Source organism: Diabrotica virgifera, chromosome 7, assembly GCF_917563875.1.
Source record: "Diabrotica virgifera virgifera chromosome 7, PGI_DIABVI_V3a".
Lineage (NCBI taxonomy): Eukaryota > Metazoa > Arthropoda > Insecta > Coleoptera > Chrysomelidae > Diabrotica > Diabrotica virgifera.
Genome location: NC_065449.1, coordinates 92340483 through 92412571, shown reverse-complemented (window position 1 = coordinate 92412571; position 72089 = coordinate 92340483). Strand labels below are relative to the sequence as shown.

Below are 72089 nucleotides of genomic sequence, written 5' to 3'. Positions count from 1 at the left end.
TTCATTTTTGATTTACATTTACTCTGTGTGGAGTATGAAGGGAACCAGTCTCGTTGGAACTTTACCGCGCTGAGCAGATGTGACGTGAATTGTAAATTGTAGAATTCCCTCATCTTCCTTAGTCTCAGCATCCGTATGGCTTGCAAATTGTAGAAGCCTCGGAGGTGTAACCAGAGAAGGTGCCCATTGTTTTCATTCTGGTGGGATATGTTATATGCCACTAGAGTGAAAACTTAGTCTTTTGCTAGCAGTTGCCGCTAGGGCATCTATGCCATTTCTTTCGTTGCAATTCGGGACTGCACGCTGGGGTTTGTTTTGGTTGGATCAGGGAGAGCAGCATATGTGCCTCCTGATGAGAGACTAATAAGTTTCGAAACCGGTAGAGGTGCTTGCAGCACTCTCTGATTGGACTGGAATATGGTTCGGCTGTATTTTCGTTTTGCAACGAAATTGAAAATGGTTATTCATTTTTGATTTACATTTACTCTGTGTGGAGTATGAAGGGAACCAGTCTCGTTGGAACTTTACCGCGCTGAGCAGATGTGACGTGAATTGTAAATTGTAGAATTCCCTCATCTTCCTTAGTCTCAGCATCCGTATGGCTTGCAAATTGTAGAAGCCTCGGAGGTGTAACCAGAGAAGGTGCCCATTGTTTTCATTCTGGTGGGATATGTTATATGCCACTAGAGTGAAAACTTAGTCTTTTGCTAGCAGTGGCCGCTAGGGCATCTATGCCATTTCTTTCGTTGCAATTCGGGACAGCACGCTGGGGTTTGTTTTGGTTGGATCAGGGAGAGCAGCATATGTGCCTCCTGATGAGAGACTAATAAGTTTCGAAACCGGTAGAGGTGCTTGCAGCACTCTCTGATTGGACTGGAATATGGTTCGGCTGTATTTTCGTTTTGCAACGAAATTGAAAATGGTTATTCATTTTTGATTTACATTTACTCTGTGTGGAGTATGAAGGGAACCAGTCTCGTTGGAACTTTACCGCGCTGAGCAGATGTGACGTGAATTGTAAATTGTAGAATTCCCTCATCTTCCTTAGTCTCAGCATCCGTATGGCTTGCAAATTGTAGAAGCCTCGGAGGTGTAACCAGAGAAGGTGCCCATTGTTTTCATTCTGGTGGGATATGTTATATGCCACTAGAGTGAAAACTTAGTCTTTTGCTAGCAGTTGCCGCTAGGGCATCTATGCCATTTCTTTCGTTGCAATTCGGGACTGCACGCTGGGGTTTGTTTTGGTTGGATCAGGGAGAGCAGCATATGTGCCTGCTGATGAGAGACTAATAAGTTTCGAAACCGGTAGAGGTGCTTGCAGCACTCTCTGATTGGACTGGAATATGGTTCGGCTGTATTTTCGTTTTGCAACGAAATTGAAAATGGTTATTCATTTTTGATTTACATTTACTCTGTGTGGAGTATGAAGGGAACCAGTCTCGTTGGAACTTTACCGCGCTGAGCAGATGTGACGTGAATTGTAAATTGTAGAATTCCCTCATCTTCCTTAGTCTCAGCATCCGTATGGCTTGCAAATTGTAGAAGCCTCGGAGGTGTAACCAGAGAAGGTGCCCATTGTTTTCATTCTGGTGGGATATGTTATATGCCACTAGAGTGAAAACTTAGTCTTTTGCTAGCAGTTGCCGCTAGGGCATCTATGCCATTTCTTTCGTTGCAATTCGGGACTGCACGCTGGGGTTTGTTTTGGTTGGATCAGGGAGAGCAGCATATGTGCCTCCTGATGAGAGACTAATAAGTTTCGAAACCGGTAGAGGTGCTTGCAGCACTCTCTGATTGGACTGGAATATGGTTCGGCTGTATTTTCGTTTTGCAACGAAATTGAAAATGGTTATTCATTTTTGATTTACATTTACTCTGTGTGGAGTATGAAGGGAACCAGTCTCGTTGGAACTTTACCGCGCTGAGCAGATGTGACGTGAATTGTAAATTGTAGAATTCCCTCATCTTCCTTAGTCTCAGCATCCGTATGGCTTGCAAATTGTAGAAGCCTCGGAGGTGTAACCAGAGAAGGTGCCCATTGTTTTCATTCTGGTGGGATATGTTATATGCCACTAGAGTGAAAACTTAGTCTTTTGCTAGCAGTTGCCGCTAGGGCATCTATGCCATTTCTTTCGTTGCAATTCGGGACTGCACGCTGGGGTTTGTTTTGGTTGGATCAGGGAGAGCAGCATATGTGCCTCCTGATGAGAGACTAATAAGTTTCGAAACCGGTAGAGGTGCTTGCAGCACTCTCTGATTGGACTGGAATATGGTTCGGCTGTATTTTCGTTTTGCAACGAAATTGAAAATGGTTATTCATTTTTCATTACTATTTAATTTTTTGAATTTATTTTTATTTGAAAAAAAGTATTATCATCATAGTGACCTGCTTTTGGCCGCCCCTATAATCTGCCGCCCGTGTGCGATGCACACTTTGCACACATGGTAGCGGCGGCCCTGTTCGTAATAGTCCGGTTGTAGTCTTGTTGGACGTTAACTATTCCTTTAGAAAAGTGAATTTAGTATGCAACCCTTCCTTACTCTCAAATAACTAATGCCTGGTTGCACCAACAGATCTTAAGCTCCAGCTTAACTTAGCTCTACTTATAGATAGGGCCACCTTGAGTATCACTTACGTTGCACCATAATTTTATATTCTTACCTTATTATCAATTATATCTATTATTATATTATGGCATTCTTATTGTAATATATTATAATTATATTATATTAATTCTTATGATATTCTCGACTTAAGCTTCAGATCTGTTGGTGCAACCGGGCATTAGAGTCAGCTACAGAATACAGAATCATTTTATTTGTATATTGTTTTAGACATAAAATTTTATCTTCTCAAATGTGGGGCGATTGCTACTCTATACAGGATGCAGTATCCTTAACTATTGAACCTGTGAAACCAAAATTTTGGATCTTGGACAAGGGAAATGAATTATGTAGCCCAAAAATTTTATCATATAATCTCGTTTTTAATCACGTGTCAGATAGAACTGAGCTCGTTACAATCGAAGGCAGTAATTTGAATGTAATGGTTCTAGATTATTCAACAGAAGAAGATGGCGGGATTAGGGCATATATTGGACATGCAGGTAATATAGTTATTGTTACCGTAAACTGTTAATGTTAATGTTAATGTTAATGTAAATTTTATACAAATATTTTTTTATTAAATTTCATACATAGACAAATATTACTTGCATGGGTTGCCTATCAAAATCTCGGCATAGCAATCTTTAAGGAGGGGGCGTAGGTTTGAAATCAATATTTCAAGCACATTTTTGTGATTTTTTTAATACTAATTTACTACAATTCATAGAACATTAAAAAAAATCAACGAAAAATATTGAAAAATAACCTAACGGTGGCAAATTTTTAAAGACATCTCAAAAAACATTGGATTTTGCGGTGGACATCAGAACTCATCATTGGACCATGTTAAACAAAACATTCAAAAATATTTCATTAGCTTATGATTTTCTCGTAACGCTGTCAAGTTTTTTTAGTTTTATCAAGTTTTGAATTTTTGGTATCACTCAGAAGTCAAAACAAAGAAATTTTTTTGCAAAAAAGAGTGAAAATCAACATATTTATTGTTGTTAAAAAAAGCATAAAACAAAAATATCCCGCCAGCGTTACCTCCAGAAATATCTAAGGAAAATATATACAAAATTCCAGGTGGATCCGTCAAGTAGTTTTTGAGTTAAATGTCTACCGCCTTTGTAAAACGCACTTTTGAGAAAAACGCGTTTAAAGTTTTGTCAATTTTTATTTTCAATTTTTTTTGTTTGTCAAATCGTAAAGTGACGTACACCGGAATATGTTTTTGAATCGCGGAGTAATTTACAAAAAAGAATGGGAACAGCTGTTGACCGTTGTTCACTACGTTCAAGCACGCTGACTCGAACCTGCTGCAAAGCGAGTCGAAGGCAGGCATATTCAACACTATCTCCCTACATCCCTACCTCCGACTCGCTTTGCAGCAGGTACACGCCAGCGTGCTTAACGCTTAAATCGCGTAAAGTAGTCAAAAACGTCCAACAGCTGTTCCCATTCCTTTTTGTAAATTACTCCGCGATTCAAAAAAATATTCCGGTCTGCATCACTTTACGAATTGACAGGTAAAAAATAAATTAAAAGTTGACAAAACTTTAAACGCGTTTTTCTCAAAACTGCTTTTTTCAAAGGCGGTAGACATTGTAACTTCAAAACTACTTGACTGATCCACCTGAAATTTTGTATATATTTTCTGTATTTGTGTAGACATTTCGTGAGGTACGCTATCGAGATATTTTTTGCTTTATGCTTATTTTTTATTAACAATAATAAATATGTTGGTTTTCACTATTGTTTTTGCAAAAAAAATCGTTGTTTCGACTTCTGAGTAGTACCAAAAAGTCAAAAATCGTTAAAACTAAAAAATCTAGACCATTAGCTCGAGAAACTCATAAGCTAATAAAATCTTTTTGAATTTTTTGTTTCAGAAGACCCAATGGAGTTCTGATAAGTCCACCGCAAAATTCATTGTTTTTTGAGGTGTCTTTAAAAATATGCCACCGTTGGCTTATTTTTCAATATTTTTGCTTGAATTTTTTGTTTGGTAACTCTATGAATTTTATTGAATATGCTTATTTAATTTAAAAATTAAATAATTCTACCAAAGTTTTAGATCAAAATGTTTTATAGAAAGAAAAATGGTGCATTTTTAAGGCCATCGGTACATAATTCGCAAATATTTTACGGGCATTCCTACTTTTTCTGTCTTTACACGGCAAATTACGTGTAGTAAAATTCACACTGGTATGGATATGTAAACATTACTAGAATGTCATTCTACTTGAAAATGTCATGATTAACTTTAAAGAGATGGCTTTTAATAACTGATGTTCTTGGATAACTGTTGTGATTGTAATAATTTATATGAACAACAAAAACTAATACTCAATCAAGAAAATAAACCGGGAGATATTAACAGAAGTTCAACCACGATTTTCTAAGTCCTGCCCTTTGCAATACTGGAAGGTTAGAGAAGGTACTTACAATTTGTGGAAAAATCCACGGGTTTCCTGTGACATTTTCCCGTGAAAATTAGATTTTCCATGCAAAAAAAAAATTGGGAGTTGCGATGAATTTTTAAGTCCTGCCATATCCATAGAATAACAGGATACTATCTATTTTATGAAGAAAATTTTTTGGGCAGGACGGTTGCAAAAGGACTAAGGGAGTATACAGATATACAAACATGTAATGAAAATAATTAAATTTTCATAATTTTCTAAGTCCTGCCAACTTAATAAATTAATCATATTTATTTCAAAATGACCAAAAAAAAATGTTGGCATGACGTCACCTAATGTTTAACTGCACTTGTTTCTTGGAAAATTCTGTATAAAATTTTCACTCTGGTTCCGTGATTTTCTAAGTCATAAAATAAATTTTGTTATAAAATAAATAATTTCAGTAGACATTTTTCAAAATGGCAGGATGTTTAGTTACACCTTTTTTACTATATATAGTTAAAAAATTTGTAAGAAAATTCGTGGAAAATTACACGATTTTCTGTCATGCCATTTCGCACATATCTCAAGAAGGTTAATATAAATCTATTTTCAAAGAGGCAGGATGGTTGTATAGTTATTTCGTATAAAAAAATTAAATTGTGTGTCTGAAAAATTATTTCAGGGTGTTATACAAACATATTCATATCACCACAATTTTCTGAGTTATACCATGTCGATTATGCTTAAAAAACACTAATCTAAAACCGTTTACAACTTGGCAGGATAATCGCAAAGATGAATAATACAAAAAATTAATTTGTATATCATTAAAACAATCGTATCCTATTAAATATTATTTTCCTGAATAATGTCTCGGAATTTTTACACACTTTTCAAATCTAATAGCAAACTGTAACATCTTTATTTTAAGTGATTAGATCATATTTTTATCTAAGTAAACGCAATAAAAGTAAATAAACAATTTTTACAATTTATTGGTTATAGTAGGGAATTTACCTACCCATTATATTATACAGGGTGTCCAGAAGCTCTCATAACAAACGAAAACCGGAGATCCCTCAGATAATTTTAAGAAAATTCACTCAGTTCGAAACTCAATTCACCTAGTTCAAAAATGTTTCCGTGGAAAGCTTAAAGCTTCCGATGCTTTAAAGATGGCGTCTTGTAATTCATCATCGTCATAATTCAACCCGGATCTATCCACTGCTGGATATAGGTCTCCCTCAGTCTTCTCCATGCATTTCTGTCCTGTGCTGTCTGCATCAAGTTTCTGTCGATCCGTTTGATGTCATCAGACCATCTGGTTGGCGGACTACCTCTACTTCGATATTCTTCGTCTAGAAGAAGCATATCGAAGTCTTGTAATTAGTTTCTTTAAAATAGCTGCAGAACGCTTTTATTTGGAAAAACGAAAACTGGTACACTTATTTATCTTCCAGATGTCAATTGTCAAATGTCAATTATCAATTGTCAATTTTTAGTACCGGTCATAGGGGTCCGTTTTGGGTACGGAAACGGATATTTTATCGAATAACTTTTCTGTCTAACTTTTAAGCATTTCTGACACTGGATTATAGTGATGTAACGAATATTCGTATTCGCATTCGCATTCGAGAATATTCGCATGTTTTTGCATATTCGCATTCGCATCTATTCACTTCTCATCTTTCTTTATTAAGAAAAGGTAACTTAACGTCTAGACATGCAGCTACTCTCAAATGGAAATATGCAGGACACAACAGCAGACAAAGAGATGGAAGATGGAATGAAGCGATAACTCACTGGAGACCTTGGGACTACAAAAGAGGAAGGGGCAGACCACAGACGAGATGGTCGAATGACCTAAAAAGATACGCAGGGACCAGATCGACAGCATTAGCACTGAACCGAGAAGAGTGGAAAAATAGGGGGGAGGCCTACGTTCAACTTTGGACAAATGAAGGGCAATAGATAGATAGAACTTAACCTTGTATAATCACATTATCAGCCTTCACTTTTTTTATTATTTGGTATTATGTAATAAAGCTGAAGATTCAGATTGATTTACACTAAATATCAATTAACTTTTCATTATAAATTTCGGAAACATTACAAAAATAGAAACAAATTAAAAAAAACTGAATATTCGCATTCGCGAATGTCGGTAGCAGATATTCACATTCGCATTCGTATTCGCGAATGTTCAAAAAATGACATTCGTTACATCACTACTGGATTATTAAATTCTGGGATAGTTTTGTACTAAAAGGTACTTTTGCTTTAACTCAGAAGAATACGCAGTGTTCTAGAAAAATCGCTTTGAAAAATTTTTCGTTTTTTGGTTTTTTGAGTTTAAAAGAATTTAGAAAATTTCTATTTAGGAAAACGAAAACTGCTACGTTTATTTCTCTTCCAGAGATGAATCGATTTTATCAATTGTAAATTTCTAGTACTGGTCATAGGCATCCGTCTTGGGTAGATCAACGGATATTTTATCTCATAACTTATTGGTCTTTAAATTTTTAGACATTTTTGAGAGTAGAGTATTAAATTATGAGGTATTCTAGTACTAAAAGTTACTCTTGCTTTAAGTCGGCAAATACACCGTTTTTTTAAAAAAATTTTAAAATTTTTTTAAAATTTTTTTCAAATTCAACAAACGAAAAATTTTAAAATGGATTTTTCCAGAAAACCGTGCTTCCTAGTGACTTAAAGCAGGAGTACCTTTTAGTACTAGAATCCCTCACAATTTAATAATCTAGTGTCAAAAATACCTAAAAGGGAAAGACAAAAAAGATTCCTATGACTGGTACTAGAGATCCGCAATTGATGGAATCGATTTATCTCTGGAAGAAAAAAAGGCGGACCAGTTTTTGTCTTTCGAATTGGAAGCGTTCTGAAGATATAAAAAACTAATTACAACGCACCATCTGTAAAGAGCTTTAGCTCCCTTGCACCCTTAGGCAGGCCGCACATCAAAGAAACATGAAACGTAAATCACGTTTCATGGAAATAAAACACTGCTAAACAACTAGACGTCGGGCCATTTATGCGACTCTCCGAAAATAAAATTGTTTTATGAGCATGAATCACACTCGTTTCATTGGTAGGCGGACTTTAAAATTTGTTTAGCCGTGTTTTATTTTCATGAAACGTGTTTTACGTTTCATGGTTAATGTTTTACGTTTTATGTTTCTGATGGCGTATTCATGTTCAGCAACCACAAAACTCCTCGAGTAATCTACTTGCATCACTTTAGTGTCTGAAAGGCTCGAAATTTAAGAATATGGCGTGTATATTAGTCACGCCGAGCACTGGGTAAAGATCTGTTCTAATGTGACATTCTTGTTCAGAAACCCCAAAAACCACCTGAGTAATCTGTCTGTATCAATTTACTGCCGAAATTAATATATAAATATGGTATAGAAAATGCTTAACAAATAAAAATGTACCATAAAATATCATTTTATTATAATACTTAAAATACAGGGTGTCCCATTTAAGAAAACTCAGAAAATACTCATTCCGAGTTTCAACCAACCCCGTATACTAAAATTAAACATTTTGGTATACTATTAATAACTGACAATAGTAGACTATATTAAAAATCGTTTAAACATAAATTAATAGAAGTTTGGATATCAAATCACTAACAATATTTATAGGGTGTGAATGTTCCTACAAAATTAACAAATAACGTAATTATATTTTAAACTACCTCGTATAATATTTCAAAACACTATATTTTATTAAAGAGAGCATCGAGCAGAATCCAAAAATGTAAAAATATACAGGGTATTCCGTTTAAAAAAAAACATAAATTTGTGTCACCCTGTGAAAAGGGGTAGCCGTGTATATTAGAAAATACTGTTAAATCATAGTCCTATCTGTGGCCCATGTTTAGGGTTACTATACGTCCGGATTTCGTCCGGACAGTCCTGATTTGAAAGACATGTCCGGACTGGCGTCCGGATATGAGAAGTGTCCGGATTTTTTTCTTTATTAAAATAAAATGGCAAACACTTGGCCCAACGGTGGGAAATTTCATTCTGCGCTAAATCAAATGGTTAAGGCTACAAGGTGATCATACCTAGAAAGAGATGGAAGAGAGCGCTTTAACTATAGTCAGCGTTGTACCGAATTCTGTCGATGTGGATGAATTATTTGATGAGCGCTCGCCACTTCTATAAAGTTCTAAGAAAGCTGAAACCTAAATGGACTTTACTACCTAAAGAAGAAGCCCCAAACACTCATAACAAATGGCAAGAAATATTTGAAGCATTTTCTAAAAGCAACGTTTCTTTTACGAATATTTTTAAAATAGGAGAATTCATCTTTTGTCTGCCTGGTACTTCGGCTCATACTGAACGTATCTTTCGATGATGAATTGTATGATGGATCGTTGAAAGAGGGAGATTATATCTGCCTCTTGTACAGGAGCTTCTCAATATTAAAGCAAATTCTGTAATGTCATGTTCCGAATTCCACGACAAAATAAAAAATGACAAGCCACTTTTGAGAAAAATTATATCTTCTGAAAAATACGAAAGAAGAACAGATAAAGAACATCCTATCCTTGGGCCAGGTACAAACTAAGCATTTCGCATATATTTCGCCGTGAGCCGATGAGTAGAGGGGAGTTGACAGTTTTCGCCAGCGCTGTTAGCGGCAGTTTTGTGTATTGAATTTGAACAATTTTATCAGAAAAGTACGAGTTTCAAACTGCCAGAGAGCGCTACCGACGTAACTCACAGCCAATAAAAAGAGAGGTAACCTCTAAATTTCACATAAACTTCTTCTTTTTTTCAATGGCCTCTTGCGTAAGCAGTCATCCAGTCGCACGACTTTATATATTAAATATTAAAATTATAATGAATAAAATAAAAAAAAAACAATTACCTTTACTATTAATTTTGTGTATTCGTTCAGTAGTCAGGTTACAATAATATTTCAGTTCATAATTTGTGTTTTTCTAGATAAATATCTATTTTTCTCGTTTTGTATATTTCACATACAAGAATTTTATCAGAAAATTATAAGTTTCAAACCGGGAGAGAGCGCTACCGTCAAAACTCACCGCCAATACGCTCTGAGTTTCGCTGGTGGCGTTCCTAGCGGATTACTGGAATTATCTTTCACCGGTAATTTTTACATTTATTATTTAATTGTTATCGCTTAACATTTACTACGCAAAAAATTAATCAAATTGTAATCGATTTTTTTAAGATTTTGCTAATCATTTTGACGTTCTATTGATAAAATATGAATTTCTTACTTCGGATACTTTCACAATTATCGTGTAGATGGCGCTAAGATTTTTAGATTAAATTATAATTACATATTACGGAACATTAAAAAACTTAAATTCAGTATTTAAAAGGTAAGTATATTTAAGGTAAAAATATATACCACAGCTTTGACCAACTAATATTTTTTATAATTAATGTTTTTAATTTTAATTTTACATTAATCACTTTGACATTTATGTCAAATTTCCGGTAAACGTTTACAGACTTGCCACTACTGGCGCTCGAGAATTTGTAAATATCCCCTCTACGTACGAGCTCACAGCGGATAGGTACAATGTAGAGGTAGCTAGACAGTAAAATTTACATTTTACATTTTCTACAACCCCTGTCCCGATTTGGCCTTAATAAATTATGGTAACCCTACCCATGTTCTACCTAAATAACTTTTTTCGTATATCTTACGACAAACGAGTAATTGGACTTTGTCACACTAATGCCCCACCCTGTATACAAAATAACCATAAAACCATCCTGCCTCTTTGCAAATAGACTTATATTAAGATTCTTGAAACATGTGCAAAATGGCATGACTCAGAAAATCGTTGACTTTTTCACGAATTTTCTTACAAATCTAGGACTCCTGCCGTCTTACAAGAACCGTTTAACCTTCCTGCCGAGTACCGAAAAGGTATTGATTGTATTTGAGTATTGTAACTTTTTAAAGGCAGGACTAAGAAAATCACGGAATCAGGGTGAAAATTTTCCGCAGAATTTTCCAAGGGACAAGTATACTTAAACATTAGGAGACGTCATGCCAATATTTTTTTTGATCACTTTGAAATAAATATGCTTAGTTTATTTAGTTGGCAGGACCTAGAAAATCATGAAAATTTCATTATTTTCCTTACATGTTTGTATACATATATACTCCGTTACCCCGTTTGCAACCCTCCTGCCCAAAAAATTTTCTTCATAAAATCGATAGTATCCTGTCTATCTACGGATATGGCAGGACTTGGAAATTCATCGCAAAACCCTATTTTTATTTTTTGGGAAAATCTAATTTTTACATGAAAATGTCACAGGAAATTTGTGGATGTTTCCACAGATTGTAAGTACATCGTCTACCCTTCCAGTATTGCAAAAGGCAGGAATTAGAAAATCGTGGCTGAACTTCTGTATAATATATCCCGGTCTAAAAGAGGAAAAGTGTTTAAGTGATTTTTTAATAATATATTGTTACTATGGAACGCTTACAATTATTTTGAACATCTTTAACAACAAAATACTTAGATCACAGAATATATTATCCTGATGTATCCTCTGCTTGGATCTTCCATAAATAATACACAATAAATAACTTTTTATTAAGTTCTTAAATCAATTATTTATTAAATACACTATATATCAATATTAGTTAATCAACAACTCAAAATATTCCCGATGCCATGTTAAATATTTAAAATTGTCACTGATTGTCACTGTCTGACTGACAGTATGCTGACAATATTCTATTCGACTGAGTGCGTTGTATAACAAAGATAGATTTGGAAATATTACCACGGAAATTGTGTTAATTTTTTTGGACTCCTGAAAAAACCAATAAATATTTTTGAAAAATTTAAACGCAGAATGAAAGACTATATTATTACCGAGGGCGGAAAGTCTCTTAGAATAAAAAAAAAATTTATTTTGAATTAGATGTTGTAAATTAAATATCACACTAAATTTTCTCTTAGTTTTTCACCCCTGTAACTTATTAAAATAAACATTATAGAAGTTCTCAGGGACTTTCGGCCCTCGCCAATAACGTAATCTGTTCCAAATATACAGGGTGTCCCGAAAAGATTGGTCATAAATTATACCACACATTCTGGGGTCAAAAATAGTTCGATTGAACCTAACTTACCTTAGTACAAATGTGCTCACAAAAAAAGTTACAGCCCTTTGAAGTTACAAAATGAAAATCGATTTTTTTCAATATATCGAAAACTATTAGAGATATTTTATTGAAAATGGACAGGTACCCTTTTTATGGCAGTAACATCTTAAAACAAAATTATAGTGAAATTTTTCCACCCCATAAAAATTTTATGGGGGTTTTGTTCCCTTAAACCCCCCCAAACTTTTGTGTACGTTCCAATTAATACATTTTTGTGGTACCATGTACCATTAGTTAAACACAACGTTTTTAAAAATTTTTTGCCTCTTAGTATTTTTTCGATAAGCCAGTTTTTATCGAGATGCACCTTCTTTTTTAATATGTTTACATAAAAATTTTATAGGGGTTTTGCTCCTTTAAACCCCCCAAATGTTTGTGTTCGTTCCAATTAAACTATTATTGCGGTACCATTAGTTAAACACAGTGTTTTTAAAACTTTTTTGTCCCTTAGTCTTTTTTTGAAAAGTCACCTTTTATCGAGATGTGGCTTCTTTTATCGTACTTAACCATATACAAATATGTGGTGGATTCTACAAATATTCAAAATATCTCGATAAACACTGGGTTACCGAAAAAGTACTAAGAGGCAAAAAAGTTTTAAAAACAGTGTGTTTAACTAATGGTGCCACAATAATAATTTAATTGGAACGTACACAAAAGTTTGGGGGGGTTTAAGGGAACCAAACCCCCATAAAATTTTTATGGGGTGCACAAATTTCACTTTAATTTTTTTTAAGATGTTGCCGCCCTAAGAATACCACTTGTCCATTTTCAATAAAAAATTTCTAAGAGTTTTCGATATATGAAAATAAAACGATTTTCATTTTGTAACTTCAAAGGGCTGTAACTTTTTTATGTGCACATTTGTACCAAGGTAAGTTAGGTTTAATCAACCGATTTTTGACCCTAGAATCTGTGGTATAATTTATGACCAATCTTTTCGGGACACCCTGTATATTGGTTTAAAAATTATGTAGTACCTCGAAGATATATAACAACATTAATTAGAATGAAGTTTGGACATGCATGTTTCCCTCTACATCTAGCAAGAATTAATAATCAGGATTAATAAGTTTAGAGGTTAATTTTAGTTTCACAGATAAATTTCATTAAACAATCATATATATTCTTGCTTTTCAGAGACAATAGATAGGATATATTGAAAGGTGGAAAAATATTACATTTTATTAAATCTTGGATTAAATTATATGTGCATGGAATGTATTTTGCGCACTCAAAGAAAGTGTGATTCAAGTCACCAACCTTCTGACATTCTGTGCCAAAAAGATAGGAATCACCTTTTTTCCTCTGTTCACTTTTAATATATTTTTTTCTAAATTATTTATAGCATATATTTTTCACCTTTCTGAAGACTATGAGATCCATTGCAAGCCTTCAGTCTAATTCTAATAAAAGTAATGAGTTTTTTTAAGTAAAAGGTGCAGATTTGTGAATTTTTAGGGCAAAATTGCCGTTTTCACAATGTTTCAGACTTAATATTCAAAATAAACTTTATTTTCGTTTTCAGCGCTATCAAGAACATAAAGTAAGACTAAAATTCACCATTCACCACCCGTGGTCATTATCTCGAGAAATAAGCCTTATTGTGGGGGTGTATAAGGTCGATATTAAAAGTTACACCATTTTCTTTATAAAACATTTTGATCTAAAACTTTCCAGAAAACTGTTTTGTACTCTATATTTTAACATAAACGTGATTAAAAAGTCAATTTTTAAATTTCGTCACTCCACTCTTGTTATTAAACTTTGCAATTCATGAATGTGCACCTTTTACTTTCTCTTCTTCTTTCTCGTAATCCTTAGTGCCATTCAGGACGTCGGATGTTGGGTTCCGCCTCTTATCCATTTCTTCCATGCGCTTCTATTGGTGGCCAGGTTCTTCATATCTCTCATACTCATGTGTCGCCTTTCCCCTATATCCTGGATCTGGTACATCCATCTCTTCCTCGGTCTTCCCTTTTTCCTTTTGTTTCCCATTTTGGCTTTATGTACCTTCTTTGTTAGTTTATTTTGCTCCATTCGTTGGATGTGGCCAAACCAGCTCAATTGTTTGTTTTCGATCTTCCTCATTATCGGTTCTTGTTCCAGCTCTCTCCTTATATCTTCATTTCTAAATCTGTCAAACTTCGTAACTCCAGCTATTCTTCTCGTGTATTTCATCTCGGTCGTGTTTATCATTGATTTATGCTTCTTTTGCACAATCCATGTTTCCTCCCCATATGTCATTATCGGATTTACTATGCTGTTGTATACTCTTAGTTTAGTTTTGTTATCTATTTCTGACTTTACAAAAATTCTATTATTTAGAGAGTAGTACACGTTAGTAGCCTTCTTCAGTTTATTACTTATTGCCATGTCCGTTTTCTCATCATCTGTTATTATATTTTCCAAATATTCAAAAGTAGATACGTTTTCTATTACTTGTTCCCTTACTATTATATTTTACCTCTTACTTTAAATATTTATAACTTTTAATGTAAGAATGGAGGCTTGCATCAGACACCATAGTCTTCAGAATAAAATATTAAAACCGAACAGAGCTGTAGAGAGTTAAAACTCAAAAAAACGTGATTTTACTTTTTTTAACTTCTAGGGTAAAATTTCGATTTTGACAATGTCCCCCTAATTAAAATTCAAACTAAACTTCAGTTTCGTTTTCAGGACCATCAAAAACATAAAGTAAAACCAAAATTAGCCATTCACTACCAATGATCAGTATCTCGAAAAATAAGCGTTATTTTGGGCATTTATAACGTCGATAACAAAAGTTACACCATTTTTTCTTCTATAAAACATTTTGATCTAAAACTTTCGAGAAAACTTCTTTGTACTCTACAGGGTGTTTCATTAATAATTGTCCATATAGTAACTGGAGAAACCTTAGCACAAAATACAAAGATTTAACCTAAAACACGTTTTATCTAAAAATTTAAAATCTATTTTTGCTCAGCATTTTAAAACTGTTCGACGTATCCTTTTCATACTTGGCAGAAAGAGCGACTACTATACACCCTACTAAATTATGATAAACACACGTTTCTAGCTACTACCAGTGGCGTACGACATGGGATGGTGAATGGTTTACCCTTCTCAAATTCTACGGCACTGGAGGAATTACTATTTTAGTGCCATTTTTAGATTCTCCTATACTTTCTACGTAAATAATATACTCTTCATTGGTAACGATAAAGTCATTAGTTTTCGAGATATTTGAAGTTAAATATGAAACGGCACAGTTATTTTGATTAATTTATAACATGATTCATATGATTAAAATTTAAAAATTATTTGTACCCAGTACTTTAAAACCATTTGGCGTATCCTTATCATACTTGGCAGAAAGTGTAGGTACTGTACACCCTACTAAATTAAGATAAATAAACGTTTCTAGCTACTACCAGAGGCGTACGACAGGGGATAGTGGCAGCTTGACCCTTCCCAAATTCTACGACATTGGCGAAATTGCTATTTTAGTGTAATTTTTTGATTTTCAATACTTTTGATGTAAATAATATACTCTTCATTCGTAACGATTAAATTATTAGTTTTCGAGATATTTGAAATTAAAAATGAAGCGACACAATACATTAATCAAAATGACGGTGTCGTTTCATTTTTAACTTCAAAGATCTCGAAAACTAATGACTTTATCGTTACGAATGAAGAGTATATTATTTTAATAGAAAATATTGGAGAATCCAAAAATTGAACTAAAATAGCAATTCCGCCAGTGGCGTAGAATTTGGAAAGGGTCAACCATTCACTTTCCCCCGTCGTACGCCTCTGGTAATAGCCAGAAACGTTTGTTTAACATAATTTAGTAGTTTCTACAGTACCTATACTTCCTGCCAAGTATGAAAAGGATACACCGAATAGTTTTAAAATGCTGAGCAAAAATAGTTTTTAAATTTTTAGATAAAACACCCTGTAACTCAGTAAGGGACCACATTTTATTTAAGTGTTTTAGGTTAAATCTTCGTATTTTGTGCTAAGGTTTCTCCAGTTAATATATGGACAATTATTAATGAAACACTCTGTATATTTCGACGTAAATAAACGCGATTAAAAAAATTCAAATTTTGTCACTCAACTTTTGCGATTTAACTTTGCAATTCACAAATCTGTACCTTTTATTTTTATTTTATTTTAAATATCTGTATCTTTTATTTAAAAAAACTCATTATTTTTATTAGAATAAGACTGAAGGCTTGCAATGGATCCCATAGGCTTCAGCAAGATGAAAAATATGCGCTATAATAATTTCAGAGAAAAAAAATTAAAACCGAACAGAGTTGTAGCGAGTTAAAAGTAGAAAAAGTGATTCCTATCTTTTTTATTTTTAGGATAAAATTGCGTTTTTGACAATGTTCCCTACGAATAATTTAAAATAAACCTCATTTTCGTTTTCAGCACCATCAAAAACATAAAGTATGACCAGAATTAGCCATTCACCACAGCGTGGTCAGTACCTGGTCATTTGGTGCGTGCCGCTCGCCTAAGTAATATTTGTCTACGCATGAAATTAAAAAAAAATGTTCATCCCGAAAGCAGATGGGTGAAGATCGACCTAATTGGAATCCAGTACTATTATACAGGGTGTAACAAAAATGCAGGTCATAAATTAAATCGCATATTCTGGGACCAAAAATAGATCGATTGAACCTAACTTACCTTAGTACAAATGTGCACATAAAAAAAGTTACAGCCTTTTGAAGTTACAAAATGAAAATCGATTTTTTTCCATATATCGAAAACATATATCGATTTTTGATTGAAAATAACCATGTGGCATTTTTATGGCAGGATCATCTTAAAAAAAAAATAACAGTGAAACTTATACACCCCATAAAAATTTTATGGTGTTTTATTCCCTTAAACCCCCTCCCCCAAAATTTTGTGTACGTTCCAATTGACTTATTATTGTGGTATCATTGGTTAAACACAATATTTATAAAACATTTTTGCCTCTTAGTATTTTTTCGATAATCAAGTTTTATCGAGATGCGGCTTCTTTTTTAATATGTTTACATAAAAATTGTATGGGGGTTTTGTTTCGTTAAACCCCTCAAATATTTGTATACGTTCCAATTAAACTATTATTGTGGTACCATTAGTCAAACACAGTATTTTTAAAATTTTTTTGCCTGTTAGTATTTTTTCGATAGGTAAGGCTTCTTTTATCGAGATATGGCTTCTTTTTTAATTTGGTTCAAAATATACCTAAAAATGTAAATTTTCCTGATATTATCAGAAGGCCATGGGTACATATTTCGCAAATATTTTACGGCTATCCCTACCTTTTTTGTCTTTATATGGCAAATTACGTGTTGTAAAATTCACACTGGTATGGATATGTAAATATTACTAGAATGTCATTCTACTTGACAATGTCATAATTAGCTTAAAGAAAAGGCTTTTGAATGTTCTTGGATAACTGTTATTTGTATAATTGCAAATTATTAATTCAGTAAATAAATGTGATAATTTTTTCACTAACTATGTATTCAGTGATTGTCATAATTTATATGTACAACCAAAACTAATACTCAATCGAGAAAAGAGGAAAAGTGTTAATTAATAATATATTGTTACTATGGAACGCTTATAATTTTGAACATCTTTAACAACAAAATACTTGGATCACAGAATATATCTTGATGTATTCTCTGCTTGGATCTTCCATAAATAATACACAATAAATAACTTTTTATAAAGTTCACGTCTTAAATCAATTATTTATCAAATACACTATAATATATCAATATTATTTAATCAACAACTCAAAATATTCCCGATTCATGTCAAATATTTAAAATTGTCACTGCTTGTCACTGTCTGACTGACAATATGCTGACAGTATTCTATTCGACTGAGTGCGTTGTATGACAAAGATAGATTTGGCAAATATTACCACGGATATTGTGTTCATTTTTTTCGAATCCTGAAAAACCAATAAATATTTTTGAAAAATTTAAACGCAGAATGAAAGGCTAAACTATTACCGAGGGCCGAAAGTCCCTTAAAATAAACAAAAAGTTTATTTTGAATGAGATATTTGAAATTAAAAATTACACTAAATTCTCTTAGAGTTTCATCCCTGTACTTTATTAAGATAAACATTATAGAAGTTCTCAGGAACTTTCGGCCCTCGCTAATAACGTAATCTTTCATTCTGCGTTTAAATTTTTCAAAAATACTTATTAGGTTTCTCAGGATTCGAAAAAAATGAATCTCCATTTTAATAGCATTGCAGCCGAAAATACGTACCCATCCCCTTACCATATATACAAAAATGTGGTGGATTTGACAAATATTCAAAATATCTCGATAAAAACTGGCTTTACGAAATAGTAGTAGGAGCCATAAAAGCTTTAAAAATACTGTCTTTTACTAATGGTACCACAATCATAATTTAATTGGAACGTACGCAAACGTTTGGGGGGGTTTAAGGGAACAAAACCTCAATAAAATTTTTTTGGGGTGCAAAAATTTCACTATAATTTTTTTTAAGTGTTAATAAGGTGATAATTATTTTGTAACTTCAAAGGGCTATAACTTTTTTTATTTGCACATTTGTACTAAGGTAAGTTAGGTTCAATCGAACTATTTTTGGTCCCAGAATTTGTGATATAATTTATGACCTGTATTTTTGTTATACCCTGTATATTGCATTTTTACATGTTTAATTAATATTGAGTTTTACTACATTTCTTGTTTATCCAAGGATAATAAAGTCAATAAATAACTAACTTAATTACAACACTACAGGGTGTAACAAAAATACAGGTCATAAATTAAATCACATATTCTGGGAACAAAAATAGTTCGAATGAACCTAACTTACCTTGGTACTAATATGCACATAAAAAAGTTACAGCCCTTTGAAGTTACAAAATGAAAATCGATTTTTTCAAATATGTCGAAAACTATTAGAGATTTTTAAACGAAAATGGCAATCTTATGGCAGGACATCTTAAAGAAAAATTATAGTGAAATTTGTGCATCCCATAAAAAATTAATGGGGGTTTTGTTCCCTTAAACCCCCCCCCCCAAACGTTTGTGTATGTTCCAATTAAATTATTATTGTGGTACCATTAGTTAAATTCAATATTTTTAAAACTTTTTTGGCTCTTAATATTTTTTCGATCAGGCAGTTTTTATCGAGTTGCGGCTTCTTTTTTAATATGTTTACATAAAAATTTTATGGGGATTTCGTTCCTTTAAACCCTCCAAATGTTTGTGTACGTTCCAATTAAACTATTACTGCGATACCATTAGTTAAACACAGTGTTTTTAAAACTTTTTTGCCTCTTTGTATTTTTACGATAAGGCACCTTTTATCGAGATGTGGCTTCTTTTTTAATATGGTTCAAAATATACCTAAAGATGTAAATCATAAATAAATTTGTTTCATATTATTACTGTCTCCATAATCGTACTTAACCATATACAAATATGTGGTGGATTTGAAAAATAATCAAAATATCTCGATAAAAACTCGACTTTTCAAAAAAGTACTAGGAGACAAAAAAGTTTTTAAAACATTGTGTTTAACTAATGGTACTACAATAATAATTAAATTGGAACGTACACAAAAGTTTGGGGGGGTTTAAAGGAACAAAACCCCCATAAAACTTTTATGGGGTGTCTAAAATTCACTATATTTTTTTCTTAAGATACTACTGCCATAAGATGCCACATGTCCATTTTCAATAAAATATCTCAAATAGTTTTCGATTGATTGGAAAAAATCGATTTTTATTTTGTAACTTCAAAGGGCTGCAACTTTTTTTATGTGCACATTTGTACTAAGGTAAGTTAGGTTCAATCGAACTATTTTTGGTCCCAGAATATGTGATTAAATTTATGACCTGTATTTTTGTTACACCCTGTATAGTAAGTTTTAAAGTCATATTGATACTGTTTTAATTTAATTTATGATAGCCTTTTTAAAACTAAATTTAAGCTAGAAAAGTTTTTTTTTATATAAATATGAAGAATTATACTTTTTCTTCTTCTTAGCCTTCTATCTTCCATGTTTGGACATAAGCCCATCTCCCAACTTCTACCGTCAGTAGGTATCTATCCTGAGCAATATTTTCCAATTTGTTCCGTCTATTTTTTTAATGGATATCATCAACCCATTTCATCTGTGGTCTTTCTGTTGGTCGTTTACTTTCGTACGGACTACAATGTTGTATTGTTGCGTTCCAACGTTGGTCTTTTTGTCTAGCAGTTTGGTACCAGTCACATTCGTATACCTAACATTGCTCTTTCTGTTGTGGCTAGTTTATTCATATTTGCCTTGGTTAGGGTCCAGGTTTGACATCCATATTTCATGATAGGAAGGATGCACTGGTTGAACACTTTGCTTCCCAAGTATTGGGGTATTTAGCGGTTCTTAAGTATCCAATTAAGTTTTCCAAATCCTGCTCATGCTAGTCTTGCTACTATAGTAATTTTCGCACTTTGGTTCTCTTGGTCAAGTTTCAGGATTTGGCCTAGGTAGATATATTCCTAGACTTACAGTGTTGAAAATAAAATTATAGAACAATGTTAGTTAGAAACTTGATTATCAAATATAGGATCATCGCTAATCTGCCGTATTTAAATATATTAAGTATATTCGTTTCATTTTAATCATTCAATTATTTTTTAAATTATAATTTTTTGTTAAAACGTAATTTTAATTAAAAAAATAAATAATGCCTTATCTGTATAACACTTTTTAAAAAATTTTAGAAGACAACGTGATACTTGTATTTTCTCTGAGAAACTTGGTTTGGTGGAAAATTCATATGGTTGGAAGTAGCTCATCGGCTCTTCCAATCAGAGCAGATTATTTAGCGATTTCTAAAGTAACCCCAGAGTTATTTGTAACAGCTAAGGATTCACTAAACCTATTCAGTATTAACTTAATACAATTAAGAAGCCTGGAAGAACCCCATATAATTGATTCTCAGGTGAGTGACATACATATTTCGATTGAAGTTTTGACTAAATATAGGCATATTGATGGCTTAGTATGAAAACCTCGTAGGTATCTCAATTTACAGACAATTTTACAGGAGAGACTTTAAACTGAATTTCTGCATAATCTAACCCAAAATATACGTGAAAAATTTTTTTCATCAACATCATCATCATTCCTCAACCTCTTGCATCTACTGTTGGATATAGGTCTCCTTCATATTCTTTCATTGTTCTCTATATTTTTCCTTCTGTATCTAATTCCCCACTGTTCTTCTCAAGTCATCCATCCATCTTGTTGGTGGTCTACCTCGGTGTATTTTATCTTCTCTAGGTCTCCATTCTATGAGTCTTTTGGTCCACCCATTATCATTTAAATCTGCTATATGTCCAGCCCCATCTCCATTTGGCTTGTGCAATTTTTCTATGATATCTGTCACTTTGGTCCTCTCTCTTACTATCCTATTTGGTACCATATCTCTTCTTTATTTGCAGAATGTTTAGTCAAAGTTATGGTCACTGAACCATATGTTATTACCGTAAGTATGCATTGGTTGTAAAGTTTTTTGTTCAATCAAATCGGTAGCGTTCCTTTTTAGCGGAGTCACTGAAGGTGGATATGAGCTATTACCTCCGATTTCGTTCAAACTCCATCGATTTGCATGGAAATTGGTGAGCGGTTAGAGGATATCTCAAGAAACAAAGGTGACATGGTGCCAACTTGCGCTTTTACCCTGGGGGTGGATGCCACCCCTTCTCGGTGTGAAAATTATTTTATTAAAAATAACCCCATAATTAGATAGGGGGACAAATTCTAAGCAAAATTTGTTATATAAAGTTATTAAAATAAATCAAAACTTTTTGAGTTATTAAAGATGAAAAATTTTAATTTGCCGTAAGAAAAATGCACGTTTTTAACCGATTTTTCATAGATAACTCAAAAACTATAAGTTTTAACAAAAAAGTTATTATTACCAAAATTGAAGCTAATAAAAAATTAAATAAACTTCTTACTAAAAAAACCTTTTAATATTGACTAAAAGTGAGTTATAGGTAATTGAATCCATATTTTTCTCGGCGAGTACCCAAATCTAAGTATTGAAGCTTAAATTACGGGAAAATTATGCATTTTATAACATAAACTTATTAAACATTTGTGAAAGTACTTAGAAATATCTATCTAATGAGATACCAAGCAAGTTAATAGCATTAAAATTTATGCTCAAAAAATTTTTCAAACTTTATCTTTTAAAATTTTTTCCAAAAAATGTTATCGTTTTTTTTTAATAACTCCGTTAATTTTTAAGATATCAGGTTCACCTAAAAACGGTTTGAAAGGTAATTCCAAAGAATATTAAAGCGCGGTGAATTTAATCTTTTAAGCCCCTTACTTTTTTAAAAATCAAAGATTAAATAGCCACGGTTACATGGCTCTCGCAGCAAAATTTAAGCTTTAAACGTTTCTATCTCGATTATTTTTCACCCTACAGAAATGGTAAAAAAAGTATAATATTTGGTATCGAAAAAACTAATATTTGGTTATGTACCATTTTTTGGTAAGAAAGAAAATGATAATGACGATAATTTTAAAAATTCTGATTTTTTTAAATCATATCTTTTTTTCAGAAATACGCATTCTAAACCGGTGAAAATTGTCAAAATCATTACTTATGCTAATTCAAAGAAATTTTTGTAAGGATTACTATAAATTTTAATTTTTGTTAAAATGGCATATGTTTTATTTTTCACTTTTTCCTAAAAAATTTGAAAGGGTTCTCTTAGTTTCATCATAATTTGCTTAATTTTGATGCTATTAACTTCTTCTGGAGCTCATTTGTTAGGTATTCTAAAGTACTTTGATAAGTGTTTAGCAGGTATATTTTATAAAATGTATCGTTTTCCCGTTATTTATTAAGCTCGAATACTTAGATTTGAGTACTCATCGAAAAAATATACATTCAATTACCCCTAACTCACTTTGAATTAACATTAGTTTAGTACTTTGAGTGAATAGTGTATTCAATTTTTTATTGTCTTTAATTTTGGTAAGAATAACTTTTTTGTAAAAGCTAATAGTTTTTGAGTTATACGTGAAAAACAGCTTTAAAACATGCATTTTTTTTATGAAAAAATAAAATCTTTGATCTTTAATAACTCAAAAAGTATTGATTTATGTTAATAACTTAATATAACAAATTTTGCTTAGAATTTGTCCCTCTATCGATTTATGGTATTATTTTTAATAAAATAATTTTCACCCAAGAAAAGGGATGGCATCCACCCCCAGGGTAAAAGCGCAAGTTGGCATCATGTCACCTTTGTTCCTTGAGGTATCCTCTAACTACTCACCAATTTTCATGAAAATCGATGGAAGTTCAACGAAATCGGAGGTGAAAACCTTCAGTGACTGCACTATTTAGAATATGTCGCATCTTGACAAATGCTGCCCATCCCAAACCTGTACGACGCTGGATCTCACAACTTTGATTGTCTTTTCCTATTCTATTTGCATGCCCTAAATAGATATAAATAGAAAAAGACAGTATGACTTGTACACAATTACATACCTATAAGACGAAGCTCTGATGATGGGGTTTTTGATATGCTGAAAGTACTTAGCTGATTTTTAATAAATGTTTTACACAATCAGTTTTTTGAAAACATACACCTGTTGCCGTTTTAACTAAATAGATATAGCTAAAAACCTGATGTACTTCTTGCCCACCTACTCTCATAACATCACTTGGAACTAATTGGTCATGTATTTTGTTTTTTGAAAGTTTATGTTCAGGTCTGTGATGTATGTAAATAGGTAGTATTCGAAACGCACTCAAGTTGGTAATATTGTAAGAGTGACGTGACAGTGACAAGTACAGTGAAGCGGAAATAAAACCATTCTGAATCTAGACACGATAGATACAAGTTGTTTCATTATAACCTCTCCTCCAAAGTTAACCTAGGAACCCTACCACGTGTTACATTATAACATTACATGGTGCCGAACTAAATCGAATACGTTAAAAAAAAAGAAGATATAAGTGCAATGGAATTCAAGGCAGCTATAAACTCGATGCAAATGTCAGGTAACGTGTATGAAAATTGGAAATTCTTCATACAAAGATTCAAAAACTACTTACAAGCTACAGAATTAACAAAGAAACCTGAAATAACCCAGTGTGCACAGCTATTACAGTTAATAGGGGACGAAGGGTTCAAAATATATAACACGTTTAAGTTCTCAACAGAAGAAAAAGACAAGTTAGAACTGTTAATAAAAAAATTTGAAGCACATTTCAAGCCAAAAAGCAACGTGTCAAATGCAAGGTATTGCCTGTTCACCAGAAAACAAGAAGAAGGTGAGTCAGTAGACAAATTTATAACAGATATTATAAACAAGGCAAAAAATTGTGAGCTAGAGAATTTGGAGGACAGTCTGATTAAGATTTGCATAACTTGTGGGGTAGCAGATGAAACGATGAGACAGAGACTATTAGAAGAAGATGAGATGAGCTTGGAAAAAGCAATTAATCTGTGTAAAAGTATAGAAAGTTCGAAAATCCAGTCTGAAAAAATGAAGTCAGAGGAGGTGCACTACATAAAGAAAAGAAACTTCAATAAGAAATATGAAAATAGAGAACAGTGGGAAGACAGAAGAGTGAATCCAACTCATTCGAAGTCCCAAGACGGCCAGTTCAATGGTAAATCTGGAAGCAGTTCAGGGTGCAGTAGGTGCGGAATGGAGCACAGAGGCCAACCATGCAAAGCATATAAAGCTAAGTGTAATTTATGTAATAAAATAGGGCATTATGCAAAAAAATGTTTTCAAAAACAAATTAAGTATGTAGATGTAGATGATTCAGAATCAGATGATTTGTTTATAGGCTTGGTAAATACTAAAAATAGCAGTTTTGATGATGATTTCATGATAAATTTTGAAGTTAACAAGCGTAAATTAAGCTGTAGATTAGATACAGGGGCAATGGCAAACGTAATATCAATAAATAAGTTAAATTCTCTAGAAGTTAATGTTGAACTACAGAAAACAAACTGCAGGTTAACGACATTTTCGGATGAAACACTTAGGGTCATTGGAAAATGTAGTTTAGAATGCAAGTATAAAGATAACATGTACAACATAATGTTTTATGTGGTAGAAATTAATTCACCAACGGTATTAGGTCTTCCTACATGTAATGCTTTAAATATATTAAAAAGAATCAATACTATAGAAAAAAGTGAAAATAATTTGAATTCTAGAGAAGTTACATTTAAAAATGATTACTCTGATGTGAAAAAAATATTTTTTTCAGGAGTTAAAAAATATTTTTTTTTCAGAAGTTTTTTCAGGTATAGGCTGCTTGGATGAGCCATACAAAATCATGCTAAATGAAACTGCACAACCAGTTATACATCCTCCAAGAAAGATTCCACTACAATTAAAGGAGAAACTAAAATTAACTGAAATGGAGAAAAATGGAATAATTGAGAAGGTTGATGAACCTACAGATTGGGTCAACTCGATAGTCTTGGTAAGAAAACCAAAAAGTAATTACATAAGAGTTTGTATAGATCCTAGAGACTTGAATAAAGCTATCAAAAGAGAGCACTTTCAACTCCCTACGATTGATGAAATAGCTGCAAATTTAAAAGGTAACGTTTATTTCAGCAAGCTTGATGCCTCAAAAGCATCCTGGAGCATAAAGCTTGATGATGAAAGTAGTAAATTATGTACTTTTAACACTTGCTATGGTAGATATACATTTCTAAGACTGCCTTATGGCATTAGTTCAGCAAGTGAGGTGTTTCACAAAAGATTCAGTAAAATATTTAATATGGAGGGTGTAGAAACATATATTGATGATTTAATTGTTTATGGCTCATCAAAACAACAACATGATAAATGTTTATATCAAGTTTTAGAAAGAGCTAGGATACATAATGTCAAATTTAATTATGAAAAATGTAGTTTTGGCGTAAAAAATGTAAAATTTTTAGGATTTAATTACAATAAAGATGGTCAAAGTGTTGATAGTGGTAAAATTAAAGCCATTCAAGATATGAAAAAGCCAGAAAATAAAAAAGACATACAGATATTATTAGGAATGATAACGTATTTGTCTAAACACATAAAAAATTTGTCAGACTTAACCGCACCTCTTAGGGAATTAATTAAAGAAAATGTAGAATGGCATTGGTCACATAAACATGATGAATGTTTTAGTAAAATTAAGGAAATCATTTCAAAAAGCCCAGTATTAATACATTTTGATATAAATAAAAGGTGTTTAATATCGGTTGACTGTTCAAAAGACTCAATAGGAGCTGTACTCTTACAAACAGGTCAACCAGTAGCTTACATATCAAAGGCTTTAACTTTAACACAACAAAATTATGCACAAATTGAAAAATAACTTCTTGGAGTCCTGGTGGCATGTGAGAAATTTCATAATTTTATATATGCTTCCAAGTTTGATATAGAAACTGATCACAAACCATTGATATCCATAGTGAAGAAACCCTTAATGAATGCGCCACCACGACTTCAAAGAATGTTATTTAAATTGCAGAGGTATGATTATAATCTGATGTATAAAAAAGGTAAAGAATTATATATAGCTGATACGCTATCGAGATGTTGTTCGGAATTGCCTGTAATAAAGAATGATTTAGATATTGAACTAGAATCACAAATTTGTTTAGTAAGATTAAACATTAATGTTTCAAACAATCAACTGCAAAAAATCAAAGAAGAGACTAAGACAAAACTTTAATTGATCTAAAGACTTTCATAAAAAAAGGTTGGCCAAAAGAATTAAATAATGTACATAAAGATTTAAAAGCATTTTTTAAGATTAAAGATGAAATAACCTTCTTTGATAGTTTGTTGATGAGGAATAGTCAAATTATAATTCCTAATGTAATGAGAAAAGAAATGTTAAAAAGAATTCACTATGGCCATCAAGGAATAAATAAATGTAAAATGTTAGCTAGACAATCATTATATTGGCCTTCCATGACAGTTGACATTGAGAATGAAGTTAAAGGTTGTCCAATTTGCCCACAATTTGAAAATGCAAAGAGAGAACCTTTGACTCCACACAATATCCCAGAACTCCCCTGGGAGGAAGTTGGCTCTGATATATTTTACATAGGTCAAAAAAGTTATTTAATGGTGGTAGATTATTACAGTAAATATCCAGAAATTTGTCTGTTGAACGATACAACCAGTTCAACTATAATTACACATTTAAAATCGATATTTGCTCGTCATGGAATACCAAAAATATTTTACTCTGATGGTGGACCACAATACACAGCCAATGAATTTGTTAAATTTTGTCAAGAATGGGAATTTAAAAGCATAAAGTCAAGCCCAGAAAATCATAGATCTAATGGTCTAAGTGAAAGATATATTCAAACCTACAAAAAAGCGCTAAGAAAATCTTTTAGAGATGGTAAAGATACATATTTAACATTGCTACAACTTAGAAATACACCAATTGATTCAAATTTACCATCACCATCTCAACTTTTAATGTCACAAGTACTTAGAACTCAGATTCCCACCACTGACAAAATTCTAAAACCAAAATTATGTAATGCTAAAATAGTAATCAGCGATTTTCAGAAAAGACAAAACAGTCAAAATGCTTATTATGATAGAGGGACAATAAATTTAAAACCGTTTAAAAATAATGAAAAAGTTTATATTAAAGATAAAAACAAATTGAGAGAAGGTCTTATCACACATAAATTAAGAGATAAAACCTACTCGATTAAATTAAGAGATTCTGGGTCAGAAATTGCAAGAAATAGACAATTTTTAGTTCGCATTCCTGCAACTTCTGACGATGAACATTCAGATAACGAATCTGAAACTAGTGAGTCACAAAATTTTGAAAGTGTCTCTGATAACCATTCTGATCATCACTCTCCAATAAACTTACCTCCACAAACCTCTTCAGGTCGAATTGTTAAAAAACCTGATAGACTAGATTTATAAGTAATTTTATTATAAAATAAAAGGGGGTAAAGGATGAATGAAACAATTGTGGAAATTTATAAGTGTGTATTTAAAGATTTGTTAAAGAAAGTTATGTTTATTTTGTCATTATAAAAATAGGGGGATGTGATGTATGTAAATAGGTAGTATTCGGAACGCACTCAAGTTGGTAATATTGTAAGAGTGACGTGACAGTGACAAGTACAGTGAAGCGGAAATAAAACCATTCTGAATCTAGACACGATAGATACAAGTTGTTTCATTATAACCTCTCCTCCAAAGTTAACCTAGGAACCCTACCACGTGTTACATTATAACATTACAAGGTCTACTTGTTCTATTGTCTGTTTTAGTTATTCCATCATTTTGTGAGCTTCATTTAAACTCTCTGCTTTAATGACAATGTCATCTGTAAAGCGCAAGTGGTTTAGATATTCACCATCACCACCATAAAAAATTATTTATGTATAACGATCTAAATGTATTCAAAATCTCACCATTCTCTTATACGTATTTCGTGGTTTACCACTCATCAGGTAGATTTGGGAAGACTTAAATTGAACAAAAACGCGTTTCTATGTGGCGAGCGAGTATCAGTTTGTTGTTATGTTGTTTATTTAATGCTACAGTATAGTTTAAGACCAATCAGTAACTCTGTTATAGATTCTAACTTACTATCTAATTTAATCCAGGAATCACCCAGTGGTGTATTCTTAGCTTGTTCTAATTTTTAAAGCAATTTTTTTCTTGGGCTCCAATCAGCATTTGGATGTTTTTCTAGGGGATACCGTTGTTTTATGACCTTAAAGGGGTGGTGTCCGAGTGTAAACTTAGACTAATAATACCCGAGATGGGTGAAATTTTCTAATCATTTTAGGTACCATAAAAGTCTATAAAGTCTATGGAAGAATAATCAGAGATATGATCGAAGACGAATACAAAACCCAAGAGGAAGAGGAGCAGAGCGGGTTTCGAGCTAGTAGATCTTGCACAGACAACGTGTTCTGCTTGAAACAAATTATAGAGAAGAAACTAGCACTGAATAGATCAACCCACCTTACATTCATAGATTTAGAAAAAGCATATGATAACATACCTATCTCGAAACTATGGCAGGTACTTCAGGAAACTTCAATCAAGCATACACTCATAAAGGCTGTTCAGAATATATACAACAACATGGAAGCCCAGATAAAATTAGGCAACAGAATATCGGAATCATTCAGAGTCAATAAAGGCCTACGACAGGGGTGCTGCATATCACCGACACTTTTTAAAATCTACATTGGTAAAGCTCTCCACCAGTGAAAATCGAAATGCAAAGGAATGGGCATACAGGTGGACGATGATATTTGTTTGTATACCCTCCAATTTGCCGATGATCAAGTAATATGTGCAAATGACAAAGAGGATCTCGAGTACATGACACGAAAATTGAATGAAGAATTTGAAAAATGGGGTTTGATAATGAACATGGAAAAGCCGGTGTACCTCTGCGTAGAAGAGGAAACTACTGACCTGCAACTGGAAAACAATAAAACAATAAAACGATGTGAAGACTGTAAATACCTGGGAATAAATTTTAACAAAGAAGGAACGGATGATGCAGAGATAAACAGTAGAATAAATAAAGCTAGGAAATTAATTAAATCTCTGAATGGAATTTTATGTAGTACTGAAATAGGAAAATAAAGAAAATTGAGAATATATGATACAATGATAAAAAGCACACTGCTGTACGGATCTGAAACTTGGCGTTTGAAAGAACATCAAAAACGGAAAATATAAGCCACAGAAATGGATGCACTAAGAAGAGCAGCTAGAAAAACGAAACTTGATAGGGTTCGAAACAACACAATTAAGGAAGAAATGGGTCTAAAAGAAACTGTGACCGACTGCATAGATAGAAAACAGCTTATATGGTATGGGCATGTTAAAAGAGTGCCAGAAGAAAGACTACCAAAGAAAGTAGCAAAATATATACCACCGGAACACAGGAAACGAGGAAGACCAAAGAAATCGTGGATGGAAGGAGTTCGAAGATCAATGAGCGAAAGAGGTTTGACAGAGGACGATTGCAATGATAGGACGCGATGGCAATTGGACATCGGACAACGTCGCAGAACGTTCTAACCCGAATCTATATATAAAAGTCTATAACCTAAACAGTAGAACCTAAAAGGAAACGTTCGTGCACTATGCCGTCAATTTTCAGTGGGTCGACGGTGGAAAATCAAACATTTCACTTATGGACCGGATAAATAAATTAAAGGTTACCCTCCCTCACTCATAGAATTTTTGTTAATTTTTTTTTAAGTTTTATGTGATTGAAAAATAAGACTCAGCGTAATTATAACCCACCACCCTCTTCTTCCTTCCCCCAACATCAAAAACTTTATTTTTCGTTTTTTATTTTTTAGGTGAGATGCCATTATTTTTTAAATTAAGAAAAATCACACGCATAGTTGAGACTTTTACAAAACACGTTTATTTTTTATAGACCCGTAGGTTTAGTGAACATAACCTCAAATTTTTTTTGGTTTTCTTTAAACGTTTTTTGAATATTTTTTTATATTGTATGTATTTTATCAAACACTATATTCCTATTTTTTTTTTAATTTTTTCGTAAGATTCGCCATTTTCAAAAATCCGATAAACTGTTTTTTATGGGGTTTTTGGGTTGTTCTGAAGCAATTTCCTTGTGGCATTTTTATAATTAACTATTTAGTTATATGGGAAATAATATTATAGGGAAAAATTATAGGGAACTAAGCCACAATTAAATTGAAAAAAATAATTTTATTAACGTTTCGACGCCCAAATCGAGTGTCGTTGTCAAAATACAAAATACTACTAAATTAAACAAAAATGTTGTTGCTTAGTAAAAAATTCTTCTAATAATTTATTTAATCTGGCTCGTTTATATCGGCAATTCAGACATATATTATACATTTTAAAGTAGAAGACTTTAAAATCATACTGCCAATATTTATGAGTTGCGTTCCTGGGACGACTTTATTGAAAGATAGTTCATTCGATTACATGAAATCAAACCCAACTCAAGAATATCCGCCACAAAAAAATCATAGCATGTGATCTGTTTTTTTGGTTTTTGGGGATTTTCTCTATTTTATAGACTTCGTTTTTTATTTAGCTTAATGCCTCGATAACTTATGGCGATTGTGGTAAGGGATGGCAAAAACAAATTGTACATCGATATATTGTATCATATAATACATCGAATGAAGATATCGATATACGATATATATCAGAGAAAAAATATCGATAGGTAAGATATATCGATATATTCTTATATAATTAAATAAAATAAAATAATTACTAAAATAAACTACTAAAACAGTAAACTATACAAAATAATAAACAAAAGGATGAGGTTTTCTTCAAAATTTAAAAGTAAATATGCACTTACGTATACAATCCTTTAATATTTTTAATACATACAGAGTATCAGTAAAGAAGTACATACAGTATCAATACAGAATTTTTAAAACTATTATATTAAAAATGACTTAAATTATATGTATGTTTATACAAATTTATGTCTTATGTATGTATTTATGAATATATATATTCAAAATAAATTTAATTCTTGTGGCAGTGAATTCAAAAATATTAATTTTGACAACCGTTTGCCTGCTAAGCGGTTCCTTGTTTTGGTAGCAGTTGCACATCAGTGGTGTCATGGTGTGGGAACGCGTGGGAACGCCGTTCCCACACTGGTTAAGAAAAGAAAAAAAAATAAATAGAGAATTAAGGTTTTGTAAACAAAAATTAGCAGTGCGTTCCGGCACTGCTAATTTTGCCATGACACCACTGTTGCACATTCCATTGACATCTTGAGTTTTAGGGTTTTTGTCAATACAATACAATTATTTTAAAACTTTATAGAACGTACTAAGTACGTGAACGTGACAAATGGTAAATTTGAGAACGTTTTATTAGGGTTTACATCGGCGCACATGGATTCGCTCCCAACCCATATAAAACCACTTTTATTGTACACGAGTTGGCTCCGAAACTCATACCCGAAAGTTCAGTTATGACCGAAGGGTTAGGTCTTCCTACCTGAACCCGGGAGCGAATCCATGTGCAGCCGTTTACATAGCCTGTCCTCTTGAAAAACATTGTTTAAAGTTAAAAAATATGGTACTACCTGCAACTTGGACAACAAGTTAGGCCATTCGCACACCCAGCTGCTAAAAAGAAACCAGTTGGTAATTTTAGTTACCAATCAGTTACTTAGTAGTCACTGTCCATGTATTTTAATGAGCGTCCGCACACAGCACTACTAGTTAGCAGCCGGTCTATAATGCGGGAATGATCAGTCGACAGCGGACTGGACATGCAGCTCGCTGGGGGACTAGTTTGTAAACATTTGGAAAATGAATAAAGGATTGAAGGGGTCGAACTTTGGTGCTCAGCGACAGGTAGGTATTTATTACTGATATAGGTAAAGACATAGTGGGAATTGGTTTACATGTTCTATTGTTGTTTACATTAAAAATAAAAGATGGTTATTTTTGATATTTTAAATAAGCTTAAGATATGAACATGGTTTGTTTGGATTATGCGTGTAAAATTTTTTTATTAGTAGATATTTCAAAGCTAGTATTTTGCAGTAAATTAAGCTAAGCCAAATTATTTTGTGTGAATTATTGCTCTTATACAGTAAAATTATAAAGGCTCTTAACGATATAATTTCTTATTTGCAGTAAACCTTATTACCTATCTCAGAGAAAAAAGTGTCATATTTTGTTAAAGTTTAACACGCAAAATCAGCGGAATCGTTTAATATAAAATTAGTGCAAGAAGTGGAAAACATCCGTGCCTATATAACTTAATTTACTAGTACCTATTGATGGGAAATAATCCACAATTTTACTAAAAAAAATGATTTTATTAACGTTTCGTAGTCCAAATCGGATGCCGTTGTCAAAATACAAAAAATATTAATGAATTAAACAAAAATGTTGTTGCTTAGTAAAAAATTCTTCTATGTATTTTTTTAATCTGACTCATTTATATCGACAATTCAGACATATATTATACGTTTTAAAGTAGAAGACTTTAAAATGATATTGCTAATATTTATGAATTGCGTGTCTGGGACGACTCTACTGAAAGATAGTTTATTCGATTACATGAAATCAACCCCAACTCAAGAATATCCGTCACAAAAAATCATGACATGTGATCTGTTTTTAAAAATACAACTACATGCAACGGTGACAATAAATAATAACAACAATATGATTTTAAAGTCTTCTACGTTAAAATGTACAATATATGTCTAAATTTCCGATATAAATGAGTCAGATTAAATAAATTATTAGAAGAATTTTTTACTAAGCAACAACATTTTTGTTTAATTCATTAATATTTTTTGTACTTTGACAACGGCATCCGATTTGGACGTCGAAATATTAATAAAATTATTTTTTAATAAAATTGTGGCTTCTTTCCCATCAAAAACTAGTTAATTACAAAAATTTCACAAGAAAATAGATTCAGGACAACATAATATATAAACTTAAACACCGCCTAACAAAGCTACTCAGTACAAAGTACAGTCAAGAAGTGACTCGTTTTATTAATTTTCGGTAGCGTAATGTGCGAGCCATAGTTGATAACCCGTTGATAACTCTGATTACCAACTAGTTTAGTTTCTTTTTAGTAGCTGTGTGTGCGAAAGGCCTTAAGGGCAAGGGTGGGTATACGGCATTCAAATAAAATAATACTGGTCCAAAATCTTGATTATGATATTTCTATAGTGTAGTAGAATATTTCTTTAGTACCTATAATATACTAAGCGTCTCAAAAAAATAAGGATACGATTTATATTATAAGATTTTATTATAATTTTATATCTTGCCAATATGGCATATTAATCTTGTGTGGGCGATATATTGAATCTCAAATATCGATATATTTTCCGATAAATCGGAAGTTGAATACCGATATAAAAATATCGATAAACTTTTAAAATATATCGATAAATTTAATTTATCGATACATCGTTGCCATCCCTAGGTAGGGGAGCCCAAGCGGGGATTTTTGCAGTTACCACATAGGGAGAAACCTTATACCCTGTAAATGTACCCCTGTACTATATTGGATCTTAATATAAGGAAGGATCCGATAAGGGGGGCCGAAAAATATCTAGATAATCGTCAGATTAAGATAATAGTACATGCAAAAAAGCAGAACAGTATATATTTCAAAAATCTGACAGTTTGAGCGGGGCGTAAGGAAATGGGTGAGTCACAAAATTTCACAAGAAAAAAGCGAATATTTCGAGAAATAAACGTCAGATCTTCTTCTTCATGTACCATGTCGTTTCAGAACGTTGGTTACCATCATAGCTATCCTAATTTTATTCACTGCCACCCTAAATAGCATGCTTGTATTAACACCATACCACTCTCGCTAGTTCTTCAACCATGAGGTTCTTCTTCGTCCTGGACCGCGTTTGCCTGCTATTTTTCCTTGCATAATATTTTGTAGCAACCTATATTTAGGGCCTCTCATTACATGTCCGAAGTACTCCAGCTTTCTCTTTTTGATGCTTTTTATGATCTCAGTAGTCTTGCTGAGACGTTCTAGTATTGTGGAGTTTCGAATCTTCTCCACCCAGGAAACTTTTAAAATTCTTCTACAGCACCACATTTAGAAAGCCTCAAGGCGATTTAGATCGATTTTATTCACAGTCCAGGACTCGACACCATAAAGTAAGACCGAGAACACGTAGCAGCGAAGTAGGCGGATCCTCAATGCCAATTTTAGGTCTCTGTTACATAACACCTTGGACATCCTTCTAAAAGCGGCTCTAGCCTGCTCTATCCTAGATCTAATTTCGCCGTGACTTTCTGCGTTACAATTTAGTTGCTGTCCAAGGTAAACGATTTTATCAACTTGCTCAAGTTTGGTATTATTTACATATATAGACGGTTTTATATGCCGCTGTTTACTTATTACGAGAATTTTGATTTTCCGTATGTTCAGATCCAGAGCTGCCTCCCTACAACTCTCAACGACACTATCAAGTAGTGTTTGCAGATCTTCTTGACTAGAAGCTAGGAGTACTGTATCGTCCGCATATCGCAAATTATTGATGACTTCACCGTTTACAAGTATTCCTTCTTGTTTTTCAGAAAGAGCTTTTCCGAAAATTCTTTCGGAGTAAACGTTGAAAAGCAGTGGTGACACGAGGCATCCCTGCCGTACTCCTCTTTTAATATTAAGAGCCTGTGATTCCACACCATCTACTAAAACTGATGTTGTTTCGTCAACGTCAGATCGAAAAGCTAAAAAATATGTGTTCAATATTTTTCAAAAATTTATCGAATGATACCAAACACAATTCTCCACTGAGAGGGGTGGGGGTGAATTTAAAATTTTAAATAGGAACCCAGAGATATTTCGCGAAATGAACATCAGATCGAAAAACTGCAAGATACACGTATTCAATATGTTTAAAAAATCTATCGAATGACACCAAACATGACCCCACACGGAAGTGGGCTGGGGGTTACTTTAAAATCTTAAATATGAGCCCCCATTTTTTATTGCACATTTGGATTCCTTACGTTAAAATAAGTAACTTTTATTCGAGAAATATTTTCGAATTATGAATCGATGGCGCTATAAAAGAAAAAAACGATTGTTGGAAATGGAAAATTAAATTTTAAAAATGGAAAGTCCCCACTTAAATGGAAAACTTTACTTAACTTTTTTTGGTTTTAGGACCTAGTCTTCACAACCCAATCGGTCCCCATAACGCTCGAGTAACTGCAAATTTAGCATATTTTCCTCCCCTACCATTGGCATGGTACAGTGGATTTATACAATCAAGTACCTAGTGTAATGTGTTGAGTAAATGTCTTGTTACTTAGCAAAGTCGACGTCATTGTCTTTGCAAAGACATGCTAATTATCCGAACGTCTGCGGTCCCTCCGTTAAGTACCGATCCCACAAGGATATAAACTATTTTCATTTATTAATTTTTAATAAATGAAAAATTCTCCACCCATGTGAGTTTCGAACTCAAGACCTTTAGGCCCAAAGGTAGGCGCTCTTACCACTGAGCTATAGAGGGGGTTATAGGTTTGAAATAGATCAAATCAATGTTTTTTACAGGTAATGTAATTTGAAATAACTGAGTCCTTTAGAACATTTGGAAATGGAAGAAACACGTACAAACCCCCAAAGATCCCCTTAAAAACAGTTCTTCGGATTTTTGAAGGTAGCGATAAAATTAGAAATATAGTGTTTAATAAAATACACAAAATACAAAAAAATAGATCTGCAGCCATCTCCAAAAAAGTTATACTTACGCTTTAAAAACAATAATTTTTTTGAGGTAATGTACCGGGTGTCCCAATAAGAATGGGGCTCGGCCATATCTCAGGAACCGTTTATAGTACAGCTTTGGAAAAAAAATTTTATATCAAAAGTTGCCTCGAGAAAAGCCTGGAAATTATTTTCATAATTGTAAGTCCACCGCTAGAGGGCGTAATCGAATATCAAAAATTAAAGAATCGAAATTTTATAAAATTTGCCTAATGAAAGGGCACTGGAAATCCGATTATCGTATTCTTCATAAAATTCTGCGCATATTTTATTTCACAAGTTTAAGTCTACCTGTGCAAATAAGAGGTGGGGGTGAGTGGGAATCTTGTTATGAAAAAATCGCTGTAAGTCCGGTTCTGCTTAATCGATTTTTGCAAACTTGGTCTTGTTGAAAACAGCTCTTTTTCGTCAATGTAATAGTTATAATTTGGAAACAACCTATTGCGTAATATGCTGGCTAGGAGGCGCTATTTATTTTCTTTTTAGAAATCTAGTTTTCTTTGGAAAATATTAAATACAAGTATGTATTTTTTTCCTGTATTACAAAATTAGACCAAATTAGCAACAGAATACCTAAAACCGCATGTCTATACCTTTTTTCTATCTCGAGATATCTTAAGAAACGTGTAAATTTTAAACATAACTGTTGCTGTCATATAAGTGGAAATATATAGAAGCAAGTAGTGTGCTATGGAAAAAAACAAAGAAACATTTTCCAGATGTCACCTTATATAATAAATCAAAACAAAATATGAAAAACTCTACTACTGGGGTGACGTTTTTGGTGATATTTCATTGCATATATTCTAGCCGCAATAGTTGCATTTCTTATGCATTCAGAGAATGTGGCTATCTTGTCAAATGCTTCTTAGTTTGTAAGAATCATCTTGAATTTCACTCTGTATAAATTTTATACAAAATTTAATAGAAACAAACTGCAAAAAACCCTCAATGAACAATTTTTTATGTTTTACTAATTTGACACATAATTTGACATATGATGACTTTTTGAAGTTAATACTTCTAATAGTTTTATTCTTTTTCATAGCACACTACTTGTTTCCACTTTGACTTCCTTAACTTAGTTTATCGGTGACAATAACAGTTATGTATTTATCTTAGTTGGGAATAGGATAATTGATATTAAAATATAATGAAATAAAAATTAAAAGTTTGTGTAGAAAATCTGACGTTTTTACATTTTCTACGATTCATCGAGAGAAAAGCAAATGCGCGGAGGCAACATTTCATAAAAATTTACATATTAACGCTATTTTTTTGGTATTATTTTAAGTATTAAAATTAGTGTAGTATTTAAATAAAAATAAAATTAAACTGTTTAAAATATATTTATTTCGTTAAAATCATAATAATAGAAGTATAACTTCTTACTCGCGTACAAAGTACACACACTCTTTTTTTGTTATATTTTATAGTGTTATTTGTCTTATTGTTGTTTTGATTCATTATATACGGTGGCATCTGGACAATGTTCCTTTGTTTTTTTTCCATAGCACACTACGTGCTTCTATATATTTCCACTTATATGACAGCAACAGTTATGTTTAAAATGTACACGTTTCTTAAGATACCTCGAGAGAGAAGAAAGGTATCGACATGCGGTTTTCGGTATTCTGTTGCTAATTTGGTCTAATTTTGTAATACAGAAAAAAATACATACTTGTATTTAATATTTTCCAAAGAAAACTAGATTTCTAAAAAAAATAAATAGCGCCTTCTAACCGGCATATTACGTAATAGGCTGTTTCCAAAGTATAACTATTACATTGACGAAAAGGAGCTGTTTTCAACAAGACCAAGTTTGTAAAAATCGATTAAGCAGAACCGGACTTACAGCGATTTTTTCATAACAAGGTTCCCACTCACCCCCACCTCTTATTTGCACAGATAGACTTAAACTTGTAAAATAAAATATGCACAGAATTGTATGAAGAATACGATGAATGGATTTCCAGTGACCTTTCGTTAAGCAAATTTTGTAAAATTTCGATTTTTTAATTTTTGATATTCAATTACGCCCTCTAGGGGTGGACTTACAATTATGAAAATAATTTCCAGGCTTTTCTCGAGGCAACTTTTGTTATAAATTTTTTTTTCCCAAAGCTGTAGTATAAACGGTTCCTGAGATATGGCCGAGAGCCATTCTTATTGGGACACCCGGTACACTCAACATACGAGTTTATAAAAAATAGGCATGTTTTGTAAAAGCCTCAACAATGAGTGTGAAATTTTTGAAATTTTAAAATTTATTGCATCCCACATAAACAAAAAAATAAAAACGAAAAATGAAGTTTTTGATGGCAAGGGAAGGAGGAAGGGGTGGCGGGTTAAAATTAAGCTCAGTTTTATTTTTTAATCAGATAAAACTCAAAAAAATATTGAATTCTGGGAGTGAGGGAGGGTACCCTTTTATTTATTTATTTCATCCTTAAGTGGAAAGTTTGATGTGCTACTGTCGACGTATGTGCCACTAACAGCTGACTGGCTAGTGCTCGTACGTTTCTTTTATTAGGTTCTACTATTATTAAATTATAGACTCTCGCTTTTACATATTAAAGCCGGATTTACGTTACAATGTGGACGTGAACGGGACGGGGTACGTTGAAGAATCGTCTGATATGCAAAGCATTGGTCGGATTATCTTACAACGGAACGGAGCAATACCGAAAAGTGCCGAGGACGTGCGATTTCTATTTTCTACGCGCCGTGCCGTCCACGTTCCAGTGTAAGATAAATCAGCCCTAAGGCTACGGCCAGACAAGCGATCATTTACAGCGCTGTAAGAGCAGTAAAATGAAGCGCAAAAATGGGTCCCACGGTGAGTGTAGTGGATGGCCAGATTGAGCTGTAAAATATCGCGCAGCAACATCGAACGGGCCCATCTTCGGCGTCGTGTCGCAAACGAATGGTCCTGGGTCCAAATTTGTAGCTCATCTAGCCACATTGCATTTACATTTGGCGACACGCCGTAATTTACATCCCCGTCTGACCATGCTTTTTACTGCAGCTACTGACGCTTCATTTTACTGCTCTTACAGCGCCGAAAATTATCGCTTGTCTGGCCTTAGCCTAACGCTTTGACCACAGGGGCGATTTTTTACGGCGCGATAATTTACGGCCCATTGGTTTGACTACCTCCTCCACAATTTTAGATGAAATAATTTCATCTTAAATTGGTGGAGGAGGTAGTCAAACCAATGGGCAACGTAAATTATCGCGCCGCAAAAAATCCCCCGTGTGGCCAAAGCCTAAGGCTAAAGCCCCACGGGCGACAAATTTACGCTAGCAGTAGCCGTAAAACGAACTTAAGGTTCCACGGAACGGAATAGGAATAGCCGAACTGTACCGAATACAGGACTTGTACTACTCTGGGCTAATTAGCAAAATTCATGGAAAAGTTATTTACCAGCAATTTTATTACTGGAATCGAATTATAGGATCCTATATATTAATAATATAGGTATGCAAAGTCCGCAGATAGTGTGATACTTTTTTTATAAACAAAATGGCGCCGACAAATCGTATTTTTTTCAATTATTGCTCTATAACTCCGAAGATTTTAACTTTACAACAAAAATACTCAAATAAAAATTTACCGCAATTAAATTCTGCATAGAGATATGTTTTTTCTGATTTGCTCCGACGAAAATTTTCCTCGGAAAATGCAGGTTTTCCCAACAAAACCTCTAATTTTCAAATAAAGTTTTAGGTAAGTAATTATTAATCTATAATTAAATAACTTAGTGACATCAAAGCTTTCTTGGAATAGATTATAATTCCAGAAGGCGGTGAAAATTAAACGAATATTTTAGCAACAATTCAATTGTTAATTAACAATTTACGATCGCAATAATAACCAAAATAATCATGATACATTGATCAAACTTATAACGATTATAAAGATGAGATTCTTATTTAATATTTTATCGACAAAATATAAATTTTTCTTTTTTTTGCATAATCTTTAAATTTAAAAAAAAAAAAAAATAGTTATAATACGCTGTTATAATTAGTAAAGTACAAAGAAAGGTTATTTATCAGCAATTTTATTACTGGAATCGAATATTATGATCCTATATATTAATAATATAGGTATGCAAAGTCCGCAGATAGTGTGCTAATTTTTTTATTAACAAAATGGCGCCCCAAATCGTGTTTTTTTCAATTATTGCTCTATAACTCCGAAGGTTTTAACTTTACACCAAAAACACTCAAATAAAAATTCACCCCAATATAATTCTACATAGAGACATGTTTCTCCCGATTTGCTCCGACGAAAATTTTCCTCGGAAAATGTGGGTTTTCCCAACAAAATCTCGAAATTTCAAATAATTTTTTTGGACAAGTAATTATTTATCAATAATTAAATAACTTGGTGAAATAGAAGCTTTCTTGGTATATATTATAACTGCAGAAGCCGGTGAAAATTAAACGAATATTTTAGCAACAATTTAATTGTTAATTAACAATTTACAGTCGCAGTAACAACCAAAATAATCATGACACATTGATCAAACTTAGAAAGATTATAAAGAGGTGATACCTATTTAATATTTTGTCGACAAAATATCAATTTTTCATATTTTTGTATAATCATTAAATGTTTAAAAAAAATAGTTATAAACAAATTAACATTTCTCAGAAATTGTTTATTATATTATAATTTTAAAAAAATATTTAAAATGCGTATTTCAAAGGTCTTGAAAATGAATGCTTTAAATTTTTATTCCAGCTATTTGCAAAAAAGTTATGAAACAGAAAAGTAAACATACGATTACTCGGTTGTTTATAATTTGTTTTAATGGTTATAAAGCTTAAAAGTGAGCTTATGGTACAAACTAATTACTCTCAAAAAATGTCAAACATTAGTTCAATGGTTATATTTTAATCAAAGATTAAAAATGTTTTTTTTTTTGTAATTTTTAGCGCGAAAGTAGGCTTGATACAGAGCCGGAGATGTTCACTCGAAGCGACTGACACGCTTTAAACTCGCGCGAGTTGTGTATGTGGACGGGTATAATACATAATACATAGTTACGGTACTGTATTGTCTACTTTCGCGCGTGTTAATTACAAAAAAAATATTTATAGTCTTTAATTACAATAAAACCATTAAAATAATAATCGATATTTTTCGTAAGTAATTAGCTTGTACTTTAAACTCACTTCTACGCTTTGAAAGAATTAAAAAAAATTATAAACAACGAAGTATTCGTATGTTGACTTTGCTGTTTCATAAATTTTTTGTAAATGGTTGGAAAAAAGTTTTAAAGCATTCATTTTCAAGATCTTTGAAATGCGAATTTTACCTATTTTTTAAAATTAGAATATAATAAAAACTTTCTGAGAGACGTTAATTTGTTTATAACTATTTTTTTTTAACATTTAAAGATTATTCAAAAAAATTAAAAATTTATATTTTGTCGACAAAATATTAAATAGGCATCTCATATTTATAAGATTTCAAAGTTTGATTAGTGTATCATTATTATTTTGGTTATTATTGAGACCGTAAATTATTAATTAACAATTGAATTGTTGCTAAAATATTCGTTTAATTTTCACTGGCTTCTGGAACTATAATCTAAACCAAGAAAGCTTTTATGTCACCGAGTTAGTTAATTATTGGTAGATAATTACTTATCTAAAACTTTATTTGAAATTTAAAGATTTTGTTGGGAAAACCCGCATTTTCCGAGGAAAATTTTCATCGAAGCAGATCGGGAAAACATTTCCTTATGCAGAATTTAATTTCGGCGAATTTTTATTCGGGTGTTTTTGGTGTAAAGTTAAAATGTTCGGGGTTATAGAGCAATAATTGAAAAAAATACGATTTGTCGGCGCCATTTTGTTTATAAAAAAGTAGCACACTATCTGCGGACTTTGCATACCTATATTATTAATATGTATAATCATAAGCTTCGATTCCCGCAATAAAATTGCTGGTAAATAACTTTTCCCAAAAATGGCCTATTCTCCGATAATCAGCCCAGACTATACGTAGTCGGTTCAGTTCGGCTATTCCTATTCCTTTCCGCGGAACATTAAGTTCGTTTTACGGCTACTGCTAGTGGAGCCCGTGGAGCCTTAGCCTAAGAATTTAAAACGTGCGAGGGTTAGAACGCACGATCACATTGTAATGGAGGCTCAAACAATCATAATATGGAACGTTTATCACTACACGGCCGGCGCGCGGCGGTTGTAGTCTAGTCGCAACGTAGTGGGTCCCGTGGGCACTTTTAGCTCGCCGCGATTTGATGGTGGTATAATAGGTTTTTTGGGTCGCTGAATCCAATGGAACTGGTCTGGAAGCCCAAATGTGGTGCGTTTAATTGTTATTAACAAATTATGGTAAAATTAGGTGTTTTTCAGGAATTATTAGAAGCTCTGTAAATAAATTGATAGTGTTAAGATCTTCTCTGGCGTATTTTTGGTCGCTGAATCGAATGCGACTAGTCGCGATTACTCAAAAGGTGTTCTTATTTTATTGATAACAAAATAATTGTTTATTCGCCGAAAATCTCGAAATGCGTTATCTACAGCAAGTTTGTAGTATTTTTCATAGTATTTCTATACGCTAAATCGATTGTCACTTAGTCGTGATAACTTAAACCACGTTCCGACTTTTAGTCTGGGCTGATTATCGGAGAATAGGCCATTTTTGGGAAAAGTTATTTACCAGCAATTTTATTGCTGAAATCGAATCTTATGATTGTATATATTAATAATATAGATATGCAAAGTCCGCAGATAGTGTGCTACTTTTTTATAAACAAAATGGCGCCCGAAAATCGTGTTTTTTTCAATTTTTGCTCTATAACTCCAAAGATTTTAACTTTAGTCCAAAAACACCCAAATAAAAATTCATCGCAATTAAATTCTGCATAGAGACGTGTTTTTTCCGCTTTACTTCGACGAAAACTTTCCCCGGAAAAAGCGGGATTTTCCAACAAAATCTTTAATTTTCAACTAAACTTTTAGATAAGTAGTTGTTAATCAATAGTTAAATAACTTGGTAACATAAAAGCCCTTTCCGTATACATTTTAATTACAGAAGCCAATGAAAATTGAATGTACAATTTAGCAACAATTGAAATGTTAATTAAAAATTTACGGTCGCTATAATAACGACAATAATTACGATGCATAAGAATAGCTATGATTTTTTCATAAAAAGACACTATACCTATCTAATGTACTTTACATAATTGAAATTGGACTATTTAAGCCGCCTCAGGAATATTTTAAAATTATAAACAATTTTTTGGCTTATAAACAAATAGAATATCTCGGGAAATATTAAACTAAACTAAATTATGAAAACGGTATTCGAAAGACAGCGGCATGACGCTTCTTTTAAAAGAGAAAACGTTTAATTATGACGAGCAGTTCCTGAGATACAATCGGTTAAAGTTGAGCGAAATTTACGGCAAAGATGTAAACAATAGGATCATAATTTTCAAACCATCACCTTTTTATTTTTGTCCTCTTTCTCCACACCAATTTTCATATCTTTGAAATACTCATAACATATATTATTATAATAAAAACTATCGATAATACGTGTGAAAATTGCCAAAAATAGCAAAATTCCAATCAAAAATTAGGTTGGAGAAAATGTAACCCTCAAAGTTCAAAATCGGTATACGTTAAAAAAATGCATTTTCTCGGCTTCCCATGGAGCAATTTCCTTCATTCTTTTTTTGTTCCCAAGTAACTCGAGTAGAGCCATCGAACTAACGCATTAATAAATGTCAAACTTGCTTTTGTTTTGTTATAATAAATTAATTTATTTATTATAACACAATATTTTAATTTGTTTAAATAAAAATTGTTTAAATAATTATACAGCTTTCAAATGAGAATATTTATGTTTTTAACTTTAAAAGGTACACTTGTAGTAGGTTTATCTAAAAAAAGCCTACAACTGGAAAAAAATATGTAATTTTCTGTTCTTATAAATAAATTAATCTATTATAACAAAACAGAAGCAAGTTTGACATTTAATAATACATTAGTTCGATGGCTCTACTCGAGTTATTAGGGAACAAAAAAAGAATGAAGGAAATTGCTCCATGGGAAGCCGAGAAAATGCATTTTGTTAACGTATACCGATTTTGAACTTTGAGGGTTACATTTTCTCCAACCTAATTTTTGATTGGAATTTTGCTATTTTTGGCAATTTTCACACGTATTATCGATAGTTTTTATTATAATAATATATGTTATGAGGATTTTAAAGATATGAAAATTGGTGTGGAGAAAGAGGACAAAAATAAAAAGATGATGGTTTGAAAATTATGATTCTATTGTTTATATCTTTGCCGTAAATTTCGGTCAACTTTAACCAGTTGTATCTCAGGAACCACTCGTCATAATTAAACGTTTTTCCTTTTAAAAGAAGCGTCCTGCCGCTGTCTTTCGAATACCGTTTTTACAATTTAATTTAGTTTAATATTTTCCGAGATATTCTATTTGTTTATAAACCAAAAAATTGTTTATAATTTTAAAATATTCCTGAGGCCGCTTAAATAGTCCAATTTCAATTCTGTAGAGTACATTAGATAGGTATAGTGTCTTTTTATGAAAAAATCATAGTTATTCTTATGCATCATAATTATTGTCGTTATTATAGCGACCGTAAATTTTTAATTAACATTTTAATTGTTGCTAAACTGTTCATTCAATTTCCATAGACTTCTGGAATTATAATATATACGGAAGGGCTTTTACGTTACCAAGTTATTTAATTATTGATTAACAACTACTTATCTAAAAGTTTAATTGAAAATTAAAGATTTTGTTGGAAAAACCCGCTTTTTCCGGGGAAAGTTTTCGTCGAAGTAAATCGGAAAAAACACGTCTCTATGCAGAATTTAATTGCGGTGAATTTTTATTTGGGTGTTTTTGGTTTAAAGTTAAAATCTTTGGAGTAATAGAGCAAAAATTGAAAAACACACGATTTTCGGGCGCCATTTTGTTTATAAAAAAAGTAGCACACTATCTGCGGACTTTGCATATCTATATTATTAATATATACAACCATAAGATTCGATTCCAGCAATAAAATTGCTGGTAAATAACTTTTCCTTGTATTTTGCTAATTAGCCCAGAGTATTTGTTATTAATAAATTATTGCAAAAATAACAGTTTATAGTACGTTTACTCACGGTTTTTGCTCTAAATTTAAAAAAAAACCACTTGGAATGACATGAAATTTGGCATTCACATAGCTAACATGTCAAACCAAAACATGTGATATTGTGCCGATGTGTGCTTTTACCCTGGGGGTGAATTTCACCCCGTTTCGGGGGTGAAAAAAGAAACCTTTAAAATAAGACCGGAATTGGATAAACTGATTCATTCTAAACAACTTTTATTCCATAGAGTTTTTTCACTAAGTCAATACTTTTTGAGTTATTTGCGAGTGAATATGTTTATTTTTCAACAAAAAAAAAACCAAATAACTCGAAAAGTATTGACTTTATAGTCAAAAAAACTATATAGAACAAAAGTTGCTTAGAATTAATCAGTTTATTCACTTCTGGACTTATTTTAAAGGTTTCTTTTTTACCCCCGAAAAGGGGTGAAATTCATCCCCAGGGTAAAAGCAGACATCGGTACAATATCACTTGTTTTGTTTGACATGTTAGCTACGTGTATGTCAAATTTCATGTCAATCCAAGCGGTTTTTTAAGATTTAGAGCAAAAACCGTGAGTAAACGTACTATAAACCGTTATTTTTGCAATGATTTATTAATGACAAAGTCGGAACGTGTTTTAAGCTATCACGAATAGTGGAATTCGATTTAGCGTATAAAAATACTATAACAAATACTACAAACTTGCTGTAGATAGCGCATTTCGAGCTTTTCGGAGAATAAACAATTATTTTGTTATTAACAAAATAAGAACATATTTTGAGTAATCGCGACTAGTCGCATTCGATTCAGCGACCAAAAATACACCAGAGAAGACCTTAACACTATCAATTTATTTACAGGTCTTCTAATAATTCCTGAAAAATACCTAATTTTACCATAATTTGTTAATAACAATTAAACGCACCACATTTGGGCTTCCAGACCACTTCCATTTTATTCAGCGACCCAAAAAACCTATAATAGGCCAATCAAGTTAGGTTTTTACTAGACATAACGGAAAAGACGAAGTTTGACAGTTGAAATGTGTAGTATGAGATATTACAAAAAGACTACCATCTTTGGATTCATCAATTTTTTACTCAAACTTAGTTTTTTACTCATAACTTAAAAACTTGTTTATTTAGAAATTTGACGTCCACAGATAACTTTCTCAGAAAAAAAAAAAGATACATCGAATGAGATACGCTAAATAAAAATCGGTTAATAAACAAAAAAGTTATTGCAAAACGGATGACAAAATCACTGTTTTTGAATATAGTTAATAACAATTTTATTTTTTGTTAAAATACGTTTTAATATACCCAAAATTGAGGGCACTATGGTGTTTGAATGGTGTGCAAAAAATGGTCCAGATCTGTTAAATAGTTTTCGTAAAATTGAATTTGTTTATAAAATTTTTTGAAAAACGAGCTAATTTCTGAGGCTGGTCCAGTTAATATGGCTGAATGTATCTCAATAATCCGGGGCTCATTTCCTTGGTCAAGATGTATTTTAACAGCTTATGAAAAAAAAAGTAAAAAAAATTACATATACGTACACAAAATTATTTGTTAATAAATAGCAGTTTTTAAGCTTATAAACAATTACAATAATTTCGTAGAAATTAGATCAAATTAAATGGCAATAAAAAAATACGGAAAGTCGGTTAAAATACACAACTTTCAAAAAAAATTTTTAGGTCCTACGACCCTTGGGGTCTGAGATAGCCTCTTTTTTTTTGAAAAATCACTGTTACGTTAATTAACAACACTAAGAGCTCAAATTAACCAATCTTTTATAAGAAAAGTCAAAGTTTTTAACAAAGTTTTTAGTAAGCAAAATTGTTAAAAATTGTTTAAATAGGAGTGTTATAAACACAGAGTATTTTGCGTTCCGACTAAAGTAAAAAATAGCGGGCGTAGTCAACTGACTGAATAGTGGGCGCGTTTGGCGACCGGCATGCGGCAGCAACTATTAAAATTACGTTATCCCGACCACAAAAATCCACTTTAAGGTGAATGAAAAATTTTCCTCCTTCCTTGTGTTTTCGAGGTCTCTGAATCCGAATATGGAGTTAATTTTTTTCTAGAATTAGTGGAACATGTTCAAAAATCAAATTTTATGCAAAAATGCGAAAAATCTATTTTGATGATTTTTCAATTTTAACTCACTGTATTTTTGGTCGCTGTAAATATTTCCTTTTGAAAATTTTACTGTGTTATTTTTGAAGCATTTAAATAACAATGAGATTTGTCCAAAATGACTCAACACGTTAAAAGAGAAGTTGTTAATTTTTAAACATTTTGTCGTCAGATTTCGTTAGTTTCATGTTTACTTAAAAAAGTTGAGTGACAAACTTTTTAGTTTATAATTTTAATTAACACAGAAATAAAATAAAATTTATGAAGAAGTTTTCCAAAAAAATTTAATTTAAAATATGCAATAGGAAAAATGTTATGTGACTTTATAGACGAGCGGCACACCCCAAAAAAAGCTTATTTCTCGAGATACTGATACTAAATTTTGGTCATACTTTATATTTTTGATGGTGCTCAAAACTAAAATTAGGGTTGTTTTGAATTTTACGTGGGGGAACATTATCAAAATCGCAACTTTACCCTAAAAATAAAAAAAAATCACGATTTTTTTAGTTTAATTTGCTACAACTCTGTTCCATTGTAATATTTTTTCTGATATTTTTATAGTATATATTTCTCACCTTTCTGAAGACAATGGGACCTGCTTCAATATTTCTGTCTTGCCATAAAGAAAGTTATAAATTGTTTGAAGTAAAAGGTGCAGATTCTTGAATTGCAAAGTTTAATCGCAAAAGTTGAGTAACAAAATTTGAAATTTAGATGTTTAATTAATTTTAAGGTAAAATATAGAGTACAGAGAACAAAATGTTTTATAGAAAAAAAGTGGTGCAACTTTTAATTTTAAGAAAAACGTGATTTCATTTTTTTTATTTTTAGGGTAAAATTGCGATTTTGACAATGTTTCCCCATCTAAAATTCAAAATAAAACTCATTTTCGTTTTCAGCACCATAAAAAGTATAAAGTAAGACCAAAATTAGCCATTCACCACACCGTGGTTGATATCTCGAGAAATGAGCGTTTTTTTGGGGGGGGGGGGGAGTACCACGTACCACTCGTCTATAAGGTCGCGTAACTTTTTTTCTGTTGCATATTTTGACTTTGTGGCCTTTTTATTGTTATTTTTTAAATTTATTTATTTAAAATATAATTTTACTAAATAAATGTGCAACATAGTAATATTCATAAAATTCAAGTTTCTACCAAAATATATAAATATAATATTAAGCTTCAAATCCGGTATACTGTCAATGTTAAAAATGGGCTGCAATGGTCTAGCGCTAGCGAATGCTAGTCCTCGAATTTATTCTCATTCGGCTGCGCCCATCATTTTTTTTTTACTTTAGTCGGAACGCAAAATACTCTTTCTTTATAACAATACTGTTTAAACAATTTTTAACATTTTTTCTTGCAAAAAACTTTGTTAAAAACTTTGACTTTTCGTATAAAAGATTGGTTAATTTCAGATCTTAGTGTTGTTAATTAACGTAACAGTGATTTAAAAAAAGGGGCTATCTCAGACCCCAAGGGTCGAAGAACCTAAAAATTTTTCTTAGAAGTTGTGTATTTTTACCAGCTTTCAGTATTTTTTATTGCCATTTAATTTGATCTAATTTCTACGAAATTATTGTAATTGTTTATAAGCTTAAAAACTGCTATTTATTAACAAATAATTTTGTGTACGTATATGTAATTTTTTTACTTTTTTTTTCATAGGGTATTAGTATACATCTTAACGAAGGAAATGAGTCCCTGATTATTGAGATACATTCAGCCATATTAACTGGACCAGCCTCAGAACTTAGCTCGTTTTTCAAAAAATTTTATAAACAAATTAAATTTTGCAAAAACTATTTAACAGATCTGGACCATTTTTTGCACACCATTCAAACACCATAATTCCCTCAAGTTTCGGTATATTTAAACATATTTTAATAAACAATAAAATTGTTATTAACAATATTCAAAAACAGTGATTTTGTCGTCCGTTTTGCAATAACTTTTTTGTTTATTAACCCATTTTAATTTGGTGTATCTCATTCGATCTTTTTTTTCTCAAAAAGTTACCTGTGGACGTCAAATTTCTAAATAAACAAGTTTTTAAGTTATGAGCACAAAACTAAGTTTGACGTTTTGATTGTTTATTTAAAAAATGTTCCACTAAAAAATTGATGAATCCCAAGATGGTAGCCTTTTTGTAATATCTTATACTACACAGTTCAACTGTCAAACCTCGCCTTTTCAATTATGTCGAAAAACGGCTTATTTTTTACTAACTTGATTGGTCTATAATACCACCATCAAATCGCGACGAGCTAAAAGTGCCTACGGGGCCCCCTATGTTGCGACTAGACTATTGCAACGTTCGGTGTAATGTGAAAGTTACCATGGGATTGCTTGAGCCACCATTATTGGAATGTCATCGTCCGTTCTAACCCTCGCATGTTCAATTTCTTAGTAAATCCGCTGTTAGAGTGCCTAAAATGATTAGCAAATTTCACCTATCCCGGCTCTTAGTGTATTATTTGAGAAACTGATTATTTTGTAAAAAGTGGCTGGACGGAAAACTAAATTGGACTGGGCAATGGTCATCGTCTTCGTGGGGTTTATCTACGAGGAAGATGTTTTTGGGTTGGATTTGTGTTTTGTTTTTAATGTACGGTTTCTTTGGTGATTCTGTGAAGGATATCTAGCTACAAACTCACCTGGAGCAGATAGTAATGTGCAATGAGATTGGGAAACTAAAGAAAACCAATTTCCCCCTGCCATTGTCAATTTCTGAACTTGAATGGGTTGCATGTGAGAGTTCATTTTAAATGAAGTAAAAGTCAGACTTACTCTCAATCTTTATTATAACTTCCGACGACCGGTTTCGCTCTTTAAACTTTGTAGAGCATCTTCAGGTCAAAGGTAACAAGTTACAAAATGCTACAAATAAAAACCAGAATTAGCACATTGTCTGGTTGTAAAAGATGCTAAAGATCCATATGATCAAGCCAATGTTGAATAACATACATAAAAGTAGCGAAATAGCATACCAATGCACATGCAAGCATTCATGTGGGTGGTGGTACAAACTTCCCTCAAACGCGACAACATGCGCAGAAGTATGCTATACATAATCATGCAATCATAACTGTCGTACTTACATTCGGATACAAGGTGCCATCAACTGGCACCTTGTATCCGAATGTAAGTACGACACGTTATGATTGCATGATTATGTATAGCATACTTCTGCGCATGTTGTCGCGTTTGAGGGAAGTTTGTACCACCACCCACATGAATGTTTGCATGTGCATTGGTATGCTATTTCGCTACTTTTATGTATGTTATTCAACATTGGCTTGATCATATGGATCTTTAGCATCTTTTACAACCAGACAATGTGCTAATTCTGGTTTTTATTTGTAGCATTTTGTAACTTGTTACCTTTGACCTGAAGATGCTCTACAAAGTTTAAAGAGCGAAACCGGTCGTCGGAAGTTATAATAAAGATTGAGAGTAAGTCTGACTTTTACTTCATTTAGTCAATTTCTGACTTTACAGCACACCAAATTCACTTTTATTTGCATTTTAGATTTGAATGCGCACTGTTGTTGACGTTCGGTTTTTCCACACCCTCTGGCTTAATGAATAATTGACAATATGCTTCATTTTGGTTGTGTTTTGAAGTGTGTAAAGCGGAATATTCGTGATAAAGTTCAGTTTTATTGGTTACCATCAGTGCTATATTTTAGGCAGAAAACCAACTGAACGAAATAAGTTATGATCTGAGAGACAAAAAAAAAATGGTTAAATTTAATAATAAATCTATAAAATTTCCTATAATAATGCTAAATACCTAACTAGGGTACCTACAAACATCTGTATTGTCTGCCAACGACTATCGAAAATAATCACTTATCTTTATTTATTCACTGTTTAAAACTAATGGTAGGGGAGCCCAAGCGGGGATTTTGGCAGTTACTCGAGCGCGTCATATTATCATATGGGGAGAAACCTGGTACCCTGCAGATGTACCTCTACCATATATTGGCTCTTAACACAGGGAAGTTCGTTAAGGGGGGACCGAAAAAAAAATCTATCCTTAAAAATACTCGAAATTGTCAGATTAAGATAAGGTAAGTTAAGTAGGTACATGCAAAAGAGTGTATATTTAAAAAATCTGACGATTCGAGCGGGGCAAGGAAATGGGTGAGTCAAAAAGTTTCACAAAAAAAGCGAATATTTCGCGAAATAAACGTCATATCGAAAAACTAAAAAATACGTCTTCAATATTTTTCAAAAATCTATCGAATGGTACTAAACATGACCCCCACGGAGAGGGATGGGGAATAAATTTAAAATTTTAAATACAAACCCCGCGATATTTCGCAAAATGAACATCAGATCGAAAAACTGCAAAATATACTTTCAAATGTTTTTGAAAAATCTGTCGAAGGGTATCAATCACTACCCACCACGGAGGAGGGGTGGGGGGTTACTTTAAAATCTTAAATGAGACCCCCAATTTTTTATCGCAAATTTGAATTCCTTACGTAAAAATATGCAACTTTTATTTGAGACATTTTTTCGAATTATAGATAGATGGCGCTATAATCGGAAAAAACGATTGTTGGAAATGGAAAATTAAATTAAAAAATGGCAAGCGTCCACTAAAATGGAAAATTTTACTTAACTTTTTTTGATTTTAGGACATAATAATCACAACCCAATAGGTCGAGTGACTGTAAATTTCGCATACTTTGCTCCCCTATCATAAATAAAGTCGTTTCAGTACTTCTACAACTAAAAACTACACAAAATCAACAACAAAATGTTCTTAAAATACAATACAACTAGAAAACTATTAAAGGGATAAAAAATTTAAGAAACACAATGTCAAAAAATATAAACAAATAAAATACGTTCGTTCGCGGAGCCTGTCGCGGACTTTTAGTTATGGCATGCTCCGCTTGTCGTCGATTAGTCCCTGACTGTTTCTGCGAATAGTTAATAGAGGTATATATTAACATAGAGGGAGCCTACCTTCCGCGCTTCCTGACGACAAGATCTCATGGACTGGTTTGCTGCATCTCTTTCTAACACATTGTATGGAAAATCTATGATGACATTCAGTGTGAATATAGGCACGGAAGAGGAGGACAACTGTAGCAGCTTTACTATGCGTAAGAGTGAAACAGCACTAATCCAAATAAAAAAGATGGTGTCGTCACTTCGTTCTGAATGATACTCTCTCTATGCTAATATATAACTCTATGGAATAGGTACACTTATTAATTTCCTCCCAGCGGTGACATAAACGTCAAAATCCTGAAATGGCCTGTACAACGTGAATTTAGTCGTGCTGTACAGGTACAGTACCTACTCAGCCTAGTCATAACCTAAACATAAAAATAATAATGACTTGTTTTCAGGACCACTCCCTTATTTTTAATGCTACAATGCTCGGTGAAAAGATGGGAACCTCTACAGACATAGAAACTGATTTTGCATCAGGTTTAATTTATTTCATGGTTAGAGATTACGCTATTGTACGATGGAATATTGGGTAAGTTGTGATAATATTATAACAAAAATATATCATATATAGGTCTGGATCCCACGTATGAAAAAAAAGTTGATTAATAGCAAGCTGAAAATTTTTCAATAGCTTAAGGGTGTCTAGTAGGACAAACTTTGATATATGGGAACACTGGAACAGGGGAAGTTTTAACTGTGGAATAGGTTAAAAATTTGGAACGGTCAGACCACGAAAACGGCACATGTATTTTGTCCGACAGAACAGACTTAAACTCTCCGAACAGAGATTGAACTCTCATGCAAAAATCAGACTGCTATTTTTCACCAAATGGGCGTTTTAATGAGTGGAACATGTAGAATATGTGAAATGACAGGAATTATGACAGGTGATAAACAGCAGTCTGATTTTTGCATGAGAGTTTAATTTCTATTCGGAGAGTTTAAGTCTGTTCTGTCGGACAAAATAAATGTGCCGTTTTCGTGGTCTGACCGTTCCAAATTTTTAACCTGTTCCACAATTAAAACTGCCCCTGTTCCAGTGTTCCCATATATCAAAGTTTATCCGACTAGACACCCTTAAGCTATTAACAAATTTTCAGCTTGCTATTAATCAACTTTTTTTTCATACGCGGGATCCAGACCTAATAACACTCATACCTAAACACAAATATATACAGTCTATTTTCTACAAAAGCATGCTTATGCCAGTAAAAACTTCTGACGTCAGAGCACTGCCCATACATTAGCATGTGACTTTTCATCATGGCCATGTTTATGTCATTACTTTTTTGAGATATTTTTCTTTGTTTTTTGACTGTACAAATAACATACGTTTGTTCTGGCATCAGTTTCAAACGGTTTGAAACCATCAGCGAATAGTCGACCAGCGCGTGTAGAGGGGATAGTACTGGTGACTGTATTATGTTCTCTCACTGACCAACTGTTTGCTGACGGTTTCTGACTAGTTTGACTGATTGCTAGAACAAACCTAATATCTATAACTATTTTATTCTAATTATTGATGTCAGTCGATTTTCATTTCTTGCCGAAATATATTAAGAGGATGGGTACGTATTTTCGGCTGCAATGCTATTCAAATGGGGATTCATTTTTTTCGAATCCTGAGAAAACTAATAAGTATTTTTGAAAAATTTAAACGCAGAATGAAAGATTACGTTATTAGCGAGGGCCGAAAGTACCTGAGAACTTCTATAATGTTTACTTTAATAAGTTACAGGGGTGAAAAACTAAGAGAAAATTTAGTGTGATTTTTAATTTCAAATATCTCATTCAAAATAAACTTTGTATTTATTCTAAGGGACTTTCGGCCCTCGGTAATAATTTAGTCTTTCATTCTGCCTTTAAATTTTTCGAAAATATTTATTGGTTTTTTCAGGATTCGAAAAAAATGAACACAATGCCTGTGGTAATATTTTCTAAATATATCTTTGTCTTACAACGCACTCAGTCGAATATAATGTCAGTCAGACAGTGACAATCATGCAGTGACAATTTTGGCGTCGGGAATATTTTGAGTTGTTGATTAAATAATATTAATATATAGTGTATTTGATAAATAATTGATTTAAGACGTAAACTTAATAAAAAGTTATTTATTGTGTATTATTTGTGGAAGATCCAAGCAGAGAATGCATCAGGATAATATATTCTGTGATCCAAATGCAAGTATTTTTTTGTTAAAGATGTTCAAAATTGTAAGCGTTCCATAGTAACAATATATTATAAAAAAATGACTTTATGGTAGGGGAGCCCAAGCGAGGATTTTTGCAGTTACTCAAGCGCGTCAGATTATCATATGGGGAGAAACCTGGTGCCCTGCAGATGTACCTCTACCATATATTAGCTCTTAGCACAGGGGAGTTCGTTAAGGGGGGTCCGAAAAAAATCTATCCTTAAAAATACTCGACATTGTCAGATTAAGATAAGGTAAGTGTTAAGGACATGCAAAACAGTGTATATTTCCAAAATCTAACGATTTGAGGGGGGCGTAGGGAAATAAGCGAGTTAAAAGTTTCACAAAAAAAGCGAATAATTCGCGAAATGAACGTTAGATCGAAAAACTAAAAAATACGTGTTCAATATTTTTCAAAAATCTATCAAATGATACCAAACATGACCCCCACGGAGAGGAGTGGGGGTAAATTTAAAATTTTAAATGCAAATCGCGCGATATTTCGCAAAATAAACATTAGATTGAAAAACTGCAAAATACACTTAATCAATATTTTTGAAAAATCTATCGAATGGTACCAAACAGGCCCCCCCACGGAGGTGGGATGGGGGGTTACTTTAAAATCTTAAATAGGAGCCCTAAATTTTTATTCCAGGTTTGGATTCTTTACGTAAAAATAAGCAACTTTTATTCAAAACATTTTTTCAAATTATGGATAGATGGCGCTATAATCGGAAAAAACTATTGTTGGAAATGGAAAATTAAATTAAAAGATGGCAAGCGCCCACTACAATAGAAAACGTTACTTAACTTTTTTTGGTTTTAGGGCTTACTCTTCACAACCCAATATGTCCCCAAAGCGCTTGAGTGACTGCACATTTAGCATACTTCGCTCACCTACTGTTAACACTTTTCCTCTTTTCTCTATTGAGTATTAGTTTTTTTTGTACATATAAATTATTACAATCACTGAATACATATTTAATGAAAAAATTATCACATTTATTAACTGAATTAATAATTTGCCATTATAAAAATAACAGTTATCCAAGAACATTCAAAAGCCTTCTCTTTAAGTTAATGATGACATTTTTAAGTAGAATGACATTTTAGTAATGTTTACATATCCATACCAGTGTGAATTTTACTACACGTAATTTGCCGTGTAAAGGCAGAAAAAGTAGGGATAGCCGTAAAATATTGGCGAATTATGTACCGATGGCCTTAATATCTAATACGCCGAATATTTGTAATGTTAATTAACGAAAATAAACATCAACCTTAGAGTATTGGTATTTCTCTAGCACAGCTATACGACACCCACATGGAACTGTCCGATCTTGCATAAGTGTCAACATGGTATTATAATAGGGCTTTTCATTCACAGTCATTTGTTTCGAGCTTCTGTCATATCCTATATATCCTATATATTAATATCCTATATCCTATATTCTATATATAATATCCTATAAATGAAATAATCAATGCAATCGCGATTACGTTTTCCTTATAGGACTTTTCATCGATTGTCATTTGTTTAGAGCTTCTGTCATATGTTATATAATCTGTGTATAATATTAATATACACGGATTATACGACATATGACAGAAGCTCGAAACAAATGACAATCGATGAAAAGCCCTATAAGAAAAACGTAATCGCGATTACAATGATTATTTCATTTATAGGATATTCTGACCAATAGAAAGCTACAGAAATAAAAATTACAGCGATTATTTCATTCATAGGAGATTCTGACCAATAGAAAGCTACAGAAATCTAAATTAAATCGATAATTTTTGATAATTTCCCGTCGTCAAGTATATTACGTCAGATGCCCTTCGTTGCTACGAAAAAATACATTCAGTGACATTAATGACAATTAATGTTTTAAAAATTATAAAAGTGATGACTTTCAACCGTGAAATATTTATAACAACTGTGTGTTTAATTGTAGTAATTTGTACTTACATAAATAAATTACAATAAAATTTTGGTTTTGAACAGTTTTATTCATGAAATAATCGCAACAAATTGCACTCGATCTCTAAAATTAATATAGAATTTTTGCCCTCGTGACACTTTGAAATAATTTCACTCGCCTTCGGCTCGTGAAATTAAAACTGTCAAAGTGACACTCGGGAAAAATTCAATAATTTTAGAGCTCTTGTGCAATTACTACTGATAATTTTTGATAATATCCCGTCGTCAAGCATTATGTCAGATGCCCTTCGTTACTACGCAAAAATGAACATCCAGTGATATTAATGACAATCAATGTTTTACAACATGTCACAGAGAACATCAAGAAACACGTTTAGCAAATATTCAGGTGAAGATATCAATAAAATATTAGTTAAAATTATTTGAAAAGACAGTTTTATTCATGAAATAATCTCAGCGAATTACCCTCGATCTTTAAAATTATTATTGACTTGTTGCCCTCGTGCCACTTTGACATAATTTTAGAAAGCCCGACTGTAACTTGAAACCCAAAATTAAAACTGTCAAAATATCACTCGGGAAACAAATCGATAATTTTAGAGCTCAAGTGCAATTAATACTGATAATTTTAGAATTATATTAATTAAATAACTAAAAACATTTTTATTATTAATTTTATGAAACAATTGTTTAACTCTAATACTCCAGAAAGTAATAATTTTATTTAAATATAGGTATTAGACTATTAGACAATCGTACTCTACTGATATGAAAATAATTCAAACTCCGATGACTAATGACAGTTCAGTATTGCTACATTTTTACATCGTTGGTTGCTACCAATTTATAGTAAAAATTGTGTGTTTGTTTTAGCCCAGTAAATGAACGGGAAATTCGGCGATACCGTGTAATTTTCAGGGGCAGCCCCGAATTGCTTGAAAATTTGGATTTAGGTTCTACTTACCCTCCACTTCAAAGTTGAAATTGTGCCGTTGGTTGCTTTTACTTGGGGGGTGACAGTCACCCCTTCTTGGGGGTGAAAAAACATACGTTAAAGATAAGACCGGAAATGGATAAATTGACTGATTTTAAGTAACTTTTGTTTTATAGAGTTTTTTACGTAAGTCAATACTTTTCGAGTTATTTGCCATTGAAAATGTTGATTTTTCAACAAAAAACTACGTTTTGAGACGGTTTTTCGCAAATAACTCAAAAAGTAAATATTTTATCGAAAAAAATACCCTTAGCAAAAGTGTAGCTTATAAAAAACCCAAAAAATAGTATATCAGTAAAGTCTATCAATCAAATAAAAACAAAGTTGTAGCTCATGAAAAATACGTTCTTATTCGTCTAATTCCAAATTGAATAATTCAAGGTGAAATCACCGAATAATTAAGCACTTTTCGGGAAAAACCCATTTAAACTTTTTTAAAGTGTTCATAAAAAGCTTTGTTTTAATTGTTAACAAAAGTTTTAGCATTAAAAATAAGCGAGTTACTCTCAAAATAAAGTCGGCCCTCTTTTTTTTGTAAAAGATCATAAAAATCTCGCCGTGTTTAGCTCCCCAAATGAAATTAATCGCTACCGCTTTACAAACAATTTACTTACCTATCTATTTTTTATATGATCTGTCAGTCTCACCGGTTTATAGTGTTTATTTTTGAAGAGTTATAATTGAGAAAGCTTGAATGGGTCACTAATCACGAGTGTATGCAAATTTTGAACAGCCATATCTTAACTTATTTTTGTCTTACGGAGAAACAAAATGAAACTAGCATATTTTTTATAATATCAAAACCTACATTTTTGTACTATTTAAGATTACTCTTATCAATAATAGTTGTTAAGTTATTTTGAAAAAATAAAAATTTTCAAAAATTTTTCGAAATTTTTTTTTTACTCTAAAACCAAATGTTTTAAAAAATAAGCACTTCAAACCAATCAAACTTACAGATCATATAAACAATACACATATAGTTAAAATAGATGGTAAAGCCAAAAGATTAATTTCGTTTAGGGTGTTAAATAGAGGGAGGTTTTCACGATTTTTTTTACAAAAAAAAGGGCCAACTTTTTTTTCAGTGTAACTCGTTTATTTTTGATGCTGTAAACTTTTGTAAAAAACAAATAATAAGCTTTTTTCGATACTTTAAAAATGTTAATAAAGGTTTTCCCGAAAAACGCTTCTTTCTTCGGTGATTTCGCGTTGAATTAGTCGATTTGGAATTAGACGAATAAGAAGGTATTTTTCATGAGCTACAACTTTGCTTCTACTTAATTTGTAGACTTTACTGGTACACCATTTTTTTCGTTTTTTTATAGGCTACACTTTTGCTAAAAATATTTTTTTCGATAAAATATTTACTTTTTGAGTTATTTCTGAAAACGTTCTTAAAACGTAGTTTTTTTGTCGAAAAATCAACATTTTAAATCGTGAATAACTCGAAAAGTATTGACTTACGTTAAAAAGTTTATAGAACAAAAGATGCTTAAAATAAGTAAATTTATCCATTTCCGGTCTTATTTTAAACACGCGTTTTTCACCCCCCCCCCCCCGAGAAGGGGTAAATGTCACCCCCCAAGTAAAAGCAACCAACGGCACAAATTCAACTTTGAAGTGGAGGGTAAGTATAACCTAAATCCAAATTTTCATGCAATTCGGAGTTGCCCCTGGAAATTACACTCCAAAACGATCATTTAATGGGCTATTTCATTTCCTACACAATATGATTCACAATACTGTACTTTAAAAACTGTACTGTATTTATAAATACTTACATATTAAACATAGCTTAATTTAAAAACTACTGTAATTATTGTTGTGTATTGTGATTGCGTTAGAAGCATGCCAAATCTAAATGCTTCTTTAATAAATTTATTTTGTTTTATTTTGAACCAGAACGAAATGATGGGGTCCCCTTTTACCATTACCTGCAGAGAAGTAAGTTAAAGAATTTAAAATATTATATAATTTTGTATTACAAATATTTTCATATGTATTTTAGCGTGTTGCAGTACCTAGTTTTAAGATATCGAATGATCTATTTTATTGATTATACCTACATTATGATAATATTGTTGTTAATTAATATTATATTTCAGCAAGTAATGAAAACCGATTGACATCATTAATAAGAATAAAGAATTATAGATATCGTTTGCACAGTAAACAAAACAAAGAAAAATATCTCTGACAAGTAATGACATAAAGATAGCAATGATAAAAAATCACATTCTAATGTTTTGGCACAGTTCTGACGTCAGAAATTTTGACTGACGTAAGCGTGCTTTTGTAGTAAAAAGACTGTATAGGAATGTATAATATTTATATATTTATAGGTATCCTATGGTAGCAGAACATCATGACATATTATCTCAATCGTACGAAACATTTCCATATGTTTCAGGATTTTTTACTGATACAGACAGTAGCATATGGGCTATTATTAATCCTAGAAGTCCCACGGAATGTGGTATACATGGTAACTCTTACTCTACTTCTTCTTCTACCTCGGAATTAGAAGAGAGAGTTTTAAGAATAAGTACACACAATGAAATAACTAAAGAAACGGAATTTGTAAAAATATTTACACGTTAAATAAATACTTGAAATAGTAGTAATTTTTTTAGTTTTATTAAGTATGTTTCTATATATGGAAACAATAAACACAAACGTCAATAGATACAATAAGAATTATAATTAATGAAGAGAAACTATGATTATCTCTTCTAAAATGAAGGCTACATGTCGTAATGGACATATAGGGGAAGGGCGGGCAAGTTGACATACTTAGTTTATCTTCCATACATCTGAGAAATACATAGATATACATAATTCCTTTTGATTTATAATATTCAGGTCATTTTTCTATTATTTTATGCAACATAAAATCACTCATACAAAGCGATTTATTAAAAATAAATACATAAAAATCAAAATAAACACAATTTGCATTTAAGGTCACATAAAACATAATTGTGCGAACAGAATTGTGTCAATAAACCAAATATCAACAAGGGTGGTCTACTTAAACATCAAAATGAGCACCAGATATATCCTAAAGTTCATTCAAGTATACGCACCTACTACAGGCCATTCAGATGAAGAAGTCCAAATATCCTGTGCAATCAAGGAAAATCCTGGCCACTTCTTAATAATAGGCGGTGATTTCAACGCCAAAATAGGTACCAAGGAAGACCCCTCTGAAATAATATTGGGAAATTTTGGAAGCGAAGGCAGAAATGATAGAGGCAAACAACTTTTCTTTTGGAAAACAATCTCTATCAAATGAACAGCTTCTTTAAAAAGAAAAAACACAGAAGATGGACCTGGGAAAGTCCAGATGGAAAAACAAGGAACGAAATAGACTATTTCTTAACAAATAAAAAAGAATTACTTAAAGACGTAAATGTGTTAAACCAGTTCAGCACAAGCAGTGATCACAGGTTAGTAAGAGCTAAAATAACGATATCGATCGAAAAGGAAAGACTCAAAATGATAAATAAGAAACACCCAAAGAAATGGGTAAAACCAACTAATATTCAGGAGTTCGAAAAATATATTAATGATACATTGAAAGATACAACAACAACAGACATTAATATACTGAACAAGCAAATAATCACCACAATACAACAGGCTCAAACTAAATACTGTCCAACAAACCAAAAAGATGAAAAACTAAGTCAACCCACTAAAACCCTTATAGAACTAAGACGACAGATGAAAGGAGATACAAGTTCCAGCAAAGAAGCGCTAAATAAAATAAATAAGACTATCACAAAGTCAATAAGAAAAGACATAAGAAACTACAATGTAGAAAAAACAAAACAAGCAATAGAGCAAAATAAGAACATGAAAGTTTTGAAGAACGTAAGCGTACAAAAAGGAAAAATAGAAATCAACAAACTAAGAAACAGAACTGGAAAAGAAACTACAAACAGAGATGAAATATTAACAATAGTCGAAGAGTTCTATACAGAGTTATACAAATCAAGAAAAAAAGATGACAATCCGCAACCTCCAATTACAGTAAAAACTGGGGTATTAAATCAAGGATCGGATTTAATGCCCGATATAACAAAATCAGAAATCAAAGAGGCTCTGAAGAAAATGAAAAATAATCGAACCCCAGGTGAAGATGGAATAGTATCAGAAGCACTAAAAATTGGAGGAAATATACTACTTGAAAAAATTAAACAACTTTTCAATATACGCCTTCACAACGCCAATATTCCAACAGACTGGAACAACGCTACTATGATTCTATTACACAAAGCAGGAGACAAAGCCAATTTAGAGAATTACAGACCGATTAGCCTCCTCAGCCATTTATATAAGTTATTTACGCGAATAATAGTTAAGAGAATGGAAAGAAAGTTAGAGACTTATCAACCAAGAGAACAGGCAGGATTCCGAAAAAATTATGGAACAAATGACCATCTACAAAGTATAAAAACCCTGATAGAGAAAGTAGTGGAATACAATAAACCCCTAGTTCTAGTTTTTATCGATTTTCATAAAGCCTTTGACACAGTTGAACTTAGCAAAATATTACAGGCGCTTAAAGAATGCAGGCTAGATTATAGGTATACAAAATTATTACACAAAATATACTTACAGGCAACAACCACTGTCAAATTACATACTAACAGTAATCGCATAAAAATAGAACGGGGGGTTAGACAAGGAGACCCAATGTCACCTAAACTTTTTAATACGGTCTTAGAACATGCTTTCAAGAGTTTGGATTGGATGACAAAGGGAATAAAAATAGATGGAGAATACCTAAACAACTTACGTTTCGCCGATGATATAGTCATAGTAGCTGAGGATCTAGGTATGGCAAGAGAGATGGTACAAGAATTCGTTGTAACTACAGAAAATGTAGGTTTAAATATAAACATCTCAAAAACAAAAATAATGACAAATTTGGTACCCAACCAGAACATCAGTATTGGTGGGAAGGAAATAGAACTCGTAGATAGATATAAATACCTGGGACATGAAATTACGATTGGCAGGGATAACCAGACTCATGAGCTGAAGAGAAGAATCGGTCTTGGGTGGGCAGCATTTGGAAAACTGAGAGAAACTTTTAAAAGTGAGTTACCCACATGTCTAAAGAGAAAGGTATTCGATCAGTGCGTCCTCCCAGTCTTGACGTACGGATCAGAAACACTTACCTTAACTAAAGCCTCGGCTACCAAACTAAGAGTCACGCAGAGAAGAATGGAGCGGTCAATGTTAGGAATAACTCTGCGAGACAAAATCAGAAACGAAGAAATCAGGAGAAGAACAAAGGTGACTGACGTCATCGAGAGGATAGCCAGGTTGAAGTGGAGATGGGCAGGACACGTAGCCAGAATGACAGATGGGCGATGGACGAAGAGGTTATTGGAATGGAGGCTAAGAGAAGACAAGAGAAGCGTCGGTCGACCGCCAACAAGATGGACTGACGACTTAAGAAAGGTAAATAAAAACTGGATGAGGGCGGCGCAGGATAGATGGGGTTGGAAACGAGGGGAGGAGGCCTATGTTCAGCAGTGGACTTTTGAGGCTGGATGATGATGAAAACATAATTACGAAAAAGTGAATTCAAAAAGATCTACCCCCGCTTCCCCTCTCCCGTCGCCAAAAACGTAATTTATTCATTTTTATTTTTTAGGTAGGATGCAAACAATTTAAAAATTTAGGTAGGTTAAGTGTACTGTACATAACTTCAAAATGCAATTTTTATTTTTTGAAAAAAGCGTGTAATTTTTTATGAGTGTGGCTAGTGATGTAAAAGTTCTGGAAAGATTCAAACCCCGGAAAGTTTCCGGAAACTTTCCGGGAATATTGGAAACTTATGGAAATATTGCATTTTTATTAAAATTATTATAATAAATTACACAAATCAGTAGTTAGCTTTACTTATTGTTGTGGTATTACGACTAACTACAGAAAAAATCTGTTAAAAATTAAATGTCCGAAAGTACTTACTAAAAATTTATTTAACTTAATTAAAAACATACACTAAATATTTGTTATTAGTCATTATAATTTAAAAATAAAAAAACTATTTTATTTAAAAAAATATTAAAATGCAGCTATACACTGCACAGCTAATAGGCTCTTCACCAGTGAGGCTTTGTACTGTTAAAGAAGAATCAAGTAAGTTTGCAGCATAGTGCACTGCCATTTCTGCTAATTTAGATAAGCATTCCTTCTCCTCAGACTTGCTGATTGGAAGTAATGGAATATTCTCGGTAAAAATATTTTCTGTATCCTTAAATGCCTCGACCTGGGATATTTTAAACATATTGCCTTCCAATAAAGTACCTAATCCATTTCACAATTGGTGTTAGAACAACTGCTACTTTTTGCAACTTTATCCAAAATATTTCATCATGCAGACAGTTCTGTTTAAAATTCCGTGAAAATTTTTAAATTTTCTCCCTCTATGACCATAAGTATCGGTAAAGCATTTTTAGACGCAATAATGTTATTTATACAATTAAGGATTGAACCCCATCTAGTTTTTACAAGAAGTTTTAATGATATTAGAACTTTTTTGTAGTTTTGAATTTTTTCTTTTTATTTATTATTTTTCTTATGAAATATTCTCATGCATTATACCTATACTACAATCACAATAAAAATTCACTAGAAATAAACAAAGACACATTGAATGTTCGAGGAGGACTTTGATGATTTGGAAGATTGTTGGAAAATTGATGATTTGGGAAATCATGATTTACAATACATATTGTACATTGTAAATCCCAAATCATGATTTGCAAATTTTATACATTGTAAATGATGATTCGGGAGTACACCTCTTAGCATTCAACGTGTCTTAGTTTGTTTATTTCTAGTGCATTTTTATTGTGATTTTAGTATAGTTTAGACTTTAGACATTTTTAGTATAAAAATAATGAAGATAATGATCAAATCAATGTTCCACTTGGCAGTGGTATAGTTCGCCGGCCGTGTGAATTAAATAGCGCTACTTCGTAGCGCTATTCAATTCACATGCAAATTCAAATTCAAATTATGTCACTGACTCTTATGTCCAAAAGGATGTTGGAAATATTCTCAAAAGTTCTCGGAAATATTATGGAAAATTCTCGGAAACATTCTTGAAAATTCTCGGAAATGTTCTCGACAATTTTCCATTGAATGTTTCGGGGAATATTCGCGGTCAGGAGAATATCTCCATTTTTATAGGCGAATATTCTCGGAAACTTTCCAATGTTCGCGAATATTCGCTTGGAAATATTCTCGACTTACATCACTAAGTGTGGCTGCTATTTTTTTTCAGATTTTTCCTGCAGCAGGTTCGCGCCAGCGCGCTTGAGCGTAGTGAGAAACGTTTAACAACTGTTGCCACTCTGTTTTGTAAATTCTCAGTGATTCAAAAACATATTTCGGTGTGCATCACTTTACGATTTGACAGGCAAAAAAGAAATTGAAAATAAAAATTGGCAAAACTTTAAAAGGTTTTCCTCAAAGCTGCTTTCTTCAAATCCGGTGGACATTGTGAACTCTGTGCCATTTTTGACAATCAAAAATACAAACTTTACGTAGAGTCCTAGTTTTTTTTTTGTTTGTTTTCCCATTAAATACTTGTTTCTGTTATTTATTATTGTAAAAATAAATGTACAGTTCTACAAATTTAAATACATATTATGCCTCTACCTATTAGTGCGATATAATTATTATTCTCATATTAAATTAGATATAAATAAATTCTTCTTCTTATATTATGATTACTTTTGGTCATATTAATGTAAGATCTCTGACTGCACATTTTATTGAAAACAAAAACTGTGTTCTCTTAAAAAAATTTGATGTACTAGCAGTTAGTGAAACTTGGCTTACAAATTTCATTACCGACAAGGATATAGGTATAGATGGGTATAATGTGATAAGAAGAGATAGAAATGGAAATGGGGGAGGTGTGGCATTCTATGCTAGATCTCAAATTAAATATAGAGTGCTACAAACAAATAATAACAATATTAAACACCTTTGCTTGGAATTGTTCGTAAGTAATAAATCGTATGGATTCTGTGTTGTACACAAACCACCTAAATTTAATGTCCGACATTTTTTTGACGAGTTTGAGAATATTCTATCTGATGTTTTGCCGTTGATTGAAACATTTTATTGTACTGGTGACTTCAATGTTAATTTGTTAAATACTGATTGCCCTGATACTAGAGTTGTCTGTGATTTTTTTGAAACAATGGGGTTACATCAAGTCATAGATCAGCCGACTAGAATTACATCTAGTACTGCAACCCTAATTGATTATATTTTAACTACAAAACGAAGAACAATTCTTGATGTTGTCGTGGAATGTGTTGATTTTAGTGACCACGAGTTGTTGATATCTAATATAAATATAGAGATTAAAAAGAAAGAAATTGTTTATAAGACTGTAAGAAACTTTAAGGCGATAAATCATACCGTATTCTATGAGGAATTACAATCTCTACCGTTGCGAAATATTTTTGATATTGAGAGTCTTGATGATAAAGTCGAGTTTCTTACTAATAATATAATATACTTACTGGATCGTCATGCTCCCTATGTAACCTATAAAATTTCGAAAAATTATGCACCATGGATGACTGACACTTTACGTATTATGAAAAAATAAAGGGACACAGTATTGAGTTTATACAAGAAATACAAAAGCATGCAAACTTGGGAGGAATACAAATCAATTAGAAATATGTTTACTTTAGCTACCAGAAGAGAAAAAAGGCTTTCTATTCAAAAAAATTGGATAATAAAAACGGGAAGGATCTTTGGAAATCCTTAAAAGTTATAGGTCTTGGTAAGGAAACTCAAAACAATACGCAACTGTCAGAAAATTTAAGTGATATTTCGGCAATGAATGACTACTTCATAAATTGTGTTCCCAATATGAATCTTAGTTTAACACTTAAAAACTTTTATAGTCATAATTGTCGTGTGGACGTGGAAGCAAATTTTTCATGTGTTGAAGAAAGTGATGTTTTAAATGTCATCAAAACTATAAAGAGTGCTGCTACCGGATATGATAAAATAAATATACTAACAATTAATATGTGCCTTCCCTTTTTATTGCCTTATTTGACACACATTATTAATGCTTGCATTCTAAGAGCCGACTTCCCGTCAATGTGGAAAGTTGCAAAAATTATACCGATACCGAATACAACTAATCCGACAGGATATAACTAAATCCGACCAATTAGTATACTGCCCACTTTCTCAAAAATACTAGAGAAAATTCTAAATCAGCAACTACAGGTTCACTAGAGTCAACATAAAGGTCTACCAGAAAATCAGTCTGGTTTCAGAAGGGATCACAGCTGTACTAGTGCCTTGTTAAAGATAACTGATGACATATTTGATGCCTGCGATAATGGTTTAATCACAGTGCTGATACTTCTGGATTACTAGAAAGCATTTGATACGCTTGATCATTCGCTATTAACTTCAATGTTTAAGTATATTGGTATGTCTCAGCGGGCATCGGATATGATATCTAGTTATCTCAGTAATAGAAGTCAAGCTGTTCATTACAACGGTAGGACATCAAACTATCTTAATACAAATAAAGGGGTACCACAGGGCTCTATTTTGGGTCCCAATTTGTTTAGTATTTACACTTCAAACTTTCCTGCAAACTTTCTCTCTTGTAACCAATACTATTTTGCTGATGATACTCAAATATATTTATCTTTTAAGCCTGATGAGTCTGAACAGGCAGTGGCAGCAGTCAACCATGATTTATAAAGAGTTTCTCAGTTTTCGACTAGCCATTGTCTTCGACTTAATAACAACAAGTCGGTAGGTATAGTGTTTGGTTCAGCGGCGCAGAGAGAAATCTTTCTGAGAGACTTTGCTCACATGATCACCATCGATAATTCTTCAATAGAGTTTAAGGAAACTGTGAAAAACTTAGGTTTACATATAGATCAAAACCTAAGATTTGGTGGTCATGTGGCCAAGTGTTTGCAGAAAAGTTATTTAAACCTGAAGTTTTTATTCCAATCTCGTCATATATTTACTAAAAAAATTAAAAAATTGCTCTGTGATACTTTGGTGTTATCACACTTTAATTACTGTGATAGAAATATGCTTTATTGTCACTGAAAATTATACAATTTTATGGACAAAGCTTAACATAGATTCACGAAAAATATATACATAACAATAACAATAACAAATACAATTTTATAAAATTAGATAAATCGTCAATAAAAAAAAAATATATAAACAAGTTAAAAAAAAGTGAAGTAAAAAAACAAAAACCAATATATTGCAAAATTACTATAAATTGCAAAATTGAACCTACAACATAATATAATAAAACACAAACAAAGGAACCAATAAGTTTAAGCTGCTGTATGTGACACCCAAATATAGATAAATACACTTTAGTTACTTGTACATTACTGTGATTTCTTAGTTAGTCATTAAGAAACTCTTCTACTGAATAATATGGTCTTTTAGATAAATGAGCTTTTGTCATTTTACGGAACTTGAGAAAGGATGTTGCAGATTTAAGTTGTAAAGGGAGATGGTTGTATAGTTTTTTTGCGGAATATAGTATAGATTTCTTTACTAACTCAGAAGACGGGATCGGTAAATAGACATCAAAAGTTGAATTTCTGGTGGAGTAGTCATGATGAGGCCTTGCTGGAAAGACATGCATGTGTTTACGAATTAAGCAAACAGTTTCTAAAATATACAAAGATGGAAGGGTTAAAATTTCGTGATCTTTAAAGTAACTTCTGCAATGGGTTGTTCTTCTGAGGCCAAACAGATATCTTATTGCTCTTTTTTGTAATTTGAAAATATCATCAAATTGGGCAGCTGTACTAGACCCCCAAAAAGGAAGACCATATCGAAGATGAGACTCGAATAAAGAAAAATATGTTATTTTAGAAGATGCTAAATTGAGTTCCTTCGAAACAGATCTTATGGCATAGCAGGCCGAGGCGAGTTTCTTACTTAACAAATCGATATGAAGGGACCATTTGAGGTTGCTGTCTAAAAGAATACCAAGAAATTTTACAGAATCAACGGTAGAGATCTGGCTGCTATTCACAAGCAGGGGTTGAAGAGCACCTTTATATGATAATGCTACCGTTTTATCCACGTTAAAGGAGAGTAGATTAGAGTCAGACCAGGTTTTTATCGTAAGAAGATCAGAAGTTATAGTTGCATGAAGAGTTGCAATAGTTGAGTTGCTCCAAGTGATACTGGTATCATCAGCAAAAAGAAAAATTTTTCCATCGATTTTTAAATTAGTGATGTCATTTATAAAGATCAGGAAAAGTAGAGGACCCAATACTGAACCTTGTGGTACTCCACATATAATGTTTTTGAGACTAGAGTCAGTATCATTTGCTCTAACCAATTGTTTCCTATTATCTAAGTAAGATTTAAACCAATTCAAAGAAATACCTCGAATTCCATAGTAATTAAGTTTTTTAATCAAAATGTTGTGATTTACACAATCAAAAGCTTTGGAATAGTCACAGAAAACAGTGGCAGTATAAAGATTATTGTTTAGTGCTTGGTAAACCTCGTGAAGTACAGAAAACATGGCATCAGTTGTACATTTATTAGTTAAGAAGCCGAACTGATTTTGTGATAAAATATTGTTATCAAAGAGAAAGGACATAAGTCGGGTTTTTATGAGCCTCTCAATAATTTTGGAGAGTACCGGTAGTAGGGCAATAGGTCTATAGTTGCAGGCATTAGATTTTTCGCCACCTTTATGAAGAGGAATAATAATGGCTGTCTTTAGGCACTCTGGAAATTTACCGTTTTCAAAGGAATCATTAATTAGTGACACGAGGAGTTCTAACACATTATCTGTGAGATTTGAGAAGATTTTTATAGATAGTCCATCAGTACTACAAGATGATTTGCTTTTGATACTATTGATCGTTTGGATCAATTCAGATTTATAGATTGGTCTTATAAAGAATGAATTCGAGACAATTTCTGAATTAGGGAGATAGGAAATGGGATCTTGTTGAGACTGAATAGTGGATGTTATATTTTTACTCACGTTAATGAAGTATTCGTTTAGATTTTCAGGGTTTGGAAGGGCAAATGTTTGAGCTGCGTGGGTTTTGTTTCGAAGATCGTTTATTATGGACCAAGTTTCTTTTGCAACACTTTTGGAGCTTCCCAGACGATTTTGATAGTAGGCTTTTTTAGCTGATTTGATGAGTTTTAAGTATGTGACTCTGTAATTGGTGATATATTGAGTGACAGAGACGTTGGTAGTAAATTTCTTGATATAAAGTAGTGAACGCATATTTTTTGCTGATATGCGGATACCTTTGGTAGTCCAGGGTTTGCGACGTTTTGGCTTAATCGTAATTAAAGGAAATGCCTTATTGAAGATACAGACAAGCTTCTCCAAAAAATCACTGAAATTATAGTCCACGTCCGTAGAAGGAAAATGCCAGTCAGAAGTTAAACATAAATTTTGAAATTTATGAAAATTCCGAGCGGAAAAAATCCTACCTAAACGTCGGGTTTTCGAGGAGGGTTTGCTGAAGATGTTAAATTTCGTATATACTGCTTCATGATCCGATAGTTCCGCATTAATAACTGTAGAGCAAACATCAAGGGGTGAGAAATCGGAGACAATATAATCAATTATGCTAGATGTAGTTTTTGTAATCCTTGTAGGAGAATTAACGTGCATGGAGAGACCATATGATTCAAATATGTTGACCAAGAACATTTGGGTAGCACAAGCAGCAGCATAATTTATGTTGAAGTCTCCGCATATAATTTTTCTGCTTTTGTGAGGCAAGTCATCTAACAAATTTAACAGGTTCTGAAAAAATAGTTCCACGGAAGAGTCAGGTGATCTATAGATGCAAATAATGTAAAGATTAAGATTTTTATTAAAAACTAAGGAAAATTCAAAGAAGGCTTCATTCAACAAAAAGTCATATTTTGTTATCAGAGAAAAATCATTGTTTGCAGAAAGAATTAGGGTGCCTCCATGAGCTGAGTTTGGACGATCATACCTAGCAATTGTGGTATAATTCTCTACAAAAAAAGGCTCGTTGACTGCAAGCCAGTGTCCTGTAACAGCAACTATCTGGGGAAATCCTAATTCCTCTAGAAACAAAAACAATTCGTCAGTTTTATTTCTTATAGAACGAATATTAATCAGAACCATACTAAAGTGGTCATCACTAAAATTATTCGAGGTTTCTAGTTCCTCAGAACACGTCGTATTATTTAAAAATTTCGTCTTGGAGAGCTAGTGGAATAATAATTTCGGTGACATTCCCTTGATTTTTGCAGGTGAATAATTCTTTCCGAAGTGAGAAAAGACCTAAAAGCAGCAAGATCAGCGTCTACTTCATCTGCACCGATTCCATAAGCATCGTTGAATTCTAGAAGAATTTTTCTTAGATCTTCATTCTTAGTCGGAAGTCCTTCGGAAGCCAGAAAGAGTTTAACACTTGTGTTGGTATACCCATCATAAAATACTGATGCAGGTTGGTCGTGTAGAAAAGCAAGATGAATTTTAATGGCCTTCAAGATATCCGGTTCCCTTAATCTGGCTAAAAGATATCGACTATTCGAGTTATTGGTCAATCTAACTCTTGGTGGGGTCAAAGGATCCAGATTTATCGATGGTTCTAAAGTATCCTTCTTAATGAAATTAATATGAGAACGGAAAGGATCTTTAGATTTGCACATTGCAATGGCCTGCTTGTCTGTCAGTATATTTGTGGTATCAACTTCATTCTTGTTGTTACTTGGAATGGTAATTGGATTTTCCAAGTTAACCGTGCTTCTGATGTTCTTCTGATTTATATCTGTCTCAGATGAAGTCGTTGGTTCGGAGTATAAGGATTCTGTAGACCACTTAACGTTTACACCCGGTGGCCAAATTTCTTTATTAAATAATAAGTCAATAGATGTTTTAGACTTAATACCTATTTTGAATGAGGAGCCAGTATCTGAGTTGGCATCTTTAAGGAGGGCGTAACATCTTATAAATTCCTTGATACCTAGCTTCTCTTTAATGTAATGAACTACTTGTATAGGTGTGTATATTGG

At 32.5% G+C, this 72089-nt stretch overlaps 1 protein-coding gene across 1 annotated transcript; it reads left to right on the top strand.

The window, feature by feature from the left end:
- Positions 1-53103: 53103 nt before the first annotated feature.
- Positions 53104-60612, top strand: LOC114339414 (uncharacterized). Its single transcript, XM_028290063.2, has 3 exons — positions 53104-53189; positions 53252-53385; positions 60335-60612. Exons 2-3 carry the CDS (start codon positions 53279-53281, stop codon positions 60591-60593), a joined length of 366 nt encoding a protein of 121 aa, XP_028145864.1. The 5' UTR covers positions 53104-53189; positions 53252-53278; the 3' UTR covers positions 60594-60612.
- The last annotated feature ends 11477 nt before the right edge of the window (positions 60613-72089 follow it).

Bases quoted from the DNA above. Each gene is read 5' to 3' on its own strand.
- LOC114339414 (XM_028290063.2), top strand. From the start codon at position 53,279: ATGCTCGGTGAAAAGATGGGAACCTCTACAGACATAGAAACTGATTTT. The intron at 53,386-60,334 runs GTAAGTTGTGAT...ATATATTTATAG, and splicing joins ATTGTACGATGGAATATTGG to GTATCCTATGGTAGCAGAAC.